Source organism: Tamandua tetradactyla, chromosome 1, assembly GCF_023851605.1.
Source record: "Tamandua tetradactyla isolate mTamTet1 chromosome 1, mTamTet1.pri, whole genome shotgun sequence".
In the NCBI taxonomy this organism is placed as follows: Eukaryota; Metazoa; Chordata; class Mammalia; order Pilosa; family Myrmecophagidae; genus Tamandua; species Tamandua tetradactyla.
This window is the reverse complement of record NC_135327.1, coordinates 95,808,763-95,880,851: the sequence shown is the minus strand read 5'-3', so window position 1 is coordinate 95,880,851 and position 72,089 is coordinate 95,808,763. Positions and strand designations below refer to the sequence as shown.

The 72,089-nt window shown below is 39.4% G+C and overlaps 1 long non-coding RNA gene across 1 annotated transcript; it reads right to left on the bottom strand.

The window, feature by feature from the left end:
• Positions 1–27,597: 27,597 nt before the first annotated feature.
• Positions 27,598–50,744, bottom strand: LOC143685315 (uncharacterized). The gene is made up of 3 exons (XR_013176566.1): positions 50,685–50,744; positions 32,254–32,341; positions 27,598–27,708 (listed from the first exon to the last, which is right to left on the bottom strand). It is a non-coding gene; the product is annotated as an uncharacterized LOC143685315 (long non-coding RNA).
• Between the last annotated feature and the right edge of the window lie 21,345 nt (positions 50,745–72,089).

The window sequence follows — 72,089 nt, the reverse complement described above, 5'->3', positions numbered from 1 at the left end:
GAGATGCTTAGAGGCCGGAGAGCAGTTACTGGTCAATGTAACATCCATCTGGGCTAGAATGTCTCTTCCCCACAGGGAAACGGGCAGGGCTAATACATAAGGCTGAAAACTACCTTGATGTCCTTCCTCATCTGCCCAGTGGAGGGCAGTGGCACTCAGCATGGGTGCTGAGACCTGGCCTATTCCTCTAATGGTGTCCTCCGCCTTGCACGTCGGCCAGGTGGAGGGCCAGTCTTGTTGTCTTATAATTGATCGATCGGCCCCGGTATCTAGCAGGCCCAAGAAGGATCTGCCTTGTACCTTAATAGTCAACATGGGTCGAGACTCCAGAGACATATGGAGGCCCTCAAAAACTTCTCCAGAAGACCCAAATCCCTTATCTCTTCTCTGTCTGGGTCTACTCGGAAAGAATGTATGTAAGCTGGGTAAGAGCAAGAGCTGTGCCAGCTTATCACCTTTTGCAATGACCAGAGTACCTTGCTGAGATTGTACCATAATTTGGGCGTAACCTGTGAAATCTGAATCTACAACGCCTGGTATGACTGTTAGTCCTTTCAGGGCTGTGGATGCCCTCCCTATTATGAGCCCAACAGTCTTCGTTGGTAAGGGCCCTTTAAAGGAGGTCCCTATCAACTGGACACCCATGGAGGGGGTCAGTACGAGTCTGGAGGTGGCACAGAGGTCCAGTCCTGCTGATCCAGGGGATGCGCGAATTTGGACGGGTGTTGTGTCGCCGGATGGCATGCAGGGGGGTCCACCGAAAGGGTGGACCCCCTCTGCCCGTTTTTTGGGTCCTGTTCAGGACGGCCAGAAAGGCGCACACCCTGCGCATTGAAGGCTGACCTACAGTCTTCTGCGCGATGGGGTCCCTTGTGGCAACGGCCACATAGCCTGGTTGCCGCATATGGTCTACCAAACTGTTGAGTGGCAGGTGGTTGGCCTTTATTGGGACAGTTTCTCTTAATGTGTCCCAACTGGCCACAATGATAACATCCTCTTGGCTTTGTTCCTAGGTCTTTGGATTTCTTTGCAGCTACTTGTAAGGAGCTGGCTAGCATAGCAGCTAGACCTGCATTAGTTAACGGGCTACCAGCATCTCTGCAGAGCCGAACTCATTCCGTCAGGTTTTTTCCTCTGTTTTGTGCTAGGATAACTTTACATTCCTTATTGCACTGCTCAAATATCATTTGTTTAACTACAGTCTCTGCCACTCCTGGATCTGAGAAAATTCTCTCAGCCGCAGTTTGCATTTTGGCTACAAAATCCACGAAGGGTTCTGTGGGGCCCTGATGTATGTTGCTGAGTGAGGCTTGAGCCTCTCCCTCACCTGTCAGCTTTTTCCAGGCTCCTACGAAACAACGGAAAATCTGGGCGTAGACTTCTTGAGGGAACCCTGTTTGATTCTGGGAGTGGGCACCTTTCCCCAATAGCATATCTGCATTCCATCCGCCATGTCTCCCCGCCGCGTTTTTCGCAGCTTGCTCCTCCGCTAACTCTTCGAACCATGCTTTCCAATCTATGTATCGGCCCTGGGGCAAGCAAGCACGGGCCAGCTGATATATATCTGCGGGCGTATGATTCAGGGTGGAAAGGTTTTCAACCATATTCAAGGTAAAAGGAGCATTGGGGCCATACTGATGGACAGCTTGCCTCAATTCCCTTAAAACTTTGTAATCATATGGCTCATACTGGTTATTACCTTGGGGATTGATAATAACCGGGTACATTTCGGAGGCTGGCTCTGGCTTAAGTGGTTGGTAACCACCCATCATACCGAAAGGTCTAAAGGCTGAAAAGGGGTTCCATTTCCAGAAATGTCTCCCTCCATCACTTGGTGACGTAAGGTCTCGAGGGCTCGCGTACGCAGGCGGGGGGTACGGCTGTAACTGCCCTTCCCATGACCAGCCTGCAGGGGGCTCCGGATCTCGCAATGGAGGGCAGACGGAATTACCTGATGCTGCCACTCGAGGGAGCCCTTGCCTACCATCCACCGGAAGGCGCTGCGTCTCTAGGGGCGCAGCGGTAGGCGCGGGCGGGGCGGAGGGCAGCGGGGGCGAGACCGGGAGCCCCCCCAGATCGATCAGCAGAGGTGCGCCTGCACTCTCGGCCTCGTCACTATCTGACTCTGAGTCAGAGTCGTCTGAACTAGCGCCAGACTCTGGCGGCTTACAAGTGGGCGGCTCACTTTCACAGGAGCCGTCCGCTAAAAGGGTCTTTAAGGGAGCTAACAAAGGTAAACTTCCGGACTGCCCCATGTTTGCAGTCGGCACTGTACTTTAATCACTCGGAGAGCTCTTCCGAGTCCCCGGGGCTACCTGAAAGCCCGCGGGCCTTAACTCTCACGTAATAAGAAGTACTCACCTTTCTCGCGGTGATCAGGCGCGGGAAGTCCGCTGCGAGCTCAGGATGCACGTCCTTCTCAGTTCAAGAAGAGACAGTACGGCTCTCCTTGCAGAAGAGGTGTCGAGAGAGGAGGGTCCCCGTACGGGCCACCACTTGTCCGGCGCCGTCTCGCTCAGCTTCTGGTCCCCGGCCGGCGGAGGGAACAGGAGGGAGAGAGAGACAGACGCAGACAAACCGACTCAAGTGACAGACACGGGTTCGAGACACGCTGCAGTTGTGAGCACAGACCTTTACTGGAGCTAAGCTTGCAAGCTCTGTTACAAATTCCGCGCGGGACAGAATACCCCGCGGGGGAACAACCTCTATGCGGCCGTCAGGTACGGCTCCCTATGGGTCGTCTCCCCCCACCCTGTCCGGGTAACCTCTTATATACTGTGCCCAAACCCAATAGGTTAGTGCCACGTATACAGAGGTGATTGGAAGATAGGGTTGGTGGGCGCGTGCGTCATTTGCGGAAGCAGGATGTGAGCGCCATCTTGGCTCACTCGATGGGCGGGGGGAACTCTAGAGCAGGCTGCAGCGTGTCCACTAGGCCCAACCCGGGAGGCGGCTCTCCACAATATATGTTCATGGAAAATAATTAAAACTATACAAAGGGCAATGGTGTATAACAGGAAGAGCAAAAATCTTTCTCCCTACTTCTCAACCCCCAATTCTACTACCTTGAGGTAAACAGGTTAAAATTTTGTTCTAGAAATGTTCACTGTCACATGCACATATGTCATTTAAAAAACTGTACTCATGTGATTATAATACTGTTTAGAAACTTGCTCTTTTCAGTAAACAATGTCTTGAACATCATCTTTCTACATCTGTTCACGTAGTTCTTTATTACCCTTTTTGACTGTTGCATTATATGCCATTATACAAATGTACCAATATCTACTTAACTAATTCCTTATTGATGGACATTTTGGTGGATTCTAGCTTTTTTTTCCAAACCTGTGTAACCTATGTACAAGGATGCCCATCATATCTTAACCTTCCACATATATGCAGTAGAGTGTTGATGATTGGATGATTTCCTAGATATGGAATCTCTGGGTCAAAGAACATGTGCACTTTTAATTAATTAGTTTTTTAAATTTAAGAAAATATGTGCTTATGGTAAAAAAATCAATCTGCACAGAAAGTGAAAAGCAAAAGTTCCCTTTTCAAACTTTTACATCCCCCCATAAACTTGGTTGAGAGTTTCTTAGTAGCCTGTTAGAACTTTAATATAATACATATTTTATATATGTCCATTTAAGAAATATACAAGTAGAATTATTCAATATAGGATATGTACACTTTATAGTTGATAGGTGCCATGAAATTGCTCTTCAGAAAGATTGAGTGTATTATACTCCTATCAAATTTTGTGAGAGTACCTCCCCGTTCCCTGAATATTATCATACTTCTCATGTCTTGCCACCCTAATAGGTGAAAATTGTATCTGTTAAATGATGCCAATTTGCATTTCTTTATTTATGAGTAATATTGCTACCTTTTTTCTATCACTAGTGATATTATTTCAGCCCCCAGTGTTAAGGATGAGAAATACAATGCCAGTCTACCTCCTTTTTTTGAGTTGCTCATTTTGTCTGGATGCTGATAAGCTTTTCTTTTCATCCTTTGAGGTCACAAATTTTACAGTGATATGCCTAAGGGTGTGTCTTCCTCACTAACCTGCTAGAAATTTGATATGCCCTTTCAAGCTGCAGACTAAGAAACTTTTCTACTGTTTGTTAATCGTTGCCTCTCCCTCATCTGCCCCCTTTCCTCCTTCTAGAATGACTATTATTCACATATTAGATGGCCTCTAAGTGTCTTCTCTTTTTTCTTCATGATTTCTATCTCCTTGCATTTTTGTTTATGCCTTGAGATATTTCTCCCTTTTGACCTCTAATTCACACCTAAACAGTGACCAACTCTTTTTCAAATTGTCTAGTAAATTTTTAAATTAAAAAATCATAGTTTTTCCCCACCCTGATCAAAATGGTGGCAAGAGGCATTTTCTTTCTTTCTTTTTTTTTTTTTGTTAGCTCCTAACAAAAAAGCTCAGTCATTCAAGGAAAGCTCTATCACAATGCTAGCTAGCTTTAGGTTTAAGAAATAGACACTTCAGAATCTAAATTCCAACAATAATGCATTAAATTGTGAAAATGTCCAGGTTTCAACAAAAGACTATGAAACATACAAAATTCAGGAAGTGATGGGCCAGGCAAAGGAGAAAATTAAAGCATTGAAACCATCAATGGGGAGACCCAAACTTGGGACATTCCAGACAAAGACTTTTTAAAAATGGTCTTAAATATGCTCAAAGAACTAAAAGGAAACATGGAATAGGAACTAAAAAAGTCAGGAAGATGATAGATAAACACAATAGAGAGATGCAAATTATGAAAAGGAAACAAACAGAACTGAAAACTACAGTAATAGAAATGAAAAATTCCCTAGAGGGGTTCAACAGCCAATAAGAGCTGGTAGAAGGAAGCATCAGTGAACCTGAAGATAAGACAATTGACATCATCGTCTAGTCCGAGGAGCAGAAGGAACAAAGAATGAAGGAAAGGGAGTAAAGCACAAGGAACCTGTGGGACAAGTGTTCCAATATATGTATTTTGGGAGTCCCAGAAGAGAAAAAGGAGAGAAAAAAGCAGAGGGAATTTTCAAAGAAATAATGACTGAAAACTTCCCAAATTTGATAAAAGATATGAATATACATGAGCAAGACACTCAATGAATTCCAAATAGACCAATGCTGTGGCATATTATATTCAAACTGTCGAATGCCAAAGACAAAAAGAGAATTCTGAAAGCCACAAGAGAGAAGTAATATGTTATGTATAAGGGAGCCTCAGTAAAATTAAGTGCAAATTTCTCTTCAGTAACCATATAGACAACAAGGCAGTGGGATGACATTTATAAAGTGCTGAAAGCCAAGACTGCCAAACAAGAATTCTATATCCGGCAACATTGTTTTTTAAAAACGAGGGGGTGATTAAGAGGTCCCAGATAAACAAAAGCTGAGGGAGTTCATCATCACTAGAATAACCCTACAAGAAATGCATAAAGAGGGATCTGCAGGTTGGAAGGAAAGGACACTTGACAATAGATAGAGCCATATGAAGAAATAAAGATCTCTGGTAAGGGTAACAACTGTGGTAAATACAAATGCCCGTATTATTGTATTTTTGGTTTGTAACTCCACTTTTTCCTCCTACAGGATCTAAAAGGCAAATGCATAAAATGTAATGAGAATGCAGTGGTTTTGGACCCATAATGTATAAACCTGTAACGTGTGACAAAACTGCATAAACATGAGGGTATGGGGGACATAGGAACATAGTTTATGTATGCTATGGATGTTACATTGGTATCAAAGCAAACAAGATTGTTACAGATTTAGGATGTTAAATTTAAACCTCCTGGTAAGAAAATATCAAAGTATATGCAAGCTCATAGATAGAAATTAAAGCCATGTTACTAGGGGTAAGGGGTAAGGGGAATGGGAATTAATGCAAAATGGGTATAGGGTTTCTGTTTGGGGAGGTTGGAAAGTTTGGGTAATGGAATTATGGTGAGGATACTGCCTCACAGTGAATGTAATTAATTCCACTGAAAGGTGTGATTGGAAGGGTTGATTCGGGAAATTTTAGGTTGTATATATGGTCCTACACATACACCAAAAAAGTAAGCAAGAGCAACTAAAGAGAGAATGACAATTAGGAGCAAGGCATGAGGCTGAATGGGATCTAACAAGGGTGGAGTGAAGGTTCAAAAGAACCTTATGGGGACATATGAAAAAATTAAAATATAGACTATAAGCTTTATATCAGTGTTAAATTTTTTGAACTTGATAACTGCACTTAAGGTAGATGCATAAGTGAAAATATTTGTTTTTAGGGAATGTACATGGCAGTATTAAGTGTCCAAACAGCATGATGTATGTAACCTACATTCAACTGTTCAGAAAATGAATTGATAGACAAATAGATGGATAGCTAGATAATGGCTAGACAGAATGATATGGTAAATGAGGCAAAATATTGAAATTAGTGGATCTGGGTATCTGGGTATCTGTTGGAGTTCTCTGTAACTTACTATAGGTTGGAAAATATTTTTAAATAATTTAAAATGAAAAAATATAGTTGTTATTTCCAAAAAAATCATTTTGTGCTATAATGGAATCTCAAGTGCTCTTATTAATTTTTAGGTGGAATTAAATAAGAGACCACCTTGGTAGCCCCTTACTTTTACTGAGACCCAGAGAAGTTCCCAGGGTCACTAGGTCTTCTTGCAGTGATGTTCCCTCAGACCCAGGGGCTTCCTGACTCTACTGGGCTACTACAAAAACAATTCTGTCAATGTCCAAATAAGTCCAATTCTGAACAAGATCTGAAGGTAAGGTATTTATTTCTGACAATATTTCTAAAAGCATGTAGGATAATATTTTTAAGTCCATGGACACAGTGGAAATAGTCACATGAACTTTGCTACTAGATTAACTCTAGAAGGACTAGCACCAGGAAGTTTCTGATTTCCTTCAGATAGACTTTCCTAAATCCCACCAGATTTCATTATAATCTGATTCATATACTATGACTCAGAATCATCTCGGTTCTCTTTTAATATAAACTTGAATCATATCACACAACAATTAATGAAAAAGATAAGTTTGCGGGGCAATTAGTCTCAGAATCTCCTCACTCAAAACCAGTTTGTATGGCTTTTTTGCCAGTTTATTACTAATAATTGTGTATGAAAATTACATAAGGCAAATAGATTTAGGGTGACAGTGGAGGAACTTCTCCATCGGAGAAGAATAAACATGCTAGTTTTGGGGTCCTTTCACAATTATACATCTGTCTCCCGGGTTATTATTAAAATATTTTGAATACAGCACCCTGAGTGCTTAAGTTATTTTATTTATGTTATTTTGATGTTTATGGTACCCCACCAAGGTAGGGGGGAAGACTTAAGATATTTCTGTTGCAGTTGCAAAATTGGAAAGTTGAAGCATAAAAGGTACCATAATAGGGTTCCTTGGAGCCAAGAAGAGAAGCAAATCAGGGCTTTCAGGGCCATTGCATCCTGTCCTCTCTTTCTTCTGAGGTTCTTTAGGAGGAAGAGGTGGAACATGCCCTTCTTATATAACCTTTAGACCCAAGCTACCCTTTTAGTCAAATCCACCAGTATTTTCTACTCCTTATTCTCTGATATTTTTAGTGAATCCAATGCTGTTGAAACCCTTCCCCACTCCCCTCCCTAATTTCCTAAGCCCTTTCTTTTCCTGGCTTCCATGATTTTCCTCTGACCTCTCCTACCCCTCGCTGGGTCCGAGTTGGTGACCTGGACTAGTATGCTACTACTGTGTACCACCTTTACGCACATCACTCCCATATTTCAACTCTGACCTTCCCCCACTCCCCTTTGGATTAGTAACTCCATTTGCTTGCTGTTTCATCACCTCATGTCCAAACACCCCAAGACTCTTTTAGTTTCCTGGCTTCCACATGATCTTTCCTCTATCCAGTCTTCTCCAAATTCTCAGGACAATATCAAGGCCATCTTTCCACACTCCTAATTTAGAATTGACAGTGGATCCTGAGAGTCCCTGGAAGCAAACTTAAGTGACTCAGACATTCTACCAGACAAACCAACTCTACTCGTCCAAACTCACGCCTCAAATACTAACTCTCTACTTCAACTTCTTAATTAATCAATCATTCCAAAAACATCTGTATGTCTTCTATGACACTGTCAAACACGATGCTTTTACATATGTTTGCTAATTTGATCTTTACAACCAACCCATGAGATAGGTTTTATTATCCCTTCATGGATACAAAAGCTAAGGGTTAGAGAGGCTGGCTTGCTCAAGGTCAAAAAGCTTGTAAGAGGTAGAGCCAGGATTTGAATCCAAGTTGTCTGTGTACTGGTTTGAAAGGATGTATGTCCCCTAAAAAAGCCATGTTTTAAACTAAATCCCATTTTATAAAGGCAGAATAATTCCTATTCAATACTGTATGTTTGAAATGATCAGATCATCTCCCTGGAGATGTGATTTAATCAAAGTGATTGTTAAACTGGATTACGTAGAGGCATGTTCCACCCATTTGTGTAGGTCTTGATTAGTTTCTGAAGTCCTATAAAAGAGGAAAAGTTTTGGAGAATGAAGGAGATTTAGAGAGAGTAAAGAACAACATAGCCATGAGAAGCAGAGCGCCCACAGGCCAGAGACCTTTGGAGATGAAGAAGGAAAGCACCCCCAGGGAGCTTCATGAAACAGGAAGCTAGGAGAGAAAGCTAGCAGATGACACCTTGCTTGCCATGTGCCCTTCCAGCTGAGAGAGAAACTGACTGTGTTCGCCATATGCCTTCTCACTTGAGAGAAAAACCCTGAACTTCATTGGCCTTTTTGAACCAAGGTATCTTTCTCTGGATGCCTTTGATTGGACATTTCTATAGACTTGTTTTAATTGGGACATTTTCTCAGCCTTAGAACTGTTAACTAGCAATTTATTAAATTCTCCTTTTGAAAGGACATTCTGTTCCTGGTATATTACATTCCGGCAGCTAGCAAACTAGAACAGTTTGATTCCTAGCCCAGTGACTTTTCTTGAGTTTTTATGCCACTGGGTCTCAATCCTCTCAATCTGTAATACTGTGTCTTTGATTTTCTTCAATACACAGCCACTTCCATCATCCATCTCTTTCAAAAGCTTTCTTGAAATTGACTTTATCCAGGAGTCTTGGTCACGTTTCCTTAGTGCTTTGAATATAGTTGGAATTAGATCATTAGGGACTGGTGTTTGTGACAGTTGGGAAATTGGTCTCTTGTAACTCCATTTCTCTATGGCTTATCTCTCCAACTAGAGTTCAGGTTTCCCAATGACAGGAGCAACATATTCTTCCTTAGTTTTTTTGGTATTAGCTTTCAGTACTTAGGAATTTATAGTAGGTGATTACTTGATGCTTGTCCAATAAGTGGGCAAATAAAGCAAGAATCTTGCTCTAATTCTATATATCTAGGTCCAAATAATTCTCCAGATCCGTTGGTTTTATTCTTACTTACATTCACAGAATCCAAGTCCTAATATACCATTTTCTTGTTTTTCAAAACAAAAATTCCAATATGTTCCCTATTATGGTGTTGTATTTGATAAACTTCCTAATTAACATTACATTTTAAATGCTTTTAAAATGCCCCATTACCTCTTTGTCCAATAGTCCATGGCAGTTTAGATATGTAATTGCTATTATGGATTACCTGGTGACCATCATTAAATAATTAGAGAGACTTAAAAATGTGTAATGCTAATTAGGAAAGTCATCAACTATGGGCAGTTAAGATAATAGGGAACATGATGATTTTGTTTTGGAATTGCAACAAAAACATGGCTATAGGGATATGGACAAATCTTTTGTGAATTTAATGCAATAGGGATGAAGAAGCTATTTTTCCAATGGAGAAAGTGGCTTTGTGAATTGCGCCTTTTTGTTTTTCACTCCATTCTTAACTGACTGTAACTGACAAAACGTTTTTCCTGCCCTGGACTAGGGAACTAAAAGGGAACAAGCAAAATATGGCAAGAGAACCCCTTACTTGTCTCCTTGAAGCAGTCTCCTTATCAATTTCATCTTATCTCTAGCCTTGCTTTCATAGACCTACAGCCTATTAGGTCTCTATTGAACATGTTTATTAAGCAGTACTCTTTTCCCTGAAAAAATGATGACTGTTTACTCTATTAAGAAATCATCTAAGATTGCCCAGAATTCTAACAAAGGCCACTTGACCCTGACCATAATTTCAGGTCTTATAATGTTGGAGCATTGCTACAGCATAAAAGCAGGTTTCGCTTCTCTGAAGGAACATTACAGGGCTTTGGAACACTACTTTTATTTAAGGAAATAGTATTTTGCTATTCCACTATTGTTAAGTGGTAAGAAGTAGGTCTGGAAGGACCGTTAAAGAAGTACACTCGTTGTGTTTAAATGTCATTTTAGAAGCATATGAAGTGATATGCAAAATTTTGCATATGTATGTGCGTTTAAGTTAAGAAAAGGACCAGAACTTTCATCAAATTCTGCTCAGAGCCTTTGGTAAATTCTGAGAATGGTGCATACTACCTGCTAAGCACCAACGCACCATGTAAGGAACTTAAATGGGTCTATTTGTTAATATCAATAGAAATCACAATTGCTAAAATACAAAAGGTGAAAAAAACTATCCTCATCTCACAGAGCTGTCTTCCACAATTATATGGCGAAGAGCTATGGCGACCTCAGTCTCAGCCCAAGGTCATAATAGTCTACCAGGAGGCTGGGGGACTGCCAGGAGACCCTCTGGTGTCTTGGGAGTAAAAGGAAGAGGGTATTTTTTTTTCACTCCTCAGTTACCGAATGTTCCAGAGTTCCATCCTCTGACTCAGGCAGCCTTACCATATACCGACTGCTTTTAAAGAGTCACCTTTGAGGTAAGGTTGTGGTACATCTTCCTGTGGCCGGGCATAATTGTCCTCTGAAGTGACTGTGGGGTCAAGGTCATATCAGTACTTCATGTGGCCCCATATAGGTGTTTTAATTCTTTCCCCTCTCACTCAGTGTCATGGTTGGGAACCCCATTATGCGCTCAAACACTTGAGCTTGTCATTCAATTTGAATTAATCTTACCCAAGAACACAGTAATCTCAGGACCTGGAAATTTTCTGACCTCAAACATGGAATTTCTAACTTTGAATGAGATGAAGAAAGAATAGTAGTAATGATGAAAAAAATGGCAAGTGTTTTCTCTTTTGGGTGAAATAAAAGAGTCTTCATACATTCCTTCCCTTCCCCAAATGGAAAGTCTTTTTGGATGGAGCCAGGCATCTCTGCCCTCCTCTATTCAAGGCAGAAGCCACTTTCTGGTTCATTCTTTCATTCTTTTAATTTAGGAAGCATTCATGCATGCTGCTATGTGCACAATGCTGGACCGTGTGTTGTGAAAGAAGCAGGGAAGGCCAGGGCACTTCCCATGCTTTGAGACCCTGGAGAAGTAAAGCTTGCCATGGAGAATTTAATAATGCAAATGTTGAAGAGCAACTCCAGGTGAAACTAAGGAAGGTATCACAAGACTGCCTGTGGTCACAATATTCCCCTGAAGGAAGGGACAGATCTGAAGGATGGCTATGAGGAGGCAAGGAGGACATCTCAAGTGGGGGAATTGAGGAAGCAAAGAAATGAGGTTAAGGAATGCACAGGGTATGTGTGTATGTGTGTATGCATGTGAGACTGTATGTGAGTGTGCGTGAGTGTGCATGTGTAAAGCAGAGGAAGAAGGTAAACTAGAAAGTAGAGTAGGAATGATCTTCATAATAGACCTGGAATTTTAAGTCTACCTAAAACTTGATTCTGTGGATAATAAAAATTATTAGAGGTAATTGAAGGGTTGAGGAAAGAAATCTGACCTTTGTAAGGCACCTACAATATGCCTGTCTCTGCGCTTGGTCCTTGACTTACATAAATACTTTATTCTCAAAACTAGCTTCCCACTTGTCATTTGAAAAGAGTAAGTCTTTAAAAACTTTGTATTATTGACATTATGTGTCTCCTGATAAAAGCACAATCACCTATGGAGTGTTTGTGCCAAAAATGGAACCTCTATGTAATCAAGTCTCTAGATACTACTAGTAGTTTACAGGATATACAGGGAACAGAGGAACTGTCAAATGATTCTTGGGGATGCAGCAACAGAATCCAGAATGTGGGAAGTTACAGGATTGAAGAAATAGTTTATCTAGGGAAAATTGGAAAAATGCAAACATATACAAAGGAAGCTAAAGTAATATAATGAAACCCCACTGTATCCATCACTCAGCTTCAATAATTATCAACTTAGGACCAATCATTTTGCCTCTTCTATATACCCCACTCTTCACCTTCGCCACTAATAATTTTGAAGGAAATGTCAGCATCCTATCATTTCACCCATAAATATTTCAGCATGTGTCTTTAAAAGATAAGGACCCACATAAAACAAAGACATTATCACAATACTGTATCACACATAAATTACTAATAATTCTTTAATATCATCAGATATCCAGCCATTGTTCACACTTCCTTGATTATCTCATAATTTTTTTAATGGATCAGAAGACTTAATATTGCTTATTTTAATTTTTTATTTATTAAATTTTTAATTTTTTTAAAAAATGCAACAAACGCAAACATTCTTAACTTAAGATCATTCCGTTCTACATATATAATCAGTAATTCACAATATCATCACATAGTTGCATATTCATTATCTTGATCATTTCTTAGAATATTTGCATCCATTCAGAAAAAGAAATAAAAAGACAACAGAAAAAAATTCATACATACCATACCCCTTACCCCTCCCTTTCATTGATCACTAGCATTTCAATCTAAATTTATTTTAACATTTGTTCCCCCATTATTTATTTTTGTTCCATATGTTTTACTCGTCTGTTGATAAAGTAGATAAAAGGAGTATCAGACACAAGGTTTTCACAATCTCACACTCACATTGTGAAAGCTATATCATTATACAATCACCTTCAAGAAATAGGGCTACTGGCACACAGCTCTACATTTTCAGGCAGTTCCCTCCAGCCTCTCCATTACATCTTGACTAACAAGTTGATATCTATTTAATGCGTAAGAATAACCTCCAGGATAACCTCTCGACTCTGTTTGGAATCTCTCAGCCATTGAGATTTTATTTTGTCTCATTTCGCTCTTCCTCCTTTTGGTTGAGAAGATTTTCTCAATCCCTTCATGTTGAGTCTCAGCTCTTTCTAGGAATTCTGTCCCACGTTGCCAGGAAGGTCCACACCACTGGGAGTCATGTCCCACATAGACAGGGGGAGGGTGGTGAGTGCTTGCTGTGTTGGCTGGAGAGAGTGATTGTCTCATAATTTTTAAAATCTTTTTTCAATTAAGATCAAAATAAGAGCTACACCTTGAAATTGGCTTTCATGTCCCATTTAATTGAAAAGGCCCCCCTTCTTTTCCTTTTTTTTTTTTTAACTGGAATTTACATGTTGAAAAAACCAGATTCTGTCCTTAGAGCCTTCCACATTCTGAACTTTGGTAAGGCATTCCCTTGTTTCATGTAACATGTTCATCTGTCCCTGATTTCCTGCAGTGTAAGCTCTGTCACATTCCAAGTCAATTTTCTGGCAAGGATACTTACAGATGGTGATGTGTATTTTCATGAGGAGGCATTGAATGTCTGTTGTCTCTTTTTATGGCTTGTCTAATTTAAGTAACTGTACAGGTGAAGGGGAGAAGTCCTGGAGTTTACAGCAATGTCTCCTGGTTCCAAACTTGAGCTCTTGCCATCTCTTCCCACGGCCCTCTAAGATAAATCTTGCAGTGAGGTATGGAAAATGGACTGGAATGAGGATGGGAGCTGGGAGACTAATTCACCTCAACATTTATTATCTGGATATTCTACTGGGTAGTAAGCAGCAGGTAACTGGTGTCATGTTCTAGGAGCGCAGTGATGAGGGCATAGGTGGGTGATCCAGGGGCTCGGCTCTCTGAGAAGAAAGGTGCAAACCACAGCTTTCTCTTATATTTTGGCTCCTGCAATTTTATTCTAAGGAGTCTCAGGTGCCGGGTTATGCAGAAATCTTTAGCTTTCTATGATTTCTGGATGCTCAGCTGAACTCTTAGAGTTAGAGGGGATCAGAAGTACCCAGAACCATTAATGGACAACTTTGATGATTTCAAAAATGTTTTTATTTCTTAATACTGCTCCCTTTTCTAAAACGGATTTGAGGCAGAACTTTTTTTACTTTTAAAATTTAAACATACTCTTTTTTACAGTTAATAATGTTCTGTATTCATTAAAAACAACAATGACAACAGCAGCAGCAAAACACAAAACCTTCATCTCAGAAATGTTTAACATAGAAAATCCCACCTACCAGAGAGAAAACCTGGAAGGAAACATGCCAAACAGTTAATAATGGGGCAGAGGAGGGGATTACAGGGCGCTGTCACTTAGTGCTAACCTGTTCTGTGTTTGAATTTGTTTGAGCATTTATTCTACTTGTAACTGGGAAAAAGGATATGATTACAAATAATTATAATATAGGTGACACCATGTTGGACACTGTTTTATGACTTGCTTTTTTCATGTAACAATATCTCTTGGGTGGTAGAATAGTTTAAATGCAGTTATTATATAGGCATTGCTTAGAAATTGTAATCACAGAGGTAAAAATTCAAACTCATACTTCTTGTTAATTGTTCAGTAGTGAGCTTATATAGTTTATTACAAGTAGTACAAATACTTGGCCTGCTGTTTTGTTCTCAGAAACTGTTTTAGTTTCCTGGCTGTTAAAACAAATACTGTGCAATAGGTTGGCTTAAACAACAGGGCTTTATTGGCTCATGGTTTCGAGCTTAGGAAGAAATAAAAAATCAAGGTGGCATCAAGGTGATGTTTTCAGGCAGAAGATTGTGGCATTTGGGGGCTGGCTGCTGGCCATCCTTGGTCCTTGGCTTTTCTGTTACATGGCAGTGCACCCAGTGGCCTCTCTTGGCTTCTCAGGTGTGTTGACCACTGGCTTCTGGCTGCTCACTCTGTGGCTTTTTCCCTCTGTGTCTAAATTTCATTCTGCTTATAAAGGACTCTAGCAATAGGATTAAGACCCATCCTCATTCAGTTGGGCCACACCTTAACTGAGTTACCCTCAGCCAAAATTCCTGTTTACTATGGGTTCCCACCCATGGAATAGATTAAAAGTCAGAACGTTTTTCTGGAGTACCTAGCTCCAAATCACCATAGGCACCCAGAACTAAATCTTAATCCTGCTGTCAGTTTGTCCTACCTCTAGCTACTGCCTGGAATTGGCCTCACAGCAGCAGTCCAAGAAACCCTGTGGCACCTACACTTCCTCAGGAAACTTTTCCATCATGGACATCTTTCACTTTCATAGACTAGGGAGGAATCAACTTATTTTTAAAAACTAAAACAACCACTTTCTTTCCCCTAGAGTTGAGACTTTTTGACAATTGTATTTGTCTTGTTAATTGTCTATCTGAGTGCCCAGTTCTTGGACTAAGTATTAAGGTTCAAGCAGAAATACAAAGCAGAGAACTTTATATACCCCCAAAGAATTGAAAACAAGGACTGGAACAGATATTTGCATACTGATGTTCAGAGCAGCTTTATTCACAATTGCCAAAAAATGAAAGCAAAAGCAACCTGAGTGCCTATCAACAGACAAACGGATGAACAAAATGTGCTGGACCCATACAATGGAATCTTTCTTAGCTGTGAAAAGGAGTTAATTTCTGATAAATGTTGCAACATGAATGAACTTTGAAAACATTATGCTAAGTGAAAAAAGCCAGACACAAAAGGACACGCAGTGTATGATTCCATTTAATATGAAATGTCTAGAATAAATAAATTTGTAGAGACAGAAAGTAGATTGATGGTTGACAAAGACTGGAGGTAAAGGGACTGGGAAACTATTGCTTACTGGGTAAAAAGTTTCTGCTTGTAATAATGAAAGCGTTTTCTAATAGAAAATGGTGATATTAACACAACATTGTGAACATAATTAATGCCAATGAATTATAAGCTTAAAATGAGAACTTTTATATTATACATATGCATTACCACAATTAAAAAAATAATAATAAAATAAAAGCAGAGTTCCTGTCTCAAAGTACCTCAATATGTTTTTTCCTTACTAATTCAGTAGTGAAATGAAACTGCCTTAAATTGGACGGTATTTCTAGTGAAGGCGAGTTGGTGCCCACCTCTCTGATCACCAGGTGGTAGGCTGGGTTTAGAGGTAATGCTGCAGCTAGAGATTGATCACTGGGCTTCTGAATGCATCTGCACATTTCCACAAAGGTGGGGCCACAGGTCACGATGCAACCCAACACCTGAAATGCCAAGTTCGGTTTCTGAGTCCAGTATATGTCCCTAGACCTGACTTGCATATTAAATACATCTGCTAAGTACACAGGATTGATGTATAATCTGTCTAAGCACCAAAAACTCCCCTCCTAAGAATTTCTTAATTTTAAATAATTGCTTTAAAGACAGGCATCATAAGTGTTGAACTTAAAATACAATTATCAAAAAACCTATTGATAATTAGGGAAAACAAAAACCACCTCCAAACTGAATTCATGCAAACATATTTCTGCCACCTTGGATTTTACATTAACATAATATCTGCAATAATTTTCTCAAATGGAGTGCCCTTTACAGATATCTGCCAAACCTCATCAAAACAAACAAGCCCCTATAACAAGAGTTAGCATATAAAGTGAGGGTGGACAGAGCAACAATCTTTTCCCCAGGGTTCTCTTTTATCAAACGACCCTGCCCGAAGAATAGGGCCCAGTGTTTTATGTTTCAAGTGTACCATATGGCATGATACAAGTGCAGTTTAATGACTTATTAGCATATTCTCCTAACTAGGCTTTCCTAGTTAAACCAGCTTGACAAAATCTGAATTTTAAAATATTTGCATGAAACCTCCTGGCATAAACAAGGCCTGGTAATTTGTTTGCCTTTGCTAGCAGATGAAAGAGAAGCCCGTGGAGTCTTTGCAATGATGCTCTGAAGGAACCTCAGGTCAGCCGCCTCCTGGCTAGCCCTTACGAGGTAAAAATTTGGGGGATATCTGCAGCATTATTCGGATTTTTGTCTCCTAGTGATATGAAGATTCCTCACTCTGCCTAGATTCCATGTCTTAAATAATGCCTCCTCTGTTTTCTATGACCTTGGTCCTTCCTTTGTGGGAAGGAGATTTCCTGGCTGATATCTAGTTGCCTGTCTGCCTCATTATGAAGCCTTTCAGGATTAGGGGAAGGACCAGACTTGGGTCTTCCCACCATGGCAGAGACAGGGAGTGACGCAAACCTGAGGGTGAGCCTCGTCTCCTCTGCTCGGATTGCCTCTGGGAAAATGGGTGTGCAACGAGGAGCAGAATGGGGATGCCCACGCTACCTTTGTGTTGGGATACTATTGCACAGGCTGTGGCATTTATTTTTCTTTTCAGATTTGTTTAGTTATAAATTCTTTCTCTCTTTCCCAATTTCTTTCTCTTCCCCAGTTCCTGGTATTATTTGGGGATCAGCAGACTCTAGGTGGAGGTTGCTGGTGGCCATACATGATGGAGGTGACAATCCTTGGCGGTCCCCGAATAAGGCTGGCTTGTCATTTCTAATACAACCAAGTGACACTAGTATGCGAATATGGGTTTCACTTTAGGAAATATTCCTACTTTATGGCACACGCTGTCACAAACCCTTTCTCCCTAGTTATTTTCCAGTTAAGCATAGACACGTGACACTATTATGGCTAAGGAGACATAAGTGGAAGTCTATTGGATAGCTTCTCAGAAAGCTTTTGTTTATCTTGTAAAAACAGACAAATCCAGCTGGTATTTGCCTCGTTTCTACTTCTACCTTATTGTGCGGAAACAGATGAAATGGCTGGAGATGCTGCAGTAAACTTGCAGCCGTGAGGTGACAAGCAATAGGAAGGAAGCCAGCACACTGAATATATGGGACAAATAAAACCACTGGTTTAAAGGCACTTTAGTAGGGTCTTCTGTAATCCCATTTCACAGATAAGGAAACTGAAGTCAGAGTGGTTGAGTGATGTGCTCAAGATCAAACAAGTCCTTTGACTTCAGGAACTATGTTCTTTATATTTTGTTAACGAGTCAAAAGGCTTATTGAATTTTAGCACAAATGCCAGATTCTAAGCTAAGATTTTGCATGCATCACCTTATTTAATATTTACAACAATTCTGTAAAGTAGGTACTATTTTACTCTTTTTCTGTAAAGTAGGTACTATTTTACTCTTTTGCAGGAAACTGAAGCTGAAAAAGATTAATATCCAAGGTCACCTTGGTAGTAAAGGAAAATTTTCCATTCTTCAAGAGGTGGAGTTAGTCAGGCCTGTGAATGAGTTTATGCGAGATTCTTCCTATTTTCTAAAATTCAAACAGTAATACTTTAGAACAGAGGTTGGTAAACACTTTCTGTAAAAGACTAAATAGTAAATATTTTAGGCTTTGTGGGTCATAAAGTCTCTGTGGCAACTACTCAACTCTGCAGTAGTAAGTGGGAAAACAGCTGTAGGCAATATATGAATGGCTGGGGTGACTATATTTAGATAAAGCTTTATTTACAAAATCAAGTGTGGACTGGATTTGGCCCACCCACCATAGTTTGCTAACCCCTGCTTTAGAACAACATTAAAAGGACAATGCTTTCAGATGTTGACATGCTGGGTTTGAAATCAACTGTGTGATTTTAGGTAAATCCTATGATCTGAGCCTACTTTTCTGAATTAGAATGGTGTAATCTGTCCTGCCAAACTACCAGGGTTGCTGTCAGGATCAAGAAGGGTATGAGATGTGGAAGGGTTCCTAAGAAAAGCCAGTGCTTATGCAGATACAATTTGATAGCAGTATAACTTGATATCCATATAGTTCAGAGCCCTCCTGGAAATCCTACCCCAGGCAGAACATCTTTGATTTAAAGACCAGAGTCAGCTGAGGCTAAGTGGGGTGTCTCAAGAGGCAGGTACCGCTTCCTCTCACCAGGGGTTTTTGGGGGCCCATCTGGTCACCACCTTCAGTTAGATCTGGGGTATAGTCAGCCCTCAGGCAGGTTCCAGGTCCCTGGGCATGGAGAGTTCTTTGGCATTGAATTTGTGTCTTTGGTGACTGTGCTGTTCTTTCGAGCTAAAGAAGTAGGGAAGTTTCCACAGGGAATTAGCCTGCTTCTCGGCAGAGCACATGTGCTAAAAATGAAAACAGACTCTACATCCTTGCCTGTGCCTTAAGAAACCAGACTGAGGGCCTAACTGAGAAATCGGATAAATTCTTCCCCTTTCTTCCATTCTCTTGGCTTTTGCCAAGATCATATATGTATTTCAGGCTGCTGAGAAATTTTTTAGTCTCCAATAAGTTGGATAGCCAACTTCTGAAAAAAAATGGAGATGAGAACAGTCAGAAAAGAATCCTAACATATATGCTTTAGAGGCCCAGAAAGGGCTTCTTCTAATGCTGTTGAAACTTTTTGGCCTGCCATTCAGATGTCTTCAGATTTGGATCTCAACTTCCTCTCCCACCCCAGTCCTCATCTGCTCAATGTCCAGTTACCCTAGGTTTCTTGCTGTGACTGTGTCATGTGGCTTCATAGTGCCCTACCTATGCTTGGCAGTTCAGCTTCCTGGAATGCTCTCCTCTTGTCACCATCCCTTCTTGGATATTTATGCTCCCTCTGCCAGCTCTCTACTTGGAAAACTCCTACTTCTCCTTCAAGGAAGGGCTCAAACATGAAGCCTTCTTAGGATCCCCCTTCCATCCCATGTAGCAGAGTCATTCCCTCTTTCTGCTTTGCCCCCTCCACACTTCTCGTGGATCTCCAGTTTAACTCCAAGGTTGTGTTGTCAGATTCACCTTTGCATTCCTCAGAATTTCTTATACATGGTAGGTACTTAAAAATGCCAAGGAATACTGAATGAGAATGGCCAGAAGTCATGGAAAGCAACAGTCCTGCAGTGAAGAGAACCTCATTCTCATCTGTCCATCAAGGACTAGGCAAGGTCCTCTATGAGGAAGTGCTGTGTAACTATCACATGTCACATCTATCCAAGGTCATTTAGAATCAGATGTGTTTATAGCCTTCACGCAGTTTGCCTTTAATTCCTGTGTACACGTTTCCTAAAGAAAGAGATCGCAGGCAAAGAAATAGTGGTTTGAGAATAAAGCAGTGCCAGTTATGCTCTTTTATCTCCAAATAGGACGCATCTTCTCTGATACTCAGGGGATTTAAAAATTTCTGGTTATGCCCTCATGTATCTCTATTTTCACGTTCTAGCCGAAGACCCAGGCTCTGTCAGTGGTCAGAGTGAAGAAAGGAGCCTCATCTCTGAAATCTAATCTGACCGGCACATCTCTGTGCCCCAGGGCACAGAGACTGGGGTTTTTGGAACCTTCCCCCCAGTGCTTACCCTTCTAGAACCTTAGTCTGCTACATGTCATCATCTTCTTAGCCTTTATGTCTATGGTCACAAAGTCAAAGGATTGCAATGCTGGGAAAATCTCTGAAGCTTAATGTGCCTAATTAACTCGCATAGGCCACAGACAGAAGCCTGCACTATTTTTGGCACAGCGAAGTGAGAAAATGTCCTTTACCTTGAGTATCGGGTAACTAACACAGCTCTGCCAAAGTTTGGTTGTGAAACACGAAGCCTCTGAAACCCGTTGGTGTTAAGTGCACACCAAATATTCAATCCAGACTTGTCGTGCTTGAACTATTCTGGGGCTCATAAACCTTTCATCAGAATCAGAGGTAAAATATTTGGTCTTATTTTTAAGTCCCATATTTCTAGAGACCTGAGGGGCTCATTTAGCACTCCCAGCAGAAAGATCACAAGGTCAGTTTTCAGGGGTCCTGGTTTAGTGGAACTGATGAAGTTAAGCACAAGTTGCTTTCATGGTTTTCCAGGAACCAGCACCTTACTTCTCCTGCGCATTGCCCACCTCCTTCTCTTGCTTCTCTCTAACTCCCCTCCCACCCCGAAAACCCTACAGCTAAGCACTGTTGTATAGTTGGTTGTAAAGAAACCTTACATTTTCTGATCAAACATCCACACCTTTATTTAATAAGTAACACGAGGGAAGGGGACTAACTCCTTGTTTTTAGGGAAACCATACTAGAAATGTTTTTGGAAGTTGTGGTTTTACTGGGGGAGGGTTTACTTAATATAGACCCATGAAATCTAAGTGTTAGAGGGGTCCCCTTCGCGATGATCTAGTCGATTCTTCATTTCATAGGTGTAAGGACTGAGGCCCAGAGAGACCAGGAGAACAGCCCAGAGCACACAGCCACTTTATTACATACTAGCTTTTATTTTATTTTTTTAATAGTAAAATATGACATATATACAAAAAAGCCATACGTTTATACCATACTAGTTTCAAGTTCTACTTTTCATTGCACCTAGTTCTGTCCCTACGTAACCAGCAGTATATCCAAGTCTGGGTCTCAGAAGCTGCCTTACAATTTCCCTGCTGGAATTTCAGAGGATGCGATTATCTTATTTTTCCAAATATTCAAATCCTCCAGAGGTTCAAAAACCTTAGGAACCAAATATCAGAATAGACCTCTCCTAGATTCTTGTTACTAAGTAAGTTAAGAACTGAGTTTTGAAAGAGGTGGAAATGTTTCCCTTATAAACAAGCGGTGTATTTAAAATCACAGAGAAGCCGTTTTCAAGTTCTGTTTTTTTAGCAGGAGTAGCTTATTTTTTTCCTTGACTTGTGAGTGATGTTTTCACAACCTGGGACCACTGTGTGCAAGGGTTATCATCTCACTGGCTGACTGCGCCCTGGTACTACCTTCCCTTAGTGGTGGCACTCCCGCAGGCTTCCTGGGGGAGTCTGGGCTTTTTCTCTGGGCTGGTCGGCTCCAGACACACTTTTGTGGGCCCTTCTTAGAAAATGTGCTGTGGCTGTCGCCACCAGGAAGGAGGTGGCAGGGAGGGACTCACGGCATGCTCCAGGGCCAGCTAACAATAACGGCTAATGCTTCCTGAGCACATACTATGTGTCAGGCTTTGTTTTAAGCATTTTATACTTATTTTTTTTTTCAGTGAATTAGGTGCTATTACTAGTTCCTTTTACAAATGGAGAAATTGAGGCACCCAAAGGTTAAGTAACTTTTCTGAAGTCACACAGCACTCTCCCAGTGTCCAAGCCAGGGCCTGACCCCCAGCGTTGTCGCCGCTCTGTGCAGTCTCATTCACACCTTACTCTTCTGTGGCAGGGCAGACCAGCCGAGTCTCAGCTCAAAACACGGTTCAAATGCACTGGCATTCTTTCCTGCCCAACTTCACAAGTCCTGGCTGGAGAGAGGAGAAGTAGTTCTTGGCTTATTAGATGATTTCATAGACACAACTAAGCCCCCATCTCCACCTGATCTATTTCCTTCCTTTCTGCCTCCCTCACCTTAGGTAGCCACTGCCATGGGACTGGGATGTTTTCTCTGTGCTTTAACTACAACATGTAGTTAACTATATACATGTTGTACCTTCATGTAACACATTGTTTTGTGTGTTTATGTGTTACATGATACATAAATGGTATTATACAGGATTGTTTTACAATTAAAAAAACATTATATTTCTGAGTTTTAGTCATGTCAAATATATACAAATCTAGTTCATTCATTTTAATTGCTACATGGTATTCCAATATATAGTTATACTATAGGTTATTTTTTCATTTTCCCTGTTGATAAACGAAACTACTATGAACACTTGTTCATATCTCCTTGGATATATAGGTAAGAATTTTTAAGGTATATGTCTAAGAGTGGAATTGTTGGCTTGTAAGCTTTGTACAATAGGGACATTACTAGACATTGCTTTCTTGTTCTTCAAAATGGGTTTGCCAATTTCCATTCCCAGGAGAAAAGAGCAAGAGTTTGAATTTTCCCAAATCCTTGTCAACGCTTAGTATTTCCATACTGGTATATACTTTGGTCCTAGAAATACTAGGAAAGTTCTCATGTCAGTCAGTTCTATTTTGGGACAGTTTAGTTTAATAAACATTTATAGAGCAATTACTAGGTAGTGATTAAAGAGGAACCCAGTAACGATAAGACCGGAAAAGATGGGAAAGCCCAGGATGTATGTCTGGGGTCTCTGTGTGTCTGGGGTTTCTGTTGCTCTCTCTATTGGCTGAGCCCACCAAGGTCACCCGGGTGCCTCTTTCTCCTTGAAAGGGGACAAAATCCACTTCCATCCCCTTAATTATTTATTTTTTGCCAGGGTGCATGGTCCAGGAATCGAACCTGGGTCTCCTGCATGGAAGGCAAGCATTCTACCATCGAACTACCTGTGCACCCCCCCATCCCTTTATTTTTATTTGCTTCCAACTTTCCTATTTCCCTTTATTCCCCAATTCAAGGAGCCCTGTTCAAGGTAATATTTCCTTTTTGCATTTTTCTCTGACCTTAACTAAGAATTTAATAGAGGCCTGAGAAGTAGTTCCTGCAATCTTTGTGAACCTGTGATTTGTAATAGAATTGGTTATTACAGAGGAGGAAGGAAGAAACGAACTAGTACTGCTCTGTGTGATACTCTGAAGTATGTACTTTGTTCTAGAGAGGTCGCCTGGCAAATTAGGGAGCAGTCAGGAAAACATCGCTCTCTGTCCTTACGGATGTGGAGGACACTCAGTGAGAATGAATGTTTGCTATGGGAAGCTGTGTGAGTGTCTGATTCACCTGTAGCTGGCCGAGCAACCTGAAGAAGGCTCACTTCTCTGTTAGCCATAGTTGCCTCCGTGTTACCTGAATGCACCTGGTATCCTCCTACCCCAAGGCCTTTGCTCTAGCTCAGGGTTTCTCAAAAGTGGCACTTATTGACATTATGGTCTAGACAATTCTTTGCTGTGGGGCTCTCCTGTCATCCTAGGAAGTAATGCAGCACCCCTGGTCTCTATGCACTAGATGCCAGGCGCATCCCTCCCCCTGTCCATAATAATAAAAAAATGTCACCAGGCACTGCCAAAGGTCCCCTAACAAAATCTCCCATGGTGGAGGATGCTGCTCAGAGGTTCCTCCCGCCTGGCATGCTCTTTCCGCAGAGATCCACATGGGTAACCCTCTCATCTCCTTCAAGTCCTAGTGCAGTTGCTCCCCAGGGAGGCCCACCTGGCCGCCTTCCTTAAGGCTGCAAACTGTTCTTCCCCCAACTCCCTTACCCTTCCTTGCTATTCAATCTGGCTGACCATCTAACGTAGCACAGAGCGTTCTGACTTTAGTAGGTTTGTATATTTCTTCTCTCACGTGAGCGTAAGCTCCTTGGGGGAGCAAATTTCTCTGATTCATCCTAAGAACCAAAAGCAGCTCCCACACATGGTTAAAAAATAACAAAAATATATATGCAAAGGTACTTGTGAGAAGTCTAGTCTTCGCTCCAGTTCTCTATCCTCCCAGCTCTCTACACCCAAACCTAGCAACCACTTTTATTAGTTACTGGTATATCCTGGTGGAGTTTATGTATGCAAATTCAAGCAAATAGGAATATATATTTTTTAGTTGAACTTTTTTTTTAACACCCGAAGTTGGCATATTACGCACCCATATAGCAACCTTCCTTTTTTCACGTAACTTTATATGCATTTTGATTATAGCTTTTCTGTCTAGAGAGAGGCTTGTTTAAGTCTATTTAAGGTTTTCCTCTCTGTGGTGAAACTCAGAGATCCACAGCTTAGTAAATACTGAACTGACTTCCCTGCCCTTCCTTTAACAAAGAGAAAACTTGGTTTGCCTGTTAAACTTGAATACAGATTTCAGTCAGACCCCCGCCACTCTCAGCCAGTCAGCAGCTCTGCTTGCCTGGTTTCCTGCATGAGAGCTGTTCATTGACACAAGTCCATATGTCATTTGATTATTTTGGATTATATGACCAGCTCCCCCCCCCCTTTGATATACATTCAATTGGTTGATTCTAAGGCAGAACCAAGCATTGGCACTTCTTGGAAATCAGCCAATCTGAGTGATTGGGAGATGTCTGTGGACCTGGACAGTCTGGAACTGGACCTCTGGGCAAGAATCCCCTGGGATATTCCTAGGCAGCATTCCCAGGAGTGGCTGCAGGAGGGGACCCAGGCAGGAGAAGCGCTTCACACAACCTCAGCTGCACTGGGGGTGACCTCAATTTTCACTTGGAAGTGACTCCTCTGGGTTTCAGGGCACAGTGGGGGAAGGCTCCCCTGCCCTGTTTTTACATCTGATGGGCCACCAGAAACCCTGAAAGGGAGACCCTGAGAGGCCCAGGGAAACAGCTAGTTGCCTTAGGAGTCCAAAGGTACAACAGGCCCAAGAAGAATAATCTGGCCTGTTGCCAGTGGTATGATTCCCTGATGGGGCTTTATCCAGTAGAAGCAAATAAATGGTGTGTGTTTTGATATTAAGCACTTAGTGATTACTACTTTAGAAGTCTTAAAACATTTAGCCTTCAACTTATCAGGCCTCAGTGTATGACATTTCATGTTAGCCAAAATGGCTGTATTTTTTAAAGACCTAATAGATAAAATACATACCAACCTTCGAAGTGATAAACAAAGAATGAGAATGACAGATAACTACTGGTTAAAAGACGCTATTATCTTGGGTGCACATACACCAGTCTCTCTTCTCTTTTGGAAGGGATATGCTCAGGTCACGATAATTAAACATTGTTTTTCTCTCTTTACGTCCAGAAAGGTTAGGCAGAAGTTGCAGCAGGCAAAAGGAACAGCTGGATCATGCATCTTTCAAATGGGAAAAACTTGTGCCCTTAATCACAGACGAACTAGTGAGGAACTACTTGAGAAAGGACTGAACTCATCCTTTCATACAGCATGCAATCTAATCAGCACTTTGAGAAAACCAGAGGGGAAGGATTAGAAATAATAGTCTATGTTTATTTTTGTCTGGGATCTATGGAAATGCAGGTTTATGACTTGACTTGAGCTCTCACAGTTAAAATATATGGTGTATATAATAGCTCTTGCAGCCAGGCCCTGGCCTGGCCTCATCGGATTTCACAAGGCAAAAGGCAGGCCCTGAGCCTACTCGGGCCTTCTCTGGCTCAAGACGGAGCAACTTGCACCACCTAGAGGAACTCCTAACTGCACAGAGGCCAGCCATCGCCCCTGCTGTCTTCCAGCTACCCTCCACCTCCACCCATCGCTGACTCCTACATCAAAGGCACAGACAAGCCTCTAACAACCATAGTCAGTGTAGCCATGGATTGCTGGAAAGAGAGATATCTATATTTAGTTTCGTTCTTCTCTTTTTTTTAAAACGAATATGGTAATACGGTTTATTTCAAGCTCAAAAGCAATATTCTATTTCTTTTTTTGCAAAATAATCTCAGATCTTTGCTTTATCGTTTTTTTTGGTCTCTGTATTCTTTTTAAACAACAGCTTTAGTGAGATATAATCCACATGCAATACAGTTTACCCATTTAAAAAGTGTGCGATTCCATGGTTTTTAGTATACTCACAGGGTTGTGCAACTGTCACCACAATCTAACTTTAGAACATGTTCATCATCCCAAAAAGAAATCCTATGCCTGTTAGCTGTCATTCTCCATTTCTTCTGCTCCTCCAATCTTTGGCAACCACTTATCTGTTTTCTGTCTGTAGCAGTGTCTGTTCTGGCTGTACCATATAAATGGACTCATGCAAAAGGCGGCCTTTTATGACTGACTTCTTCTTAGCTGAATGTTTTCAAGGTTCATCTATGCTGTAGCATGTATCGGCACTGCATTCCTCTTTATGGCTGAAAAAGATTCCATTTTATGGATATACCATATTTTGGATATCCATCCATCAGTTGATAGACATTTGGACTGTTTCCCCTTTTTGGCTATTGTGACTAATGCTGCTATGAATATCCACACACACGTTCTAACATAGACGTGTCGTTTCATTACTCTTGGGTATGTATCTAGGAGTAGAATTGCTGGGCCATTTAGTAACTATATTTCACACTTGGTGGAACTGCAGAACTATTCTATACTCTTTAAGGCGGTGATTACTAAAAGTGTTTTAGCCAGGGGACTCTGTCAGGATTTGGGTAGAAAGCACACATATGAAATAGGTGGGTCACAGATATATTTGCACATAACAGAGAAAGCCTTCATTCAGGCAATTTGAAAATGGTCTCTTGCAATCTAAGCGTATCTTTCTTTGGTCACTTTCTCTTTCTCCTTCCCCACCCCCATTCCTAGTTGCTTTATTATCTTATCAATGTTTATTGAACTAAGTTACCCAGATTAGAGGGTTGCAATAAGAGGAAAACCAGATAAAGGGTTGCGAGGGCATCTCGGGCAGCAGAAGCTCAGATGGGCCATAATCGCCTATGCCAAACCCTGATTCCCTTAGTGATAAACTTACACTTTAAACATCCATCCTTAACTCCTTTTTGCTAACAAAGTCTAAGAATAATCAATATTTTAATCCAACTCTTGACTAACACAAGAAACGAGGCATGCTTAAACTTCCTTTTACATTCCCCTCTTCAATTTTCTACATTTTAATCAATTATCTTCTTTCTATTTTATTATATTTAAAGTCATACTTGTTTAGGTTTACTATCACATACTGCTGATATCTTTGCTCACAGTTGCTTCTTGCTTCCCACACCTTTCTTCTGGATCTAAGTCCTTCTGCTGAAGTATATCCTTTAGTAAGTCTTTCAGAAAGGATCTGTGGTCATGTTTCGCCGCCATTCTTGAATGACTGTTTAACTGGTGTATTGACAGGATAAAAGCACTTATGGATAAAAAATGAACAAATTGCAGGGGGGACAGAGGTTAAAATAAATACTAGTGGTCAATGAGAGGGAGGGGTGAGGGGTATGGTATGTATGAGTTTTTTCTTTTTTCTTTCTTTTTCTGGAGTGATGCAAATGTTCAAAAGAATGATCATGGTGATGAATACACAACTACGTGATGATATTGTGAGCCACTGATTGTATACCATGTATGAAATGTTTGTATTAAGAATGTTTGTATGTTTGCATGTTGTTTTATCAATAAAAACACTAAAAAAAACCACTCTCTAGCTGCTGGCTCAAGATTTGGATCATTCTGGACAATGGCCATTGTGCCTAGTACCCCTCCCTTTTCCTCTCCATCAACTTCATTGTTCAATCTTTGTGGCACAACACAACTGAAATGAAATCTTCCTACATACTCCTGTCTAATATGGACCGGGTGGCTTTCCTGCATGGTTTCACTCCAAGCAGAGACTCAGGGATGTTACCCCTTCCTTTTCATGGTTTTGATACACTTGAGTGTTTTCCAGGGAGAGCATCCGGGCAGAGCTAGAAGGGGTGCACAGCACTTCTACTGACATTGTGTTGGGCAGAAATCCAATCACACGGCCTCAAAGAAAGTTGGGAAATGTAACCATCCTGTATGCCCAGGAAGAAATGAAGGTTTAGTGAACCAAGGCATTTTAGCAGGACATAAACTTCTTGGTTGGCAATTATTTTTCCTAAGCCACTTGAAAGATTTTATTCCATATTACTTTGGCATCTATTATTATTAATGAGAAGTGAGAAGCCTGTGGTAAATTTGATTGTTGTTCTGAGTTGATAATCTGTCTCTGACATCATTTGAGAGTTTTACATTTGTCCCCAATGGATGCAAGCTTTAACTTGCATGGGTCTGATTGTACAATTGCTTTTATTTATCCTGATTACAAATTGTTATACTTTTTCATTCTGAGAAAGCTTTTATTTTCCTCTCCATATGTGGAAAATTCTGAGTCAGGATAGCTTTGAAAATTTACTTTCTACCATTCTTTGTTTCTTTACAGAACTTTTCAATCCCTTTTTTCATGCCTCAACTTTTTTCACATATTTTCCAAACTTAGCTCTTTATTTTATGCTATTAGTGATTTCTCTAATTCTCCTTTGTTATTGTTTAACTTGTTTATTCAGTTTATTTTTTTATTTCAGTGACAATATTTGTTTATATATGCAATATTTACTCGTTTCTTTTTCCAATCTTTCCATTCTTGTTTCTTTATTTTATGAATTATATTCCTTCATCTCTTGAAACATTTTAAACACTTATTTTGAAGGTCCCTCAAATTAATTTTCAAATTCAAATTTCTCTGGTATCTGTAATTGTTTGGGTGCGATTTCTCCTATCTCTTAGGTCCGTGAGATTACATCCTTGCATCTCTTCTTACATAGGAGTCACCTATGTGCTATGTTATTTCATGGCTGTATTTGGTCAGGCCCTATACAGTTTACCAGGTCTGAACCAGTTTTCATGTTACTTTTAGGCTTGGGGTTTCTTCACGTCAAAGATAGTATACATTTTGGCCCCCACACTCAGAAAGTACTGGAGTTCTAGTTTCTGGTGAATAACTTGTCCATACTTTCTAGTTACGGAGATTTTAGTTAGCTACAAGAAGTGAAGAATGACAGTTAAGACTGGGTTCTGGAATCAAACCACTGAGTACAAATTCTAGCTTTATCAATAAGTAGATATGCAACTTCATTAAACTATTTTACTTCTCTCAGCCTACGTTTTCTCATTGCAAGGTAGGGATGAAAATAATACCTACTTAACTCATAGATGTAAACCATTGTTAGCTATGATCTCTAGATGTAAATCAAGGACAAAGGAAAATTTCTTTGTCTCAAATACCGTAGTCCAGGGGGTCCCTAGAGTCCTTCAGGGAGACCCATTGAATGAGTTGGTCAAAAGAAATATCTGTAAAAGTTGGAGAAATGCCCTCTAGTTGGCATCATCAGGCAAGTGTCAGGGGTGTAAAGGAGGAACATTTAAGATATGACTGACTCCCCCCCACCATGCCCCTGCTATTCCTTACTATCTTTCCCCAGCCTCTCAGCCAATAGGAACCATATTTGTCAACGGTAACAGCATCCCACATCTATCTTCATTATGACCAGTGGAACCTGCCTAAGGGCAGAGAAAAGTTTTATTTCGAGACTGTTAAAAAGCAGCACTAAATGAATATCATGATTGATTCAAGTATAGTATAATTTTTTATGATTATGTCATTGAAAAATTTGAGATAAAATGAAGTTATGCATCTTAAGAAAATTTTAACCTTAAAATTTGTGTTTATTGACGCTTCATGTAATTGTTAATGCCTTACTATGACTTCATTGTTTGGGACCCTAAAATTCATTTCATTTTTTCCCTCTATTTTTCTTTTTTCCTGTGTTCCCACCTCCATTGCAATGTAACTTTCCCCTACACATCTTTGTACCATGCTTGTCAATATAGAGGAAGGTTCAGCCAATTTGGAAAAAAAAAAAACCAGAGGAAGCACTCCTCTCCTACAACAGTGGTTTTACATAAGTATCAACGTATGTTTCACATGCTGATAAAGTGCAGATTTGCACTAATCTAGTTGAGTCTTTTCTTAGTCATCTGCCATCTGGTCCATGCCCTGAGTAATCCTTTAATTCCAGTTTAACATACCCAACCTACCCGACCTTTCCATAAGGTTAAAATCCAGATAGGAGAGGCCTCCTACTCAAATTGTCAAAGAAGGTTGAGTTCAACCAGGGTCCCATTTTTCTAAGGTTGGAATCCCGAAAATACCCAAGTACTTCTGTGTAATTCTTCCTGTGAATAAGGGACCTCTTAGTCAGTGACTAGCTTGGCACCAACACTCTTCACCCCCTTGCCAGAAGAAAGCAAGTCTCAGAAATTAAACCCCAACTTTAAAAGCTTTGGAAAGGTCTGTGGAGATAATTTTCTTTCCTGCTTTTACATGCTTCATAACCCTAATTATAACCATAAATAATGCTTACTTCATGTCTAATGGAGCTAACATCATGTATGATGGTACTTTATCTGAGGAGGCCTAAAAATAGAGCAAGAAATCATTACCAAGAATGCAAAGCAAATTTGAAAAATCAGCAAAGTTTAAAATGAAATGTTCCTAGTTGATTTCACGTGCTACTTGCCTAATGATACTTTAACGTATGATTATAACTTTATCTAGAGCTGCTAGAGCAGCGGGGAAAATCATTTTTTCAACTGCTTGTGTAGTATTGCTAGGCTTGGGTGTACTCCTGCATATATACCTGGGTCCGTTTGCAGTTCAGGAAACTCCTGCTTCCGTTAACGGAATGGGCGCCCACCGTAATTGTCTGCGAATCTCCCTTCTCTGCATGTAGCACCGTTTTGGTGGGGACGTGCTGCCTTTCCCTAGTTAGGTAATGGTCGCGTGACCCAAGCCTGGCCAATCAGATGTTCTCTGTTGGGACCCAGAATCTTCAATGGAGCCTCTTAAGCCAAAGATGGCGGCTAATGGTTCCTCCCAACAGAGACTCCCTAAGTAGTACCTGTTTAGACCTTGAACCACTCCTAAATCCTGGTTCTTCAGCTTTTCTGGATTTTACCTTAACCCCTTGTTACTTCGTTTTTATTTTAAAAATTTTTAAATGTAATTTTATTGACATACTGTATAATCAAAGTATACAGTGGATGGCTCACAGTATCGTCATATGGTTAAGTATTCACCATCACAATCAACTTTAGAACATTTTCATTAGTCCAAAAGTGAAAATAAAAAAGAACACCCAAAACATCCCATACTCTTTATTCCCTCTTATTATTTATTTATTTATTTATATTTTCTTACTCAACTGACCATACACCGGATAAAGGAGGTGTGAATCACAAGGTTTTCACAATCACACGGTCACATCATAAAAGCGGTACAGTTGTACACTCACCATCAATAACCAAGGGCACTGGATTGCTGTTCAACAGTTTCAGATATTTCCTTCTAGTTATTCTACTACACTAGAAACTAAAAAGGGATATCTATATAATGCATAAGAATAACCACTAGAATGACCTTTCCACTGTATTTGAAATCTCTCAGCCCCTGAGACTTAATTTTGTTTCATTTCTTTTCCCCCTTTTTGTCAAGAAGGCTTTCTCAATCCTGTGATGCCAGGGCCCGCTCATCCCTGGGAGTCATGTTCCTCCTTCCCAAGAAGATTTGCATACACACCCCACCCTCTTGTTTACTTGTCAGTTCTCATCTGTTGTTTGCAACAAAAACCCAAATTGAGACACATCTGCCTTGGCCTGACACTCCAAGTGAGGCAGGGCATGTTCTCACCCACCAAGTCTTCCTTCAGAAAGAAACGTCACTTCTTTACCTTCTCAGAACAGAACTTATGAAGGGAAAGTTCTAATTTTGAACCACCAGTCATAGGAAAGATAGAGTCATTTCTGACAACTTGGCATTTGGTTTTAAGTAATTTGCAGAGGAGGGCGTCTCACCAAGCAGTTGTGATTCAGATTTCAAGTGTGGCCCATGCAGGCTCATGCTCAAGTCGGGGCTTTGAGACTTAGCTGTCAGTTTCCATATCTGTAAAAGGAGAATAGTAGCTCTCTATTAATAGAGATTAGAAAATTAAATACTACCCTATACAGTAGTTTGGCAAATTAAAAATTAAAATTAAATACTGCTTTATAGAGTAGTTTAGAAAATTAAATGATTCAAATAAAGTGCCTAACAGTGCCTGGTTCAAAACCCACCTTCAACAGCATTGGCTGTTGTGACTGAACCTAAAATGCATGTCCCGGATTCCTCTTATTTGGTCTCTCTTGGCATAATAGGACAAAGCAAATGTGATTTCCCACAAATAACAAAGACACAGTGTTATCCACCGTCAGTTTGGACATGTATTTAGGGTTCCTTTCCAAGTAGTGATTGAGCCAGAGACTTGAAATGAGCTTGAGCTATAGCTCTCTATAATTAATTATTCTGATTGCATTATCTCTTTTGATTCCTCTCTTTCACTTTTTATGGTCAAATCCTTGTAGCTCAACAGCAACTCTGATTAAAGAAATATTTGTGCAGAGCCAGGCAGGCCCTGCCCATAAAGGTGAATTAGAATGCTTTCTATCCATTTGGGCCTCACACTGCTCTGACCTGAATGATTGAAAGAGCTTCCTAACTGATTTTTTTTTCACTAGTAATCCCCACTCTATCCCCAAATCGCTCTGTGAGGTTATTCTTCCTAAAATTCAGCTCTGACCTTGTATATCTGCAAAACTCTCCAATGGCTCCTCATTACCCACCAAATAAAGCCAACAGTTTTTTTTTCCTATTGTGTGGACCTCCACAATATGGTGTCACTTTTTCTTCTGTCTCCTCCCCACTGTTCTCCCTATTGTCTCACCATCTATCGCCTGTTCTTCCTCAGCAGGTTCTACATTTCCCTATCCAGCCTTGATTCATTTGCAGGCTCCTCCCTACTAGGTCAAAACCCTGTCCATTCTTTTTGGTCAAGAACAAGTGCCATGTCTCTAAGAATTTTTTCCTTGTTTCCCAAAGCACGTGAAGGCTCTCCCTCCCCAGAACCTCTAGAGCTCCTTGTAAGTCTCTTTCAGCTTTATAGGACTCTTCCTTGTTTCATTGCTATTTAGTTAAGATAGGAAGAGCTCCTTGATTGTAAGAAAGGAGGCTCTGAAATTGTACTTTCAAGGAAGAAGAAGGGAATTTAGCCCTCTCTGGAAATTTCAAAGAAAAGGATATATCTCTCAGAGAAATTTCATGTGAGGTCTTATTCTGCCTGGGAGTCAGTCAATAAATTGATCACCTCTTAAGGGTCTGGGTAGCTTTAAAATTTTAGTAAATTTCTTGAGACTTAAAAAATATATACTTTTGTTGAGAAATATCCATATGGTTCAACCATATTAGACTATCAGTGGCTCACAATATCATCATATAGTTGTGCATTCTTTTTTTTTTTTTTACATGGGCAGGCACTGGGAATCGAACCCAGGTCCTCTAGCATGGCAGGCAAGCATTCTTGCCTGCTGAGCCACCGTGGCCCGCCCTACTTGTACCTTCCTAACAGTGAGTATTTTTAGAACATTTGCATCACTCCAGAAAAAAAGAAATAAAAAGTAAAAGAAGAAAAAGAACTCATACCTTCCTTTTCCCCTCCCTCTCATTGACCCACAGTATTTCACCCTACTCAGGTTTTACCTTCCCTGTTATTTATTTATTTTTTAATCCTTTTTTCTTTTTAACTCTTCTGTCCATACTGTGGATAAAAGGAGCATCAGACACAGGGTTTTCACAATCACACAGTCACATTGTAAAAGCTGTACAGTTAAACAGTCTTCTTCCAGAATCAAGGCTATTGAAACACAGTTCGACAATTTCAAATACGTCCCTCTAGCCAGCCCATTATACCATAAACTAAAAAGAGATCTCTGTATAATGTATAAGAATAACCTCCAGGATAACTTCTCGACTCTGAAGTTTCTCAGCCACTAAGACTATTTTGCCTCATTTCTCTCTTCCCCTTTCTGGTTAAAAAGGTTTTCTCATTCCCTTGATGCCAGGTCCCAGCTCATGCCCTGGAGTCAGGTCCCCACATTGTGAGGGAGATTTACACCCCTGGGAGTCACGTCTTACATAGGTGGGGATGAGGTGGGGGTGGAGGGCAGTGAATTCACCCGTCAAGTTGCCTTAGAGAGAGAGGCCGCATCTGAGAAGTTCTCAGGGGGTGACTCTCAGGCATAATTATTACTAAGCATAGCCTATCCTTTGTAAGAATAAGCTTCACTGGGCTAAGCCCCAAGATTGAGGGCTCAGCCTGTTGAATTGGTTGTCTCCACTGCTTGTGAGAATATCAGGAATTCCCCAGATAGGAATGTTGAATATTTCCTCCTTTCTCCCCAGTACCCCAAGGGGACTTCGCAAACGCTTTTTTATTCTCTGCCCAAATTACTCTGGGGTATATTGGGGCATCACACTAACCTGTCCAAAGTGAAAAAATCTCACGCCCTATTCAAGATTCCTTGTAATTGTGGTGTTCAAGTAAACTGAACATACCAATTAAATTAGATAATGTGCTATCCAAAATGTAAATTTTGCACCAAATAAACATCTCTCCCTTTAGTCTCACGCAGAGGTTGGTTTGAAAATATGGGTCATATCATCCTTTACCCTGTATTCTGATTTACCTTAGTCCTACCCAGATCAGCTTCATTCATATTTCTAGCTGTAATTTGATCACTTTTTTCTTGAGATAGTTTTAATTCCTTGAAACAGCACATGCATGAGAACAGTAGCACAGACTCTAATGAAGGTGAATAAGATATACATGGAACTATTTTCATTTACCAAAGGGAATAATAACCAGGAGAAACTCCTGGAGGCCAGTTTGTTTTGAAATTCTCAATACCTTCTTAGGACTAGGTGGGCTATTTTTCTTTCTTCTAGAATGACTTGGCTCCTGGGATCCCTGTCCAGTTCATTTCTTGGTTCTTTGCAGAAAACTTGGGTCACTTTTAGGAGGTGATGTAAAAAAAAAGGGAGATAGTATACTGAGCACCCACTACATGCTGACATTTTCACATATATTGTATGTTTAACTTCTGTATCAAACCATAAGGTAGGTACTATTTTCTCCATTTTTACAGGTGTCAGAACTGAATATTAGAGCATTTAATGACTTGTCCAAGAGCTCAATGAGTGTTAAAGTAGGGATTCAAACTGAGTTCATACTCTTTCTTGTTCCTTTCAAATTTCCCCACTATTCCTTTTCCTGCTGTCTATTCTTCTTTTTGACTTTCTCTCCCATATGGCTCTAGAAATATCCTGCTCCCCCAATTGTTACCGGACAAAGGCCATGGCTTCTTTTGCCCGATTCACTTGATAACCAATTCCTGAGACACGAGGTTTCAAAGAGAGAGAATTGATTACTAGGTGCGTAGTAGGAGAGCAGGTGGTCTAGCGGCCCAAAATCTGTCTCCCTGAACTGCAGTAATTCTGATAGTTTTATTAGAAAAAAAGATGGGCAGGGTTTATGATAATGAGCACAGTGATGTAATTAGAGGTTAGTTATTGAGCATGAGCAGATGGATTACATGCTCAGTCACGAATGTGTGCAAGAAAATGGCAAAATGAGGTATAGTTGACTTGTATGTTAAAGCCTAAGCTTACTGCACACGTCAGGTGGGCCCACTTTAGTTAGATCCAGTCTCAGTTACCAAGATAAGTTTGGACTTGGGGTGGGTTAGCTCGGGGCTGACCCAAGACCCTTCATTAATAAACATTAGGTCTGTCTTTAGTGATCATGAGTTAGTCACAAAGTTTTTACAATCACAGGGGCAGAAGATAAAGGCTATACAGTCATTATCAGAGAACATGGCAGCTGGATTACAATTTAGGTATTTCGGGTATTTCCCTGAGTCTACTCCAATATACCAGAGAGCAAAAAAGAATATCTATATAATGATTCAGCAATCAAATCATCTCATAAATCCTGATTTCTCAGTTACACAATTCCTCACCAACCTTTCCCATTGCCATGTCAATCAAACACCTGTCCTTTACCTCCACGAAAGGGGACTTTCCCTGTGTTCCATTTCTTCAGGGACAGCTTGCAAACCATCTCAGAGATGATTGTGAGCTTAACTATTAGTGATATATCATGACTCAAGGACCCACATTTATTAAGTTATCCAACTATGATTGTGGATTTATTTACTTCTCCTTTTAGTTCTATCAATTTTTGCTTTGTGTATTTTTGAGGTTTATGCTAAAAGGTATGTGTCAATTTAATATTGTTACATATTCCTGATGAATTGATCCTTTATCATTATGCATTGTTTCTCTTTATCGCTGGTGATATTTCTTGTCTTGATGTCTACTTTGTCTGATAATATAGCCACAGCAGCTTTCTTATGGTTAACATTTGCATGGTAGTGTCTTTTATGCATCCTTTTATTTCCAACCTCTTTGGGCCCTTTATTTAAAGTGTGTCACCTGCATATGGCATATGGTTCAGTCATTTTAAGACTATCAAGTTGATAATCTCTATCTATTTTTTGTGGGGGTGGCGGGGTCGTGGTGCATGGAGATCCAGCCCGGGTCTCCTGCGTTACAGATGTGCATTCTACCACTGAACAACCCATGCACCTTGATAATCTCTAACTTTTAATTGGAGTATTTAGTTAACTAATACTGATATAGCTGAATTTATGTCCCCCATCTTGCCTTTTGTTTTCTGCTTTTTTTTTTTTTTCAAAAGTCTGTATTTGACCAGGAGACTCCTAGTTATATAGTTTCTAACCGTATTTGGTAATATTTAAGACTATCATAGCAGATGGAGTAAGGAGGCCTCTTTGATATCTCTCAAAAGTTGTTAGGTATGCATCTGAATTTCTTGCTTACAGGTAAGGAAATGCTCCAATTTTTTTTTTTTTTTATTAATTAAAAAAAGAATTAACAAAACAATTAGAAATCATTCCAATCTACATGTACAATCAGTAATTCTTAATAACATCACATAGTTGCATATTCATCATTTCTTAGTACATTTGCATCGATTTAGAAAAAGAAATAAAAAGACAACAGAATAAGAATTAAAACAATAATAGAAAGAAAAAAAAACAAAAAAGACAAAAACAAAAAACCTATACCTCACATGCAGCTTCATTCAGTGTTTTAACATAATTGCATTACAATTGGGTAGTATTGTGCTGTCCATTTCTGAGTTTTTATATCCAGTCCCGTTGTACAGTCTGTATCCCTTCATCTCCAATTATCCCTTCTCTTTTTTTTTTTTTTTTTAATTAACGGAAAAAAAGAAATTAACCCAACATTTAGAGATCATACCATTCTACACATGCAATCATTAATTCTTAACATCATCACATAGATGCATGATCATCATTTCTTAGTACATTTGCATTGGTTTAGAAGAACTAGCAACATAACCGAAAAAGATATAGAATGTTAATATAGAGAAAAAAATAAAAGTAATAATAGTAAAATCAAAACAAAACAACACAAAACAAAACAAAAACCTATAGCTCAGATGCAGCTTCATTCAGTGTTTTAACATGATTACTTTACAATTAGGTATTATTGTGCTGTCCATTTTTGAGTTTTTGTATCTAGTCCTGTTGCACAGTCTGTATCCCTTCAGCTTCAATTACCCATTGTCTTACCCTGTTTCTAACTCCTGCTGAACTCTGTTACCAATGACATATTTCAAGTTTATTCTCGAATGTCCGTTCACATCAGTGGGACCATACAGTATTTGTCCTTTAGTTTTTGGCTGGATTCACTCAGCATAATATTCTCTAGGTCCATCCATGTTATTACATGGTTCATAAGTTTATCTTGTCTTAAAGCTGCATAATATTCCATCGTATGTATATACCACAGTTTGTTTAGCCACTCTTCTGTTGATGGAGATTTTGGCTGTTTCCATCTCTTTGCAATTGTAAATAATGCTGCTATAAACATTGGTGTGCAAATGTCCGTTTGTGTCTTTGCCCTTAAGTCCTTTGAGTAGATACCTAGCAATGGTATTGCTGGGTCGTATGGCAATTCTATATTCAGCTTTTTGAGGAACCGCCAAACTGCCTTCCACAGTGGTTGCACCCTTTGACATTCCCACCAACAGTGGATAAGTGTGCCTCTTTCTCCGCATCCTCTCCAGCACTTGTCATTTTCTGTTTTGTTGATAATGGCCATTCTGGTGGGTGTGAGATGATATCTCATTGTGGTTTTGATTTGCATTTCTCTAATGGCCAGGGACATTGAGCATCTCTTCATGTGCCTCTTGGCCATCCGTATTTCCTCTTCTGAGAGGTGTCTGTTCAAGTCTTTTTCCCATTTTGTAATTGGGTTGGCTGTCTTTTTGTTGTTGAGATGAACAATCTCTTTATAAATTCTGGATACTAGACCTTTATCTGATATATCATTTCCAAATATTGTCTCCCATTGTGAAGGCTGTCTTTCTACTTTCTTGATGAAGTTCTTTGATGCACAAAAGTGTTTAATTTTGAGGAGTTCCCATTTATTTATTTCCTTCTTCAGTGCTCTTGCTTTAGGTTTAAGGTCCATAAAACCGCCTCCAGTTGTAAGATCCATAAGATATCTCCCAACATTTTCCTCTAACTGTTTTATGGTCTTAGACCTAATGTTTAGATCTTTGATCCATTTTGAGTTAACTTTTGTATAGGGTGTGAGAGATGGGTCTTCTTTCATTCTTTTGCATATGGATATCCAGTTCTCTAGGCACCATTTATTGAAGAGACTGCTCTGTCCCAGGTGAGTTGGCTTGACTGCCTTATCAAAGATCAAATGTCCATAGATGAGAGGGTCTATATCTGAGCACTCTATTCGATTCCATTGGTCGATATATCTATCTTTATGCCAATACCATGCTGTTTTGACCACTGTGGCTTCATAATATGCCTTAAAGTCAGGCAGCGCGAGACCTCCAGCTTCGTTTTTTTTCCTCAAGATGTTTTTAGCAATTCGGGGCACCCTGCCCTTCCAGATAAATTTGCTTATTGGTTTTTCTATTTCTGAAAAATAAGTTGTTGGGATTTTGATTGGTATTGCATTGAATCTGTAAATCAATTTAGGTAGGATTGACATCTTAACTATATTTAGTCTTCCAATCCATGAACACGGTATGCCCTTCCATCTGTTTAGGTCTTCTGTGATTTCTTTTAGCAGTTTTTTGTAGTTTTCTTTATATAGGTTTTTTGTCTCTTTAGTTAAATTTATTCCTAGGTATTTTATTCTTTTAGTTGCAATTGTAAATGGGATTCGTTTCTTGATTTCCCCCTCAGCTTGTTCATTACTAGTGTATAGAAATGCTACAGATTTTTGAATGTTGATCTTGTAACCTGCTACTTTGCTGTACTCATTTATTAGCTCTAGTAGTTTTGTTGTGGATTTTTCTGGGTTTTCGACGTATAGTATCATATCTTCTGCAAACAGTGATAGTTTTACTTCTTCGGAAATGCTCCAATTTTTAATGTTTATGCCATCTTCAGCTTTTTAGTATTATAATTGGTACCTCAATGACCATTTTCACACATAGCTTTCCCCTGTTTTGGACCAATGTATAGTTTCAGAAAGAGGATCATTGAGTCAAAGGGTTTTAAACATTTAAACAGTTAATGATATATATTACTGTGTTATTTTCCAAAGGGTGGTATCAATGTACCCTGCAATCAGCAATACACATAGAGTATTAATTTTGCCACGTCTTTACCAATACTGGGTGGTATCATTTAATTAAAATATTATTTTTATTTTTATTAACAACATTTTTAAGTGCTATGAGAATTTCCAGAGAAATAAGGAAAAATACAAAATATCTTACTTATTATCCAGATAATTCTAAAGAAGTTTTTTTTTGTGTGTGTAAAAGTAGAATAAAAGAATGTTGGAGTAGATCCAGACAGACAAAAGAATTTCCTGGCTGGTTTCTGAGGAACACAATTGCCACCTAATAGGTCTCTCTATCCTCTCCTTTTCAAAACCCTATGCCAAATGTATAGTCTGTCTCATTCTATGGCATTGTCTCAAAATACAAAATTTGATGCACCTAAGGAACAGTTATGTGTTCACAGTAGTGATTGCCTCCTTGGGGCATCAGGGGAAAATGAAAATCTTTGTTAATTAGGTATCTTTGTAATAAGGAAACAGAATGATTTTTTTTCTATTATGCAATTGAATATAAGCATTTCTTTCCTTATAAATTGTAATTCTTCGTTAGGCGGGAGATAGAACTAATTTCATTTTCAGATCAGTAGTTTGTATGCCGAGTTAATGGATATGAATGTTAATATAGTATAAAATAGTAAATTTGGCTTCTTGGATTGGGAACATCTTTCTAATCAGCCCACGTGGTTACTGGTAGGCCTCGTGAATTGTAGAAGTCTGCTGTTCTGGAATTTTCCATATTATAGAGATCTTCCTAGCTGAGGCGATCCTCCTGAAAAAAATCACAATGGGACTTGGAACAAATGCTTTCATCTCTTAGACCTGTCTCATAAAATTGGTGAGATTCTGAAATGTGTTTTCTCAAGGGGCGTAATGCGTATTTGCTTTTTGCTGGGCGGGCTGAGCCAATAATGATTGCAATCAATAAGAAAGTCTTTCATCAGTGGAGTTTTACGATAGTGGCTTTAAGAGTCCCCAGATATGAGATGAACTCAGTTAAGTTTTATTGGTAATTTACCAGATATACTTCATGAAATCTACTCAGAAAAGTTCAGAATTCATTTTCATCTGCAACTGTTGAAAGCCTCCAAAGATTATAGGAGACCCAAAATCCATTTCCAACGTGGCCAACACCTGAGGACACTATTACTTTCAAGATGCCTAATTGTAGATTTACACTTGTCTCCTGGAAGCCCACACAGTCACGTCCCATCTGTCTGTGCCTCAACTCTCCCAGGGACACTGACTAACACAGATTTTTAATCCCACTTTTCCTTTCTTTCCTCAAACACCTACACCTACACATATATAAACATACTATTCAGCTGTAGGAGATACTCCAATTTTAATAGTATCCTAAGCTTTGGCCCTCATGAAGTTTGAAATATCATAAAAGAAACTTCAATCATTTTTGAGTTTTACTGATGTTTTAGATCTAATTTTTCACTTAGGCCGTACAATGATATTGTGAGCCTCTGCAAGGTTAAGCAACTTGCCCAAGTTCACACAACTAGTAAGTGGTTGATGGGGGATAATGAACCCAGACTCCCTTGTCTTTTAGACTTCAATCTTGCCAGATGGCCCTTGGCTCTCAAAGAGAACTAGATAATTGAACACTTGCTTTAATTTTGGTTAGCCCAGTGAGGAGATGAATAATACATTCCAAACCGAAATGATAGGTTGAGTATAGGCATACTTTCTAAATGTAAAATGCACAAAGCACCAGATGAGTGTAAGCAGATAACACTAATATGTGATGCGATTATCTTTTATTTGTTTGAAGATCAACAGAGATTTCTAAGAAGTCCCATGTATCTCCTGACAGCCCTGCAGGGCTTCCAGAAATTTCTTTATACTCACTTCTTTGGGTTGATGGCTGTGCTGGTTTGAAAGGATTTATGTAACAGAAAAGCCATGCCTTAATCCTAATCCAATCTTGCGGGGGCAGCGCTTCTTTTAAATTTAGTGCTGCATGGTGGGTATTTGATTAGATTATCTCCATGGAGATGTGGCCCCACCCATTCCGGATGTGTCTTGATTAGTTTACTGGAATGCTTTAAAAGAGACAGCATTTTGGGGAGAGCCACGAGAGAGCCATGGGAACCATGAGATCCCGCACAGCCAGAGACCTTTGGAGATGAAGAAGAAAAACACCCCCCCAGGATTCTTCATGAAACAAGAAGACTGGAGAAAAAGCCAGCAGATGTCGCCACGTTCACCATGTGCCTTTCCAGTAGAGAGAGAAAACCTGAACTTCATCCACCATCTTAAGTGAAGGTAACCTCTTGTTGGTGCCTTAATTTGGACATTTTTATAGACTTGCTTTAATTAGGGCATTTTCACAGCCTTAGAACTGTAAACTTGCAACTTAATAAATTCCTCCTTTTAAATTTCTGGTATATCGCATTCCTGCAACTTGCAAACTAGAATCATGGGTTAGGCCCACCTTGCTTCTTCTACCTCCACCTTCCTTGTCCAGAGCTAAGTGGTCCATTAGACACAGTGGGCACAGTTCATACTGCCCATGATGCTTTTAGAAATGTTAAATTTATTTGAACATCAGAAGAAAAAATGAATATAATTAAGCCTGCATTATAGTTGTCTTTATACCAATTTAATTAAAAAAATAATTTAAAATATTTTTCTAGTGGGAGAAATAGCCCATGAAAGCAAAAGTGCCTTGGATCCATGGAAATCATGTGACTGTGGACTCAGTTCTTCACAGCTGGGGCCATGGACATGCCCAGGCGGAGGCTGCATGCTAAGCCACAGCCGCTGTTCTTCAGTGGGGTTAGGAGCTACGTTGGACTTCTGTGACCCAGGGATGAGTAACCAGTGATAACCAGTCACAGCCCTCCGTGGACTCCTGTGTGGTCTCTGCTCACTGTGTCCTGAGACTTCTCGCCCAAGCTGCCTCCTCTGTCTGGATGCTTTCCCATCCACTGTTTACCTGGCTAGCTCCTGCTCAGCCTTTTGGTCTCTGCTTAAATATCACTTCCTTGGAAAAGCCTTCCCTGGCAACCCCTTCCCAAACTAAACTGCATGCCTTTGGTGTCCTCTAGAGCACCCCTATTCACCTTTGAAGCACTTGCTCAGTCTCTTTGCATGTGTTTATTAGTGTGATTGCCAAACAGATAAAAATCTCTCTTACACCCACAGATTTTCACGGTGTGTCTCTAGCATTTAGCACAATGTCTGATACTTTTAGCAGCTTAAGAAATACTTGCTGAATGCGTGGATGAATGAATGAACTGTCTTCATAGCCAGCCAGGTCCTGTATCCAGTAGTCCAGGATACCACTGTGTCCCATACAACCCTCATGACAGAATGCTGCCTTGACTCATTTTTATCTGACTTGCGTGGTTACCTTGTCTAGCACCTCAGATTTCCTAGAATTGGGGCTTACCCTGTCCCCTAGGCAGAAATTGAAGTTCTGACACCACCACCTGGACCAGGAAGCCGTATTGCCTGGTTTCCTCCTGTGGCACAGGGTCAGGTTTTTGGCAACATGACTAGGACCCCACCTGGCATTGGTGTTCAACTCCCATCTAAGTTCGCCCACTGTGAGTCGTGGTTTCTGGGGCCATTGGTCCCTGACTCGCCTCAGATCCCTCTTTCTGCTCCATGGCTTTTTATCTCTAGGTCTCAGGATGCTTCATGCGGTTGCCCAGGCTAGGATTCAATAGAAGGTATAGAAAGACCCAGCTGAAATGGGGTGAGTTTGTATATTAAGTCCTAATAGCCATTAACACCAAGTGACTTTCTTTTCTGAATTTCTGTAATTCAGGTGAAGCTAAGGAAATACAGAAATATGATCAGTGCACTTTTATTTTTCATTACAAAAGCAAATGTATATTCATTGTTGAAAATTTGTGATATAGGAATAAGCAAAAGAATTAAAATAATCATTGAATACATGTTTTCTTAGTGTTTACATTTTCAACCTTTCAACAGTGATTATGTATTGTTTTACAGCAAGGAAAAAGCTGTTCTTAATTTTAGAGAAGATCAGAAGGATATACTCCAAGATGTTAATAGTTTTTCTCTGGATTGTAGGATTATGGTTACTTCTTATTATCTTCCTTGGACTTTCTTGTTGTTGTTGTTGTTTTTCTCTTATTTTTGAACGATGATACTATATTATTTTGTAATTGGGAGAAAGCCAATTTCACAATAAATGTTACTAAAAACAATTCCATTACTAAGAGAGAAGCATTGCTAATATTGGGTGTTCGAATCTTCTTCCTTATATCTAGATGGACTTCAAAAAATGGTTTTTGTCGTACTGTTTTGTAACCTGATTTTAAACCTACCCTCACATCTTAAACATCTCTCTACCTTATTAAGATTTTGTTCACATAATCATTTTAAATGATTGCCTAATTCTTCTTTGTATAACTAATATAGTTTCTTAAAACAATTCCCTAGTGTTGGACATCCCTTTTGTTTCATATTATTGCTATTATTAGTAATACTAATGGCTATTTTCTCTGAGCAAATTCCTAGAAACTGAATTGCTGGGTCATGGGGCATGCCCATTTTTAGGGATTTACATTCACACTGGAGGGTTAGAAAGTGCTAATGGAAGCAAGAATGGTGGTGTAGCCCAAAATACGGGGTGCTGCTGGTAGAGTTAAGACCAGTATAGGGACCTGAGAGGACACGGAGGAAAATGGTCTGAGTGTGGAGGACCACTGTCTGGGCTGGGTAATCAGGATCAGAGAAACTCTGCGAAGGAAAATACAGGGAGAGCCATGGCAGACTAGGACACGGCAAAGAGCTCTCTTCTTATTGTAGATGCCTGTATTTGTCATCCCACATCCAAAATTTATTCTTAGCTTTGACTCTTTTGCCCGGGCGTTTTTGCTTGAGTTCCTGACCTTATTGCTCAGTCTCACTGCTGTGTTTTCTATTTCTGTTTCATTTTCACTCGGAACTACTATGTTCGATGTAATTTGCGCAGGATTATACTGCATATTCTAGAGGACACTATTTGCATTGTAGTCTATGAGTTCTGCAGTGTACGACCTGCAGAGCTCTTTGCAGTGGCCTTGCTCATGCCAATCTCTTTGTTGTGGTCCAACCTTTCTAGTCACTTAAGAGCTTTTGATTCTCAATCCTTGGTCCAGCTCTTGGATTAGCTTTTCACATGTGCCCCAAATGCCATTCTCACTGTCCTGAGAAGTTAAGAATGCAATAGACTGATTTACGTTCTGGATGGAAGACTGGGTGAAACAGTTCACTCAAACACGAACTAAGTTTCCTACAATTTGTTTTTCCATTTGGTACAAGTACCATAGCTAATCAGAAATTTTAAATACAACTGATGTTAGAATGCATTAAAGATAGAAAAAGTCTAACTACTGGTATGCAATCCAATCATCACAAATACTAAAACTTTATGTTCATCCATAATACTTTCTTCTTACAAAAACATCTGAATGTAATACTAACAGCAGAGACTTACCAAAGAGTAAGATTATCACTTGCCTGCAGGAGAGGAGCTTTTAAAATACACTATTCCTTGTGGTCTTCTTTGTTATGAAAGTCCCATGATAAATCCATTCCCAGTTAATGTGTAGGGTAATTTAAATATATGACAGCAGAGTCTCCAGTGGTCAGCTGAGGGAAAGAGAGTTGTAGAACAACCAAAATGAACAGAAAATGCTCTTGGTTCAAACATTTTGTTCTTTCTTTTTGAACTGATGGACACATCAATTGCGAAGGAGAAGAAAATATGAAAAGGAAAGGGAGAACTGAGAGTCCAAGGGAAAAGACTGAGAGTACAGGTTTTTGTGCTTAGATAATCCAAATATAGATCAAGTAGCATGCTAAAAATCATCTGTGTACACATGACACATTCGATGTTAAATGTTCAAATGGAACATTCCTAATATCATCATAATATTGTTCACAAACAAGAAGTATATTCGGTGTAAATAAATCTTCGGTATATTTTGTGAAGGGGATGTTGAGAGATTTACCTCTAAAATCTGCCTATCCCACTTATCACATCCCTGACACACACATGCACACACACAACACATGCAACCACACAAGCTCTCACAACAGGTATGACTATCTACCTCTTTATTCTTATATTAGAGATATCAAAAGCTTGACATTGGAAACCTTCCAATCCTTTCCTCTCTCAAATCTCCCTACTCATTCCCTCTGAGTACAATTACGAATTATAAGCTTCAGAACTCCTTGCTTTTAAATATGTTTATGGTAATGGAAAACTTATTTTTAATTTGTGAAATTTTACCTGTATTTGTCACATAGTTAGGAATATTTGGCAGTAGGCATCTTCCAGAACAATAAAGCATAATCTAATGCCTTGACTATTGAGCATTTAATACTGATTTCTAGACCATAAGTTTCTTCAAGACAAGGAGAGATCTGATTTGTGAACAATTATTTATCATATATCCTTGGAATCCTAAGAACCAAGAATTCAAAGAGAAAGCATATGTAACTTTTTCTAGAGCCTATATTCTTGAAGGAGAAGGAGAAAACAGAAGAAAAGAAAATGCCCTCGAGCGCTAGAACTTAGAAAAGTGCTTAATAACAGTTTTTATATTTACTCCCATAGTACTATTTCTGGTGTTTTCACTTCTATGTATAGACTCAGATTTCAATCCTTTCGTCTGAAGGACTTTTAAAAATATTACTTGTGGGCAGGCCACAGTGGCTCAGCAGGCAAGAGTGGTTGCCTGCCATGCCAGAGGACCCGGGTTTGATTCCTGGTGCCTGCCCATGTTAAAAAAAAAAAAAAAATATATATATATATATATATACTTGTCATTCAGGTATGCTAGTGATGATATCTTTCAGCTTTTTATGTTTGAAAAGTCTTTTTTTTGTTTCATTTTGAAAGCTATTTTTGCTAGATATAGAATTCTAGTTGACAGTTTTTATTTTGATTCTTTAAAGATGTTGCCACACTATCTTCTAATTTACATTGTTTCTGACAAGGAGTCAGCTGCAATTCTTATGGTTGTTTGTCTGTATATAACGTGTTTTATTTTGATTCTTTAAAGATGTTGCCACACTATCTTCTAATTTACATTGTTTCTGACAAGGAGTCAGCTGCAATTCTTACGGTTGTTTGTCTGTATATAACGTGTTTTTATTCTCTGATTGATTTTAAGATTGTTTTTCTCTATGTTACTGGTTTTAAACAAGTAGATTATGATGTGCCTTGGTGTAGTTTTAATTATGTTTCTTGTAATTGTAGTTGATGTTTTTGGAGCTGTGGCTGACTCTTGGATCTGTGGTCAATGAAATTTAGAAAATTTTCATCCATTATTTCTTTAAACATCTTTTCTGCCCCTCTGTCTCCATCAGCGACTCCAGTTACATGTATATTAGACCTCTGGAAGTTGTCACACTGTTCACTGATGTTCTTTTCCTTTTAGGTTTTCTCTCTCTCAGTGTTTAATTAAATGGTTTCTATTGCTATGTCTTCTAATCCATAAATCCTTTCTTCTGCAATGTCTAATCTGCTGTTTATCAATGTACTTTTCATCTCAGACATTATAGTTTTTTAATCTCTAGATGTTTGATTTAGTTATTTTTTCCCCCTTGGCATATGATGCTTTGTACTGTCATTTAAAAAAACTTTTTATTTTGAAAGAATTTTAGATTTACAGAACAGTTGTAAAGATAGTACAGAATGTTCCCTTATGCTGTTATCCAGGTTCATCGAATATTATTATAATGCATTTATCAAAACTAAGAAATTAACATTGGTACAGTACTATCAACAAAAGTACAGACTTTAGAGAGGACATCATCAACATCACAACATCCCCTGAAAAAAGCCTCCTCAGAGATCCAGCAAAAAAAAGGACGTATCCCACTTACTTATAACACTGGAGAATGGCAGAACCTAGAGAATTTTTTTTCTCTAAAATTTTTAAAAATTTATTTATTAATTAAAAAAATGAAGAAGCAAAATAAAACAACATACATAATCAGTAATTCACAATATCATCACTTAGTTGCATATTTATCATTTCTTAGAACATTTGCATCGATTTAGAAAAAGAAATAAAACAATAACAGAGAAAAAAAAGTTATACATACCATACCCCTTACCACTCGCTGTCATTGATCACTAGCATTTAAAATAAATTTATTTTAACATTTGTTCCCCCTATTATTTATTTTTATTCCGTATGTTCTACTCCTTTGTTGACAAGGTGGATAAAAGGAGCATCAGACACAAGGTTTTCACAATCACACAGTCACATTGTGACAGCTGTATCATTATTCAGTCCTCAAGAAACATGGCTACTGGAACACAGCTCTACATTTTCAGGCAGTTCCCTCCAGCCTCTCCATAACATCTTGAATAACAAGGTGATATCTACTTGATGCATAAGAGTAACCTCCAGGATAACCTCTTGACTCTGTTTGGAATCTCTCAGCCATTGACACTTTGTCTCATTTCCCTCTTCCCCCTTTCGGTCGAGAAGTTTTTCTCAATCCCTTGATGCTAAGTCTCAGATCATTCTAGGGTTTTTCTCAATACCTTGATGCTGAGTCTCCGTTCATTCCAAGATCTCTGTCCCACATTGCCAGGAAGGTCCACACCCCTGGGAATCATGTCCCACGTAGAGAGGGGTAGGTTGGTGAGACTGTTGTGTTGGCTGGAGAGAGAGGCCACATCTGAGCAACAAAAGAGGCTCTCTTGGGGGTGACTCTTAGGCCAAAATTTTAAGTAAACTTGACCTATCCTTTGCGGGGTTATGTTTCATATGAACAAACCCCAAGGCTGGGGGCTCTGCCTATAGCTTTGGTTGTCCACACTGCTTGTGAGAATATCAAGAATTCAACTTGGGGAAGTTGAATTTCTCCCCGTTCTCGCCACTCCCCGAAGGGGGCTTTGCAGATACTTTTCCACTCACTGATCGAATCACTCTGGGATTCATTGGGGCATCACTCTGGACAAACCAGCAAAATCTCATGTCCTACCTGAGATTCCAAGTACTTATGAGCCTAGAGAATTTTGCCACTGAACTACCTTGTACCCCAATTGATTCTTCTCAACTTTTTTTTGGTGAAAATAATATGTATACAAAAAAGCAATAAATTTAAAAGCACAACACAATTAATTGTAGAACAGATTTCAGAGTTTGATATGGGTTACAATTCCACAATTTAAAATTTTTACTTCTAGTTGCTCTAAGATACTGGAGACTAGAAGAAATATCAATTTAATGATTCAGCAATCATATTTATTTGTTAAATCCTACTTTCTCTCTATAACTCCACTATCACCATTGATCTTTCTAAGCCACTGTTTAGAGGTATTTGGGCCCTGGCCATTCTAATGTTTTCATGTTGGAAGGGGCTGTCAGTAACATGGGGTGGGGAGATGGAACTAGCTAATGTTCTGGAGAGGCTGGGCCCTTGAGGTTTCAGGACTTATCTGGTTCAGAGACCCATCTGGAGGTTGTAGGTTTCTGGAAAGTTATCCTAGTGCGTGGAAATTTGTAGAATCTTCTATATTGCCCTTAGGTGTTCTTTAGGATTGGCTGGAATTATTTTGGTTGGGATTTGGCAAGTTATGATAGGTAGCAAAGTGTAACTGAAGCTTGCATGACAGTGACCTCCAAAGTAGCCTCTTGACTGTATTTGAAGTCTCTCAGTCACTGATACTTTGTTAGTTACACTTCTTTCCCCTTTTTGGTCAGGATGGAATTGTCGATCCCACAGTGCCAAGGACTCATTCCTGGAAGTCATCTCCCATGCTGCCAGGGACACTTTTACCCCTGGATATCATGTTGCACGTAGGGGGGAGGACAATGATTTCATTTACAGTATTGGGCTTAGAGAGGATGGCCAATTGACTTTTGACAAGGCTGCCAGGTCTCCTCAATTGGGGAAGAACAATTTTACCAAAGGGTGCTGAGAAAATTGGATATCCATATGCAAAAGAAGAAAAGAGGATCCCACTTCATATTGTATACAAAAATTAACTCACAATGGATCAAAGACCTACATATAAGAGCCAGGACTATAAAACTCCTAGAAGAAAATGTAGAGAAGCATCTTCAGGATCCCATGTTAGGGAACAGTTTCTTAGAATTTATACCCAAAGCACAAGCAACAAAAGAAAAAATAGATAAATGGGGCAACCTCAAAATGAAAAAAAAGTTGCACATCAAAGGACTTTGGCATAAAAGTGAAAAGACAATCTACCCAATGGGAGAAAATAATTGGAAACTACATATCCTTTAAGGGCTTAATATCCAGAATATATAAAGTAATCCTACAACTCAACAATAAAAAAACAACACAATCAAAAACTGGGCAAAAGACTTGAATAAATATTTCTTCAAAGAGGATATACAAATGCCTAAAAAGCATATGAAAAGATGCTCAACATCACTAGCTATTAGGGAATTGCAAGTCAAAACCACTGTGATATATCATTTCATACCAACTAGAATAGATATTGTAAAAAAACAGAAAACTACAGTGTTGGAGAGGATGTGGAGAAATAGTAACACTCATTCTTTTGCTGATGGCAAGGTAAAATGATGCAGCTGCTGTGGAAGACTGTTTGGCAATTTCTCAGGAAGGTAAGTATAGAATTACCATGTGACCTGGCAATCCCACTAGATAAAAACCCAGAAGAACTGAAAGCAGGGGCATGAACAGATATTTGTACACTGCTGTTCATAGTGGCATTACTCACAATTGCCAAGAGATGGAAGCAACCCAAGTGTCTGTCAACTCATGAATGGATAAACAAAATATGGTATATACAACCAATGGAATATTACTCAGCCATAAAAAGGAACGAAGTCCTGATGTTTGTGACATCATGAATGGATTTTGAGGACATTATGCTGAGTGAAATAAGCCAGACATGAAAGGGATAAATATTGTATGATCTTACTGGTATGAACTAATTATAATTAGCAAACTCATGGAGTTAAAATCTAGAATGTAGGTTAATGGGTGATAGATTAGGGGTAGAGAATGGGGAGTTGATCTTTAGTTTGTACAGAATTTCTATTTAGGGTGATTGTAAAGGTTTGGAATGGATGGTGGTGATGGTAGCACATTATTGTGAGTGTAATAAATAGCATTGAATTATATATATATATGGTTAAAAAGGGAAACTTTAGATCATATATGTTACTAGACTAAAAATTAAAAGTAAAGCGTAGGACTGTATAACACAATGAACGTTTTGTAGATGATGGACTATATTTAATAGTAGAAGTATAAGAATGTTCTTTCTTGAATTATAACAAATGCATGACACTAATACAAGGTATTAAAAATAAGGTGATATATGGGGAAAAATACACCTAATGTAACCTGCGGACAATAGTTGATAGTACTATTTTAATGACCTTTCATCAATTGCAACAAAGGTACCACACTAATGCAAAGTGCCAAAAATAGGGAGATATATGAGAACACTGTATTTTTTATATTATTTCTCTGTAAACTTATAACTTATCTAATAAAAACAAATAGGACATTTTACAGGCCTGTGTGTTGCATGCTTTCAATGCTGTAATCCATGTAAATTGCTTTGCACAGTGCCTAGAACATAAAATCTCTCAGTAGATGCTGGCCACTACTGTTAAGAAAATAGTACAATTATTAAAAAGTACCATCACCAATTGTAACAAATGTTCCTCACCAATGCAAGGTGTTAATTGATGGTGGGGAGGTGTCTGGGAATCCTGTATGTCATCTATGATCGTTCTCTAAACCTACTTCTCTAGGAAAATTTTTTTTTAAGTACAGGCTTTATTCAGATTTCCTGATATATATTTTTAATATCATCCATATCTACTAATCTTTCATGCTCAATATTTCCTCCAGTTCCTTGAACGTATGTAATATAGTTATAATAGCTGTTTAACGTCCTTGTCTACTAATTGTATCAACTGTGTCATTTCTAGGTCAGTTTTGATTGGTTGATTTTTCTCCTCATTAATCTTCATCTTTTCCTGCATCTTTGCATGCCTAGCAATTTTTTTCAGATGCCAGCAATTTTACCTTGTTGGGTGCTGGAAATTTTTGTATTCCTATATATTTTTTTGAGTTTTGTTCTGGGATGCAGTTGGAAGAGTTTGATCCTTTCAGGTCTTGCTTTTCAGCTTTTTTTATGCAAGACCAGAAAATGGTTTTATTCCTTTGAAAGCTGGGCCAGGAGAGAATGGTAGTTCCTGTAGGCTAAGAAATTGGAACTATTTGACAGTTTTGTAAGGTTATCTATACTTCACTGCAATAGATGGCTTATACCTTTTTCCTCTGTCTTTATGCCTCTCTACTAAAGACACTAATTCCCAAGAGTCTGAATGGTTTAGCTTGGACTACATCTCCTCTTGGCTTGGAAATGCAGATACCTTGGTTGAGAGTCCCACCAAAGCTGCTTACTGTGATGGAAAGGTCAGCCAGAGAGGAAACCAAGATGCTCTTTACAGACAAAGGGGATGGATTCTGTGCAACCAAAACAAGACGTGTGTTCTACCAGTAGTCATTTATTAAGATGCTTATTGAATGTTTTTCGTACTGAAATCTTATGTATTGGCTTATTATACCATGGTATAGTAACTGGCTTGCAAATGATTGTGAATCACCTTTCATTTTGCTCTAAAATATTTTGCAATGATATGACTCTCAAATGTTGACTGTTTCATCTTATTCCCAGGAGAATTTATATACATGCCCAGATAACACATCTGGCTTTGATTTTGGACTTCTAAACATGCCCTAGTACTAACAGTTTAGCACCAGGACAGCTACAAGATGGGACAGGCCTAGAGGCCTCCGGTCTGGGAACCTAGCCAGGTAGGGGGTCAGGCATGATAGCAGGGTAAGAGGTGGTGAGTGGAAGGTTCAGGAAGGATAGATGGGAAGAAGGGGTGTGTGGAATCCAGACAGCACATCTGAGCTCTAGGCCTGGCGTGTCTTGGTACCAGATAGCAGACAGACGAAGCCCATGTGGGCCCAAATGGAAATTAAGCATACAGGTCCGATGCAAACTGAGCCTGAAGGAATAAGTAGAGAGCTAAGCAAGATGAGGTACCACAGTACAGGACCCAGTACTCGCGGTTGGCCCTGCACACACCACGTCTGCCTGTGAGCTTTGATGTGGGCCCTTTTGCTCCCCAGAGGGAGCCAGTGGACTCTGATCGGCACATTAATCTTCACAGTTCCAGCATCTACTTTTTTCCACAAAGTTGAGTTGGTCCTCAAACTTCTTCCTGTGCCAGAATGCTGGGGTGTCATGGTGCTCTTTGTGAGAAGTCATAAAATATTGATATGATGGCATATGTAAGTTTGTGTTAAATCAACTATCTTATTTGGGTTCCTGTACAGATAGGCTGTTATAATATGTGTCAAAGATTTAAGAAGAATTTATAAGAGAAAAACCTAAAAATAAGGAAAGCTTAGGCATTGCTTTAGCCTTTTGTTCTGTGAAAATGGGAAAAAATCATTATCTTTTCTTTTCTCATTCGTGGAACACTTTGATTTCACTTGTCTAACACCAGAGTCCTGTGGGTAAAGGTTGGAAACACCTAAAGTGGATGGTGTATTCTTTTTTCTTTAAAACTTTTTATTGAAAATATATTACCTTTCTATATTTTATATAGCATATAATATATATCCAGAGCCACCACCACTTTCAGTATGTGACTCCATGGGCTACTCACATCCCCCTTTCAGACAGAACCCAGCTGTAAGCAGTATGGCTAGCTGATAGCCTCCAGGTATTCCTGCTTCTGGTCCACCCCAGCTTTTGAGCTGAGGTTACACTCTTCTCTAGCAGTCTCAGCAAGACTTTACTGCAAGGGTCCAGTCGTTTCTCCCTGACACCGATTTCTCCAACAAGTGGTGTTTGCCCTGGAGCTCCCACGGGCTGGCAGAGACTCTGCCAGGTCTGCTTATGGTCTGACACCCTTCCCGCCCAGTCCTGCTTCCTTACCCCCTTTCCTTTCACAGTTGTCACTCCTAATAAACGTTCCTAACGCCATCTCAGTATCCCCTTCATATCCACCCACAGAAAAGTGCACTTATCACAAGTATATAGCTTGATGGATTTTTACAAACTGAACCCACTCATGTAACCAGCATAGCAAGAAAAAGATCACCAGCAGCACCCTAGAAGCCAGCGGTCCTTATTTCCTTCCTTCCAGTCACCGCCCACCCCCCTCCAAGGATAACCACTCTCCTAACTTCTAGCATCATGGATTCATTTGTTCTGTTTTTGTACTTTGTATACAGTAAATGGGGTTTCATGGTATATGCTCTTTTATGTTTGATTTATTTTACTTAAGATTTTGCAGTACTTTAATTCATAATAGTTTTCAAGTAAATGCTTTCCACTCCAGTGTTCTCTCTCTCACACGCACACACACATAAAGCAAAGACAATGAATCCTTTTCCATTCAGTTTTCAATCTGATGTAGGATATATCCATTATGATAGTAAAACTTGCATCAGACATTCAATACACTAAATTAGAAAATCAAGAAAGGTGCTGGAAGTGCCGATGCCTCTATTTTTCTCATGCTCGCCAAGTTTTTCTAGTTTAACTTCTGCCAGCTCTGAGCCATTGGAGACAGCCCTCCTTTTAATCTCATGACAGAGGACAGTGGCTGGTTTCACACGGCGGCCGGTGGATCACTGATGGCTATACCTGCGTTAAGCAGATCTTTCCCAAGTTTTAGTTAAATCAGTTCCCCAGCTCTGCCCTAGAGAAATGGAAATCTTATTACACAATCTTTTTTTCCCTCCAATTCCAATGACATTTCTTCACTCACTAACTGTCTCATGGTTCAATACCTTCTAGAAAAACTCCTATTTCCCGAGCTGCTTGATATTCTAAGATGTCACCCATTAAGTTTATATGTTTAAAGAATTTCCCTCATTTTGACTCTGACTCCCTGCATCAGTTTCCCAGGGCTGCCAAAACGAAGTACACAAACTGGGTGACTTAACAGAAAATTGCAGTCTCATAGCTCTGGAGGCCAGAAGTCTGAAATCAAGCTGCCAGCAGGGCGGCGCTCCCTGTGAAAGCCTAGGGACAACCTTTCCATGCCTCTTCTAGCTTCAGGCGTTTGCCAGCAATTCTTGACATCCCTTGGTTTATGGATACCAATTTCTACTTCCACGTTCACCTGGCCTTCTCCCCTGTAAGGCTTTGTCTCTGTCTTTTCTCCATTTTGTATAAAGACACCAGTCACATTAGTTGAAGGACCTACGACACCAGTGTATGATATGATTTAACTGAGGTTAAATACCAGTGTATTTAACCTCAGTTAAATAAAGGTATGATCACCTTTATTTAACTCATGACATCTGCAATCACCTTATTTCCAGATTCTGAGGTGCTGGGGGTTAGGACCTCAGCATATCTTTTTGGGAACCACAGTTCAGCTCATAACACTCCCTACCCAATTTTAGAGCATTCTTGAAAACAATAAATGGAAAGCTGAAGGCATGTCCTTGTCCGTGAGTGCCTGCACTTGTGTAAACTATAAAGCATCCTCAGGGTGAGAGGTTGTTTTCCAAGGGTCTTCTTTCTATAGCTCTATTGTTGGTGGGATTATATGCAAGCAATTTCAGAAAGAGGGCACTTCATTCGTCCCTCGAGGAGAAATCAGTTTGCTTTGGATTGACAAACTTTTATAGACGATTTTGTTTCAAACTCTTGAAACCAAAACATTGGTTCAGTGTTGCTAGTTTTTTTTTTCTACTCTTGGAAGCACTCACAAGAATTCTTGTTGGAAGGATAATGAAACCAGGGTTCTTGCACTCAAAAATAATTTTTTTTTGAGATACAGGGACCTGTCAGATATAATCTTGACCAGATAAAATCTCCTCATTGGCTTTTTAGGGGAATCAAATGCTGCTCTTTTCACAGCAGAAGTGCTTAGTACATTAGTAGCATAAAGGAACTAATTGATGTAAAGGCCTTTTTAAAATCTAAATATTAACTCTCAAAACAGAGAGATAAATATGAGCAGTTTGCTCTAAGATTGCAAAAGATGTTTGTTTTTATGGCTCACACTTAGGAGTAGAGTCTGTTATAAAGCATTGTGTGCTAATTTGAGTAATTTCTTTGAGATCTGATCTAAGAGCAATGATGAAGTTTCATAGCCTTTAGCAGAGTTGTGGTTTAATTAAATTTACTTAGAATAGAGAATTATGCTATTTTAGAACGAAAAGTGACGTAAAAATAATCTAGGGCAGCACCTCCCTCCTTCACAAGTAAGTGACTTTGAACTCTAATTCTTGACTTGAGCCTTTTGCTAGGGAGACCCAAATCAAGATACCTGCTTTTTAGGAGGCCTAATAGATATCTATCAACATCTAATAGTTCCTGAGGATTGTTGATTACAAGGGAGCTAGGGAAAATGACCTTTCCCTCAAATTGGTTGAATTTCCTGAGATTTGTTTATAGTAAAATGGATAGCCCAAGCCTTCCTGAGTCAAGGTACTTCATTGGTAGTAAAATGACATATATGAGGACACTTGGATCTTGGATGTTTAAACATTCCCTTTTTTTATATGCAATTTTATTTGCATATAAAATAGTTATATTGTATATGCACATGCTATATAATCAGCCAAATTGTAAAATCAGTGGTTCACCGTCTCATCATATAGCTGTGCATTCATCATTGCAATAGATTTTTAAGTATTTTCATTACTCAAAAAAAAATAATAATAGAAGTAAAAGTAAATTTTTTTTTTTTTAAAAAGGGCACACACGGATGGTGCAGTGGTAGCTCAGTGGCAGAATTCTCACCTGCCATTCCAGACACCTGGGTTCGATTCCCAGAGGTCAAAAATAAACAAAACATCCCATACCCCCTCTTCCCCTATTATTTATTTATTCTTTCTTTCTCATCTGTCCATACACTAGATAAGGGAGTGTCAGTCACACGGTTTTCACAATCACATGGTCACACTTCAAAATCACATGGTTAACACCTTAAATTCCATTTTTATGTTACCTCTTTGTTGCTCTCTCCATGGGATATGGTTGACATTGTATTCTTTTTTTTTGACATGGGCAGGCACCAGGAATCGAACCCGGGTCCTCTGGCATGGCAGGCAAGCATTCTTGCCTGCTGAGCCACCGTGGCCCACCCGACATTGTATTCTTTTATATTACTACATCTCACGAGGCAGACATAGTAGAGCTTTTTTTTCACCAGTAAGACTATAAATTCTGGTTGTGCTCTCAAGCCTAACTCATTTTAGGCGTCATTTGGGGACTGTATGAATCAGCACAAACATCTTTGTCATATTAGCAGATGATGCAGTTTGGCTCATTAGTATAGGAATTTTCTCCATTGTAAGATTTAGAATCATAATGATTTTCCAACTGTGTGTATTAATAGACTGTTCATATTAGCCAATGATTTCGAGTAGTAGATTTTTAACCAGTTCATCATTCTAATTCTGCATTTGTAATTGCCTTTTTTTTTTAACTTTTTTTATTTATGGTATAACATTTTTACTAAGCAAAGAAATAAAAAAGCAAGAGTTTTCAAAGCACTCTTCAACAAGTAGTTACAGGACAGATCCCAGAGTTTGTCATGGGCTACCATACAATCCTCTCACATTTCTCCTTCTTGCTGCTCCAGAATACAGGAGGCTAGAGGACTTAAATATTTTTTTATTATCACAAGCAACTTTTTTTCCTTCTTTTTTTTTGTGAAAAATAACATATATACAAAAAAGCTATAAATTTCAAAGTACAATGCCACAACAAGTTATAGAACTTATTTCAGAATATTGACATGGGTTACAATTTCACAATTTTAGGTTTTTAACTTTTTGCTGCTCTAAAATACTGGAGACTAATAGAGATATCAATTTAATGATTCAGCATTCATACTCATTTGTTAAATCTTATCTTCTCTGTATAACTCCACCATCATCTTTGATCTTTCCATCCTTCTCTTTAGGGGTGTTTGGGCTATGGCCATTCTAAATTTTTCATGTTGGAAGGGTCACTAATATGGGGTAGGGAGATGGAACTACTTGATGTTCTGGAGATGCTGGGCTAGGTTTCAGGACTTATCTGGACCCATCTGGAGGTTGTAGGTTTCTGGAAAGTTACTCTAGTGCGTGGAACCCTTGTGGAATCTTATATATTGCCCTAGGTGTTCTCTTAGGATTGGCTGAAATTGTCCTGGTTGGGGGTTGGCAGGTTATGATAGGTAGCAAGGTCTACCTGAAGCTTGCATAAGAGCAACTTCCAGAGTAGCCTCTTGACTGTATTTGAACTCCCTCTGCCATTGAAACTATTAATTATACTTCTTTTCCTCCTATAATTGCCTGTTTTTATTAAAATACTGAGACAGTTTTATATTGGGTTCTTTAGGTCCTTTTAGATCAGGTAGAAGATGATTCTCACTTGAGAAATAATGTATATTTTTAAGAAAGCTGGAGTACCTCAAAACTATCACACCATTATAGTATCCTTTACTGGTTAGGCAATTTAAGACATATTTAACAGGTTGTATTATACTTTGAATGCTTTTGAGTTGAGAAATATATCCAACTTTTTCACCTGGACAAATTTTCTATTAGGAGATACTTGGCTGCACGTAACAGAAATTCCAATTCACCTGTCTTGAACAGTGAGGGCATTTTATTTTCTTATATAACAAGAAGTCCCAAGGCACGTTGGTTCCAGGGTTGGTGAATCCATCACCTCAACATCAAAGATCCAGCTTTCTATCACCTCTCTATCATTCTCAGTGTGTTGGCTTCTCCTCAGGCTGGTTCACCTCATGGTCACAGAATGATGCTAGCCATTAGAAGAGGGGTGTTTTCTTATTGTGCCTCCCTTTTTAAATGTAAGGAAATCTTCCTCAGAAGGTCCCTGCTAGACTTTCCCTTGAGTTTCATTGGCCAGAATTGTGTCAGCTGTCCCTCCCTAAGCCAGTCACTATAGAGAAAATGGTATCACCCTGACAGGCTTGCTCTAATCAGGCTTTGCCCATGACTTGAGTAAAGGAAGAGGAGATAAAATCAGACAAAATCAGTGGTCTCTTAGAATGGAAAGGAGGGTGACTTAACTGCAACCAGTCAGGTCTGTTACCATCTCCCATACTGTTTGTCTTGGGATCACCAGAGCAAATGAGGAGCAGTTCTCAGAAGCACCTTCTTCTCCAATGTCCACATAGGTAAAGAAGCACGACCCGTAAAAGGATTAGCAGTTATTAACTATTCTGTTTTGACTTAAAGACGGCTACTGGTCATGATGTGGTGTTCACAGATCCCTCACATGAAATTTGGTGTGGTAGGGAAAGCAATAGATTTGGAGATGGAAGACCTAAATTTGTTTCCTAATCAGCAATTACCAGTTTGACCTTAGATGATAAATCAGCTTTTCTGACCCTTAGTTTCCTCATCTGTAAAAGGGAAATAGTCTTTATCCCACAGTACTTCAAAGATTGCTGTGAGGAGTAAATAAAGTTTGAGGGAAGGGAAAGTGCTTTGTAAACTATTAAGTCATCCATACATGACAGATATTTTTAAAGAGGGACAATAATGTGCCACTTATACAAGTGAAAATATCCACGCCAATCCTGGCAGTAAATTCTTGGAGGCTCTAAGGAAACCATCTGGAAAGATTACGGATTGTCAGTGAAACTAAAATGATTATTAGCAACCCAAATGAACTCTCGTTAAACTTTATTTTTATGTTATGTTCAGGAGGGAGTTTAGATGTACAAGTATGTTACCTGTACTTTCAACTTCTGGGCTTACAGGTGTTGAAATTAACAGGGTTTTACCTGTCCCAGAATAACTAAGGAGCATGTTGACTCATATTTTAACATGGTTAGGGCTAGAAACCAAAGGTCTTCATCTCTGTAGCTTGTTTGTCCCCTTCATATGGCCAAGTTCTCATTGGCAAAGTCCTCATCAGAAAGCATAGCCATCTGTACAACTGCTAACTATTTCAAACCTGCATATATTTCCTATACCTCTGAATGACCTATTAGGAAAATTTTTTTTTCTGAATTAATGTTCCCGTGATCTCGGTTCTTTCCCCACACCCTCATCATCAGGGCCTGAACTATTCCTCTCTAGCCTCAGTGCTGGGCTGCAGCTGCTTGCATTCAAGGACGCCCTGCTGACCTTGAGCTTGAGAATTTCTATGTGTTGTAATACGGATGTCATTAAAATATAACGTTTACCTGCTGAGAACAACATTATACTATTTATGAAACCATATAATTTCAATAACTAAACTCAGCAAGATTTTATTGCTCTCTCCACCTGTAATCACAGAAATGCTGACTCATCACTCTAGAACCACTGCTCACCAACGCACTGCTTCACTAAAATGTGCAATGAGTCTTGTTTTTTTATTATTTCTGTATAACTTTTTTTTTGGCAGTTAAACAGCCCCTTTCTAAAAGGTTCTAATTAATTAAAGGTTCAAATTAACACCAGAGAAACTTTCGTGTCACAAAATTCTCAATGCTTCCATGGTTAGAAAGGGCTATATTTTTTATACCATGATGATAAATTAAAATTCATGAATGTCTTTAAAAATTTTATAGATATTTTAACAGTCAATTTAACTTTCTCTGGAGATACACTAAAAGAAGTCTTCTTTGATGTACTGATTTCTTATTTCCTTTTCCCTTCGGCTGGCTCACACGTGCTCACACATATACATGCACGTTAGCAATTTTCTTCTAAATATAAAGTCCCTTTTTATTGGAATGCTTAAGTGATTTTATAAACTTTTTAATTTTGAAGTAATTTCAAACTTACAGGACAGTTGCAAAAATAATACAAAACCCGTATAGGGAACAATATACCCCAACCAGATACTCAGAACCACCAACTTTTAACATTTTGTCACATTTGCCATATCATTCTATCTGTCTGTCTATCTATCTTTCTATCCATTTCCTAAACCTTTGAAAGTAGGTTGACTGCATCATCCTCCCTGAACACCTAATGCATCCACGTATTTTTCTTAAGAATAAGGATATTCACTTATATAATCACCTTAAGTACAGTCATCAAGTTCAAGAAATGTAACAGTGTGATATAAAGTTTATAGTCTATATTCCAATTTTTTCATGTATCCTAGTAATATTGTTTTGGCCATTTTCTTCTCTGTTATTAGACCCAGTTCAGGGTCATGTATTGCATTTAATTGTCATTGTCTTTCTTTTTTTTAATGCAATTTTATTGAGATATATTCAGATACCATATAAGCATCCAAAGTATACAATCACTGGCTCACAGTATCATCATGTAGTTGTGTATTCATCACCACAATCAATTTTAGAATGTTTTCATTACTCCAAAAGATATAAAAATAAAAATAAAAAAGAACACCCAAAACATCGTATACCCTTTATTCACCTCTTATTATTTTGTCTTTATTTTCTTACTCATCAGCCCTACACTGGATAAAGGGAGTGTTAGTCACAATGCTGTCACAATCACACAGTTATACTGTAAAAGCTGTGTAGTGATACAGTCATCACCAAGAATTAAAGCTACTGGATTACAGTTCAGAGCATATTTAACACATTAAGAATAATGCATTATATATGCATTATGTATAGACTGACCTCACGACTCTATTTAAAAATCTCTTAGCCGCTGAAACTTTATTTTGTTTCATTTATTTCCCCCCTTTTGGTCAAGAAAGCTTTCTCAGTCCCAGGATGCCAGTACCAGGCTCATCCCTGAAGTCATGTCCAATGTAGTGGGGAGGGTAGTGACTTTATTTGCAGAATTGACTTAGAGAGGCCACATTGAGCAACAAAAGAGGTTCTCTGGGGGTAACTTTTAAGCATAATTATAAATAGGCTTAGCTTCTCCTTTGTAGGAATAAGTTTCATAAGGGCAAATCCAAAGATTGAGGGCTTGGCTTATTAAATTGGGAGTCTTAATGCTTGAGAGAGTATCAGAAATTCCCCAGGTAGGGAAATTTAATATTTCCACATTTCCCCCCAATCCCTCAAAGGGACTTTGCAAATACTTTTTAATTTTCTGCCCCAAAACTCTGGTATGTATCGGGATATTGCATTAACCAGTACAGATTAACAAGATCTCATTCCCTGTTCCAGGTTCCATGTAATTATGTTTTGTAAATAAACTGACCATACAGGTTAATGTCATTGTCCCTTTCATCTCTCCTTCTCTATTTGAATTGTGGAAACATCTATACAACATAAAATTTCCCATCTCAACTGTTCCCAAGCATCCAAATCAGTGGCATTAGTTACAGTCACAATATTGTGCTAGCCTCATCACCACCCATTACCAGAACTTTCCTTCACCCCAAACCAAAACCCTGCACCCATTATTCATTAATTCCCCATCCCACCTGCCCCCAACCATGCCCCTGGTGACCTGTACTCTGCTTTCTACATATTTTTATTATTTCATATAAGTGGAATCTTACCTATATATGTCTGTCCTTTTATGTCTGACTTATTTCATCCAATGTGACATCTTCAGAGTTCATCCATGTTGCAGCATGCGTCAGAATTTTATTCTCTTCAAGGCTGAATAATATTCTATTGCATGGATATACCTTGTTTTGTTTATCCATTCTCCTGTTGATGGACTCTTGGTTGGTTTCCACTTTTTGGCTATTGTGACTAATGCTTCCATGAACATAATGTTTAAACATCTGTCTGAGTCCCTGCCTCTGATTCTTTCGGGTATATACTTAGAAGTAGGATTGGTAGGTAAGATGGTAATTCTATGTTTAACTTTTTGAGAAACTGCCAAACTGTTTCCCATAGTACTGGCACCATTTTACAACAAATGTATGGGGCTTCCTATTTTTCCACATCCTTGCCAGCCCATATTTGGAATGCTTAAGTGATTTTTAAAAAACTTTTTTATTGTATAGTATAACATATGTATTAGTTAGAGTTCTCTAGAGAAACAGAATCAACAGGAAACACTCACAAATATAAAATTTATAAAGGTATCTCACGTAACCTTGGGAATGTAGAGTCCAAAATCCCCAGGATAGGCTGTGAACCCGACGATTCCGATGGAGGGTCTGGACGAACCTCACAGGAAAGGCTCGCCAGCCGAAGCAGGAAGAGAGCCTGTCTCTTCTGAATTCTCCTTAAAAGGCTTCCCGTGATTAGATTAAGCGTCACTCTATGCAGAAGACACTCCCCTTTGGCTGATTACAAATGGAATCAGCTGTGGATGCAGCTGAGGTGACCATGATCTAATTCTATGAAATGTCCTCATCGCAACAGACAGGCCAGCACTTGCCCAACCAGACAAAAAGGCACCACCACTTGGACAAGTTGACACATGAACCTGCCCATGACAACATATATACAAAGCAAAGAAATCAAAAAGCAAGAGTTTTAAAAGCACTCTTCAACAAGTAGTTACAGGATAGATCCCAGAGTTTGTCATGGGCTACCTTACAATCCTCTCGGACTTTTCCTTCTAGCTGCTCCAGAATATAGGAGGCTAGAGGGCTTAAATATTTTTTATCATCACAATCACCTTTTTTTCCTTCTTTTTTAATGAAAAATAACGTATATCCAAAAAAGCTATAAATTTCAAAGCACAGCACCACAACTAGTTGTAGAACATATTTCAGAATATTGACATGGGCTACAATTCCACAATTTTAGATTTTTACTTCTAGCTGTTCTAAGATACTGGAGACTAAAAGAGAGATATCAATTTAATGATACAGCATCCATATTCATTTGTTAAATCCTATATTCATTGTATAACTCCACCATCACCTTTGATCTTTCCATCCCTCTCTTTAGGGGTGTTTGAGCTATGGCTATTCTAAACTTTTCATATTGGAAGGGTCTGTCACTAATATGGCATAGGGAGATGGAACTATCTGATGTTCGGTAGAGCTGGGCCCTCTAAAGTTCAGGACTTATCTGGACCAGGGACTGTCTGGAGGTTGTAGGTTTCTGGAAAGTTACTCTAGTGCTTGGAACCCTTGTGGAATCATATATACTGCCCTAAGCATTCTTTAGGATTGACTGGAATGGTCCTGGTTGGCGGTTGACAGGTTATGATAGGTAGCAATGTCTACCTGAAGCTTACATAAGAGCAACCTCCAGAGTAGCCTCTTGACTGTATTTGAACTGTCTCTGCCACTGATACTTTATTAGTTACACTTCTTTTCCCGCATTTGGTCAGGATGGAATGGTTGCTCCCACAGTGCCAGGGCCGGATTCATCCCTGGGAGTCATCTCCCACACCACCAAGGAGACTTTCACCCCTGGCTGTCATATTCCACTTAGGGGGGAAGGCAATGATTTCACCTACAGAGTTGGGCTTAGAGAGAGTAAGAGAATGCTTAAGTGATTATGTATATCTCTTAAGAGAAAGGTCTGTAGAAATGGTAAGTGATTATTTAAATGACATTACATCTTGATAAAGAAGGAAGGGAAAATCAAGACTTGCCACATAGAAATGGACGGTCGAATCCCACTTTGCTCTGAACCACAGTTGACATCATTATAACTGAGGTAAGATGAAGGTCTGAAAACAGCAGCAGAAGTTAATGTCTGTGCACCAGATACTGCTATGTTTATATTTCACCAACTAGCTATAAGTGTGGCAAGAGCATGTGAAATGTCCTCCCCACTTCACCTGAGGTATGACAGTAGGTACAGAGACGTGAGGATTGATAGAGCTAATCACTAATGCCATTCTTATCTGTAGAAGTATTACATCGTTTAAAAATTTTTACCAAGCTATTAGCCTCAATCATGCCCTGAAGCAGCTATTCCCACAGGTTAATGATGTGTTCTATAAAGAACGATTTCCTTTTTATTCTTGGCGAATTTGCCTTTTAATTTCATTTAGCAACCATTTCGTTTTACGTGATGGAATGGTGTAGGTTTAAATTAACTCTCGCCTTGATAAAAATCGATGTCTGTTGGCTGCGCTTTGAACTGGATTTCAACCTTACAAATAGAATTTGCTGTTTTCTTTTTAAAGGGAGAGTCATAAAGAATATTTGATTATTTTGGTAAGGGGAGGCTTCCCTTAGTAAAACAGAAGGTATGGTATGGAATGACATAAAGTGAAAAAAAAAAAAGCAATACCTCAAAGAGGGAAGCAAATCTGGAAAATAAGAATACCCGATCAAGCATAAACCAGCCATTTTCCACCTTGTTGCGTGCACCTGGGCCTTACCTGATGGAGCACCTGGCGAGTGGGTCCGGCCAGAGGCCACTGAAGGAGGCTGGCACTGAGATTTATTAATCATTTCAGGAGAAATGAAGAATGCTTTCAAAGACAACACCCTCTCCTTGGCATCACAGAATCTTTTTAGATTTTACAGTTAATAAGATTAAATAGGAGATGAGCAGTAAAGATATTGGAGCAGAGTTTATTATGAGAAAAAGGACATACGAAGAACTGGCCCCCCACCACCACTTAGCTCAGCACTGTGTGTCCACATTCTTCCATTCAGATTTTTTTATTGCTGTTTGCCTAGGGGGAAAAGAGTCCCTGTTGAAAGAATGTGGGCAGGAATACATCACTTGCCTTCCCCGGTTCTGTTTTTCAGGGCCACACCGCCTGCCCCACTTTGTAATTTTTTCTCGCCAGGGTGGTAGGCCCCTGCTGGCCGAAATCCAGTTTTCTTGCAAATAAAGGAGTTATCTGACAAAGCCGTGTTTGCTGGGCCTCTCCCGAGCCAGTCAGAGACTGCCCTTGACGGAGGAGATGAGGAGAAGTTTATAATAGGATCAGTTTTGTTTGCAATTTGTTTCTAATAGATGCCAATAAGCCAATTAACCAGGCTCCAGTTAATGGACATTTTATTGTCTCCCCCACCCCGCCGTGCACATGACCTTTCCTTAGAAGCATTTGGGGTGCCTGAAAACATGAATCTGCTGCCTGGTAGCCTGCAGGTTCTCTTCCTGCCCTGGAGCTCTGGTTCGCCAGCCGTGTGCTACAGAGCAGCCAAAATCCTATGACCATCCTGTCAGTGGGAAATTTACAGCAACGTTCGGGCTTTTGCTCCATGTGTATTTCTCCAAATATAATATCTCCCTCAAGAAATCAATGATAAGCTGTTAAACTAAAGAGCATGGTAACATCCACAGAGCAGTAAATTAATGGTCTTATGTGGATAGATGGTTACAGATTTCATCATAAAAAATGGATAAAAGATTACATATCACACAGAGCGAAACTTTTAATAACTCAACATGACTTTTCTTAATGGGTTTTATTCATTTTAATCATTATAGTGTCAATGATGATTATAGCCTTATTAGATTGTAGTGATTGAGGGGCCTGTTTATGAGATATTGGAAATCTCAGGCTGTTCCAAATAGCCCAGCGGCCTGTGTGGTTTGATGTGTAACTTTATCAGAGGAGTAGGGCTTGTCAGGAGAGTTTCAATTAATACTTTTACTAAATTGCCCCTGTCGGTAGTGACCTAGGTCACAGATGACTTAAGGATTCCACAACATCAGCTTTTCAAAACAGTTGAGCTGCAGCAGTGTAAATCAAAGGAGGTTGTGAGGGAGTGTGTGCTTAAATAAGGCAGGGCCAGGAGAGGTCTCGGGCGAAGGTGTCCCAAGCCTGGCCTCCTCAGTTTGCAGCTTCTCCTGCTCCAACCTGCTGGTAGCGTCTTTTCCTGCCTTCATGGTGCCTCCTTGGAATAGAGTTCTTTTAATAGCAGAATATAAAGTTTGGTCACATGTATCCACAAGGTAAAATTCTCAGCATTTCTCTGGTTGTCTGGACATATGCTTAAAATGAAAGCCAGGATTCCATTAGTAATTAATAAGGTGCTATTCTAGAGAAATGCCCCAAAACAGGCATCCTAAAAAGCTAATGTACCAAAGGTGCCTATGCTGTTTTTCTTCATGAAAAAAAACCCCACAGATGAATATCTTCAGTAGAACCATCGCTTTCTCCAGCTGATATCCTCTTGATTTAGTATTGATTCTTCAGAATGTCTCTTTCCATTACAAACAATGCTGTCACTAAAATTTATTCCAAATCTTTCACTGTAATGGAAGCCGTACAGAATGGGTGTCTGAGAAGCAGTGTGCCATGGTGTGCTGGCAGGAGACCTGGGTTTGAATCTGGGCTGTCTCCTTCACCAACGGGGTGCTTGGGGGCAAATGGCTTGAGCTGTCTGTATAGTCCCCATTTCTTCATCAGTAGAAAAGGGAACAATAATAATACCTGTTTTGCTGACTCCTTCATTGGACAGGTCAGAGAATCAAATGAGCCTCTGCTTGTGCATAAGACGCTCCATGTCTTCAAGTTAGTCTTTAGATCTCTGCTCAGTTCAAGGGGCTGGGTGACTTGGCTTTTATCGAGTTCAGTATTAGATACAAAATACCAAGTGATTTGATGAAAAGCTGGAGAAGCCAAATTCAATCCTGCTGTAAGTGATTTAGTTCTACTCATTTGAAAAAAAGAACAATAGAAATCAAGAGGAGTCTAGGAAAGCCACTCTTTCCTTTTCTGGAGGAAGGTGAGGTGGATATTTGAATTTAAAAGGATAGTGCAAGCCAGTGAGAATGGTCTAGGAAATGCAAGTCTATACTGAAGAAATGCAAGTCTATACATGTAGTCCATCTCCAAGAGGGCATAGCTCCCGTCCTGGCAGCGTGATTAGATGGGCAGAGCTGCTAAGGAGCCTCAGTCTGCACCTTAGCAGAGGAGAAAAGAGATAAAAGGGGCGGCAGAAGCCTAGGAATTTAGAATGGAAGAATAATGGAGAGAAATGTATGGAGGGAAAAAGGAGGACCCTTCTACACTTATTATACTAGAGCTGGAGAAAAGCCACAAGATTTTAAAAAAATACAAGGGTTGAAGAAGTGGGCAACTGACAAGATGCAACTGGCGCACTGTTAAATGGTCCTACGGAGAGAGAACACCCAGCCAGGAGGGAAGCCGTGTGATGGGACAAAGGGTTCTTGTTCTCAGACAGCTCTAGCTCCAATCCTGCTCCACTATGGATCTCACTCCCCTCCTAGCTGCCAAGAGAGATGTCCTGTGCAGTCAGTCATGCTTGCATCTGCTTGGAGTAGATAGAATCTACAAGTGGCTGTGGGGAAGAGATGACAGCCTCAAAATTTAACTCCCTCCATCCATAGCTTTCTGTTCTTGACTGCTGTACTCTCCCTGGGAAATTCCTTTGGCTTCTCAGATTGTGACTCCCAGATTTCTGTCTCTAGCTCCAACTTTCTCCAGGAGTCCAGCCATGACTTTCTAACTAGTCATTTTTGTTTTGACATGCTTTGACATCTGCCTCTTTCTAAGCAAACCTGTTCTTCCTCCTGAGCTCCCTACCTTGGTTAGTTACATCTCTACTGACCCAAGTGCCATCTCCCTCACCCCACCATGTCCAATCAGCCACTAAGTCCTGTTAGTTCTAATTTCCTACTGTGTTGATTTAAAAATACATCCACAGAGTCTTTGACCCATCTGCCTTCAAAGAGATGAAGGCTATATCCCTTCCCCTTGGAACTAGAATTCTGTGACTGCCTTGACCAATAGAATATGGTGAAAATCACACCATCTGATTTCTGAGACAACCCCCTAAAAGCAGTTGAGTTGGCACTTTGTTCCTTGGAACACTTGTCCTTAGAGCTCTGAGTCACCGAGTAAGCCATGAGGCCCCCGTGCTATGGGAAGGCTGGACTAGCACATGTGGAGGGACTGCGTGGAGAGGCTCTACAGCTACATAAAGAGGGAGAGATGCCTGGCTAGCCCCTGTCTCCAGCCCCCTGCTGTTCCAGCTCCAGCCACCATCTGACTACAATTCCGATAGACCCCAGGCCAGAAGTGCCCAGCTGAGCCCTGCCCGGATTCCTAACCCACAGAAACTCTGAGAGATGAGAAAATAATTGTGTTTAAAGCCACTAAGTTCTGAGATATTTTCTGACGTTGTGATGCTTACCATCTGTCCTTCTCTCCCTTCCTATTACCAGCACCTTAGATGAGACCCTAGGAGATGATATATCTTGCCTGGCCCTGCCAGCATTTTTGACTGAATGAAAGCCAATTCCATGAGAAGAAACTTTGCGGGAAGGATTAAGATCGTAAGTCTAATTAGGATAGAGTTTTGTGACAATAGATTTCTTCCCTATGTTGTAAAATTGCTGATATATAACCCAGATGTTTTCAAGAACTAGAATGGGACACATATGAGTTAATAGAAAGAGAAAGGGTTAAAAAGTAAACAATATTGAGTCCTATGGAAGTCACTCGTTTAGCATTAGTCCAGACCCTTCCCCCTTCCCCAAATTTATTCTTCTTGTTTTCTTGCCGATTGATCAGCCCAGTAATTAAATCTTTTCTTTCAAAAGGGTTTTTCCTTTCACGCCAGTTGGTGCTGTCCAGTTAGGTTGTCTATTTAGATTTTTACTTCTATTAATATCTAGACAACATTAAAAGGATTCAGAGAGTGCCTGACTTACATATTCATTGAGAAACAGCCTTCTAATTCCTATAGCATTTTCTGTTTCATTTTTCAGTGCTATCTGTTGACATGTAAAATTTCAGCCCTTTTAAAAAATAGCCTATTAATATTTAATTTGTTATATAATTGTATTGCTACTGGATCATCACAATTACTACATGGAACAATACCAGAAAATGTATTAACTATCAATACATAGGAACACAAATAGATAGTAAGGGTACTATACATGAAAAATAGCCTGTCAAGCGGTGTCAACCCCAATGAGCATGAATTTACACTGCGTACAGTAGCCACAATGGCTCTCATTGTTGATTCAGCCTCTGATTACTCTGTTTGCACTGCAGACAAAATGGTCTAAATGAAGACCAAGATAGTAAATGAACTATCTATCATATCTCTTATTTTCATTCCAAGCTCGGAGAATTGGCAGAAAGAGAAAGTAAATGGAGATCCCTGCTGGTTCTGTGTTATAGGACCCCTTTAAAACACCAAGGGTGCTGTTAATTATTTACGACAGAGAATAGAAAGTAGGATTTTGCAATTTTACTGAAGCTTTGTGTCAAGATTCTTACCCACACTTCAACCACAGCAGTCTCAGGCTATGGGTTTGCTTTTTTGCTGTTGTTCAAAAACTATGAGTACAACAACAGTTGCTTCCAGTGAAAGGTGGAATGGCCAAGTCAGGAATTAATGAAAGGGGCAAGAGTGAAGGCACATATTGCAAATGCACGTTGAGAACTTAGGGGAATATTTTTAGTTAATGAGAGACTTACAGGGAGATCCTTTAAGTGATTTCTGTCGTTTTGACATCTCTATGTGGAGGCCCCACAAACATCTTAAACTCACCATATTTAAAGTTTATATTCTCCCCTAACCACCCCATAACAAAGCAAAACTAACCCTGTCGCTTTTCATCTTGATTTTCTTTCTTGCCTTAATGGCACCTTAATTTCCCTCAGGCTCAAAACCCGTCTTGCTCTTTCTCCTTCCACTTACTATATTCAGTCATTGCTAAAAAAAAAAGAGAGAGATTTACCAAAAAACCAGATGAAGCATAAGCTTCAGGAACCTACTAGTACAGAAGCCTCTTGCAAGGCTTGAACAGGGGCCCCAGTGTTCATATAACCATATATAATTATAAAATTTGGAAAATTAAGAATTTTTTGCTGATATGTTGAGGATGGGGCAAGGAGGCATTGATTTGAGTTTGGTGATAAATTTATTTGGGTTTAATGGAACATATTTGTTTGGGAGGCAGTTATTGCTTGTGGTCCCAGTGTAGGGCATGGCTTCTAGAATACTCCTACCACCCACTGCACTGACTCACCTGGTATCAAACCACAAAGAAGCAGGCCAGAACTATCAGTAATGGAAAACAAACTTCTATCAACCATGCTAGAGGAAAGGCTGGCTTATGTTTTTATTCTCTCTATAGAAAATGACATTATGAAATATTTTGTCATGTGAAGAACAATCAAGAGTATATATAGTCACATGTAAATTATCATCATCATTATTATTATTTGGATTTTGTCATACTAGAGATATTTGTTAGGTTTTTCAATTTTGTAATCTGTTATGATTTCTTGTCTTATTCTAAATAGAAATTCACTTTTGTACTTAATATTTTTTCTTAAAAAAAGGTCCCCAAGTTGTATGAGCTTCATACCCTACAAACTTGGATGCAGACCTTTGGATTCTTCCTCCATGGTGTTTCTTGAGTCTGCGTCATCTTTCCATTTGCCACCAACGAAGCCTTCTTCAGACCTTCATTTCTTTTTGTGTGGTTTGCCAGAATAAGTGCCTGCAATGGCTCTTGCTACACCTGTTTCTTCTCCTTTATCTCACCCATCCTGTGATCTGATATCAGGTTACTGTTATCAATAATTTATGAATACTGTTATTAATAACTATAACAAGTACAATTTATGTGGTACCGGTTAGGTACCAGGCATTTTATATATATTATATATTATCTTTAATTCCCACAATCACCCTAAGAAGTAGGTATCACTTCATGTATAGATGAGCAAACCAGGACTCCAGGTGACTGAATAATGTGTCCTAGGTTACCAAGTTACCAGGTGACTGAAGCAGGATTCAAACCTAGTTTCCCATCCGTGCTCTGCTGTAGCACGTGGCCTCTCTCTTTTCTCAAGCGTTCAGCTTCCTGGAAGAAACCGTAGCCCTTCACAGTCAGACCCTGCCTCTCCCTCTTTCAGGGAGAATGTGTCACCTTTCCCGCATATAGACTCATAGTCCAGCCCACTCAAACCCCTTGGGGGTCTCCAAATTCAGCACGTCTTTTCCTTGGTGGTGAACCTACCCTTCCACAGTAGTCCCTTCTCCACTTTCTAGAATACTTGAAGGCCAATATCACCTGCCAAATTGTCTCCCAAATGAATGTGCTTTGGTTTTGTTGTAGGAGATTACAGCATCACTGTGCTGCTTTTTGTATAAGGAATATAGGTACTCACTTTTACATTGTAGCAATTGTCTCATTTAATCATTTGCTTATTTTATTTCACATAATGGACACTTTTTCCCTATTTCTGGAACTTAATAATTTCCATGTTTGACAGTTATATGATATTCTATTTTATTGACATGGGTTGTTAAAACTTCTCTCTATAGTTAGGCAATATTTTTGTTTCA